The sequence below is a fragment of the Grampus griseus genome (genome assembly GCF_964374135.1).
Source record: "Grampus griseus genome assembly, chromosome: X".
Classification (NCBI taxonomy): Eukaryota; Metazoa; Chordata; class Mammalia; order Artiodactyla; family Delphinidae; genus Grampus; species Grampus griseus.
This window is the reverse complement of record NC_138999.1, coordinates 88768370-88840458: the sequence shown is the minus strand read 5'-3', so window position 1 is coordinate 88840458 and position 72089 is coordinate 88768370. Positions and strand designations below refer to the sequence as shown.

The 72089-nt window shown below is 40.8% G+C and overlaps 3 protein-coding genes across 3 annotated transcripts; 2 read left to right on the top strand and 1 right to left on the bottom strand.

Moving 5' to 3' along the window:
• Positions 1-24377: 24377 nt before the first annotated feature.
• On the bottom strand, positions 24378-48914 carry NXF3 (nuclear RNA export factor 3; the record flags this gene model as incomplete). Its single annotated transcript, XM_082646866.1, has 17 exons — positions 24378-24549; positions 25088-25160; positions 25730-25772; positions 25868-25983; positions 26092-26150; positions 26256-26363; positions 26507-26562; positions 26648-26716; positions 27080-27116; positions 27994-28103; positions 28268-28375; positions 28917-28997; positions 29122-29226; positions 29334-29417; positions 30041-30194; positions 30415-30589; positions 48848-48914. The coding sequence occupies 17 exons, from the start codon at positions 48912-48914 to the stop codon at positions 24378-24380; spliced, it is 1617 nt and encodes a 538-aa protein (XP_082502992.1).
• A 65-nt stretch (positions 48915-48979) lies between these two features.
• Positions 48980-49903, top strand: LOC309817582 (small ribosomal subunit protein uS2-like; the record flags this gene model as incomplete). The annotated part of the gene is made up of 1 exon (XM_082646865.1): positions 48980-49903. The coding sequence occupies exon 1, from the start codon at positions 48989-48991 to the stop codon at positions 49901-49903; it is 915 nt and encodes a 304-aa protein (XP_082502991.1). The 5' UTR covers positions 48980-48988.
• A 12867-nt stretch (positions 49904-62770) lies between these two features.
• Positions 62771-64297, top strand: BEX4 (brain expressed X-linked 4). Its single transcript, XM_082680862.1, has 3 exons — positions 62771-62902; positions 63301-63378; positions 63714-64297. The coding sequence occupies exon 3, from the start codon at positions 63719-63721 to the stop codon at positions 64079-64081; it is 363 nt and encodes a 120-aa protein (XP_082536988.1). The 5' UTR covers positions 62771-62902; positions 63301-63378; positions 63714-63718; the 3' UTR covers positions 64082-64297.
• Positions 64298-72089: the final 7792 nt, after the last annotated feature.

Genomic DNA, 72089 nt, shown 5'->3' with positions numbered 1-72089 from the left:
GACCAGACAAGTGTCTGAGAGCCTAGAACCTGTGACCAGTCTATTCTTTGACTTTACTAAATTTATCTATTCTTGTTGATGGGCATTGTTTTGTTTTCAGCATTGGGTTATTATGAATGATGCTGCTATGAACATTTTGTATATTTATTTTTGGCGTACATACAAATTAATTGTTGTTAAGTATTATATATTTGCCTATGGGTACAATACAGGCTATCAGGATAACCTGTAGGCTATCAGGTATGTGTAAGTTCAGCCCTAGTAGATGCTGCTTAACAGTTTTTCAAAATGGCTGTACCGATTCACACCCCACTTACGCTACATCTTCACCAACTGTATTGTTAGTTTTACTTTCAGCCATTCCAGAAGGCATTGCATTATGTTTTTAGTCTGGATTTTCCCAATAAATAATTATGTTGAGCAGCATTTTATATACTAAGTAGTCATTTGGATAAAGTAGGGTCATATCTTTTTCTCACAGCATATGCTATATTTGGCTAAAACATATATATGAAATTTATGTATGTGTGCACTTATACACACTTATATGAAGAATATGGACCTGACTATTATTAGTGGCAATATTAAGCATTTGTTCTGTGCCATGTATACTTCTAAAGTGCCTCATTTATATGAACTCATTTAATCCTTATAAAACTTTAAAGGGTACATTTTCAAGCCAGTGAAGGATTCAAAATGCAGAAATATTAATATCACACCTATTTGTTATACTGGTTGTCAGTGGTTAATGGGATCCCTGATTATATGCATTTTCTTCTTTATGCTTGCTTGAAATATTGAACGTTACCAGCACCTCAGAGGACTTCTTATGCATGTAAAGGGATGAATATGTTACCTTCCCAGTGGTCACTAAAATTCCTCTTAGGACTGGTGTGGCAAACAAATTATGTGGCATTAATCCCTTGCACTCTGAGTCTTTGTATATTTCATAGATCATAAAGGTGTTATCTGATATAAGTGCAGAGACAAATGTTCCTAGGTCATTTGGTAAAGTATTTAGAAAAGAACAAAGTTATACTCCAGCACCTGCAGTATAGTTCCATTTAATTTTTTTATTGTATGCATAATGTATACATATGTGCATCTATGGGCATATACAGAAAAATAATGTAACTGAAAAATAGTCAAAGATAATGATAATAAGTATCAGGGCATCTTCTCCGAACTTCTGCCCTTCAAAATCTAGCTCCTTTGTCACATGACAAAGTCCTCTGAAAGTGCAGACACCCTTCCAGTCCTAAAGATGAAGTGGATGTGAAACAAGCATTATTTTGGTCTCCAGAAGAGCCTTCTGCCCCCTATAGAAAAACCTGCAAGGGGAAATATTGCACAATGTTAACAGCAATTGCCAGCAGGTGGTGGGTCTATTGGCTGCCTGTGCTTCCATTATATTTTCATGTGTCCACAATTTTAAGAAATTGTAAATGGTCACCAATGGAACAGAAATGAGACAGGCTGGGCACTGAGGTAATACATTAATTAGGAAATGGTTCAGACAACAGATAACGGGTTGGGGTAGATTGAAAGTATGTATGCCAGCAAGAATGTACCTTTTATCTGCAATTATATGGTTAAGAAGATGGACTTCACTAGAGGGACAAATGTTCCCAGAACATTAATAGTTATTTGGTGCTTTAATAGATATTTGGCTTAACATCTTTGTACTTAATGGTCTAGTTTTTGCTTTGCTTTGTTATAGATTTCTGTGGAGAGGGACAAATTTAGAGCATCGAGTGAGTGTATTTGTATGTATTAATTTTCATTAAACAAAGCAGATTGAACGACATTATATTGTGACATGTTTCTTAAAAGAATAATTACTACATAAATTGCTAAAATATGCATACACAAAATACAAACACTACATTGAAACTGTAACAGCAGTTGTCATTGGAAGAGAGGAATACCAAAGAATTTCACTTTCCATGCCCTATACTTGTGTACTTATTTTTGTTTTTTACAAATGGAGCTTATGTTCTTTTTTTCATTTATTTTATTTTGGTAAAATACATAGAACATAAAATTTACCATATTCACCATTTTTAAGTGTACAATTCAGTGATATTAAAAATTCATAATGTTGTGCAACCATCATCACCATCCATCTCCAATTTTTTTCATCTTATAAAACTGAAACTCTATACCCATTAAAAAATAACTCCTCATTTCCCTTCCTCCAGTTCCTGGCAACCACCATTCTACTTGCCATCTACTCTAAATACCTCATATAAATGAACTCATATAGTATTTGTCTTTTTATGACTGGCTTATTTCACATAGCATAATGTCCTAAAGGTTCATTCATGCTGTAGCATATGACAGAATTTCATCCATTTTACAGGCTGAATAATATCCCATTGTATGTATATACCACATTTTGTTTATCCATTCATCTGTCAGTGGACACATGTTGTCCCCAAATTTTAGCTATTGTGAATAATGCTGCTCTCTATGAATGTGGGTATACAAATATTTCTTCAAGACCCTGCTTTCAAAGTTTTTGGATAAATATCCAGATTTGCATCATATGGCAATTTCCTTTTTAATTTTCATGGAACCACCATACTGTTTTCCACAGTGGCTGTATCATTTTACATTCCCATCAACAATGCACAGGGTTCCAGTTTCTTCACATCCTCACCAACACTTGTTGTTTTCTGGGTTTTTTTCTTTCTGATATTAGTTATCCTAATGAATATGAGGTGGTATCGCATTGTAGTTTTAATTTGCATTTCCCTAATAATGATGTTCAGCATTAGTGATGCTGAGCATCTTTTCATGTACTTATTGGACATTTGTATATTTTTTAGAGAAATGTCTATTCATGTCCTTTGCTCTGCTTATTTTTGAATCAGGTTGTTTGGTTTTTGTTTTTTAGGATATTAATTTCTTATTATATATGATTTGCAAATATTTTCTCTCATTCTGTGGGTTGCCTCTGTGGGTTTACTCTGCTGATACTATCTTTTGATGTACAAATTTAAAAATTTTCATGAAGTCCAATTTTTTAATTTTTTTCTTTTGTTATCTGTGTCTTTGGTGTCATATCGTAGAAATCACTGCCAAATCCAATGCTGTGAAGCTTTTGTTTTCTTTTTAGAGTTTTATTGTTTTAGATATTACATTTAGGTCGTTGATCCATTTTTAGTTAACATTTCCATATGTTGTTAGGTAAGGGTCCAACTTCATTCTTTTGCATGTGAATATCTAGTTTTCCCAGCACCATTTGTTGAAAAGACTTTTCTTTTCCCATTGAATAGTCTTGGCACCCTTGTCAAAAATCATTTGACTAGGGCTTCCCTGGTGGCGCAGTGGCTGAGAGTCCGCCTGCCGATGCAGGGGACATGGGTTCGTGCCCCAGTCCGGGAAGATACCACATGCCGTGGAGCGGCTAGGCCCGTGAGCCATGGCCGCTGAGCCTGCGCGTCTGGAGCCTGTGCTCCCCGACGGGAGAGACCACAACAGTGAGAGGCCCGTGTACTGCAAAAAAAAAAAAATCATTTGACTAGATATATGAGTGTTTATTTCTGGGATCTCTATTCTTTTCCTTTTGTCTATATGTCTCTTTATACCATTACCACACTGGTTACTGTAGCTTTGTAGTAAGTTTTGAAATCAGGAAGTGTGAGTCCTCCAAATTTGTTCTTTCATTTCAAGGTTGTTTGGGCTATTTATGGTCCCTTGAGATTCTGTATTAATTTAAAGATAGATTTTTCTATACTTATGGAAAACATCATTGGGATTTTGATAAGGATCACATTGAATCTATAAATTGTTTTGGATAGTGCTGACATTTGAACAATGTTATATCTTCCAATCCATGAATATGGGGTGTGTTTTCATTTGTCTATGTCTTCTTTCCTTTCTTTCAGCAATGTTCTGTTTTTATTGTTCAAGTCTTTAACATCCTTAATTTCTATTTTCTCATTCTTTTGATACTATCATAAATGAAATCATTCTCATAATTTCCTTTTCAGATTATTCATTGTTATAGTGTAGAAACACAATTAATTTTTGCATGTTGACTTTGTATTCTGCTAATTTTCTGGATTCATTTATTAGTTCTAACAGTTTTCTGTAGAATCTTTAGCGTTTCTACATATAAGATCATATCATCTACAAACGGATAATTTTACTCCTTCCTTTCCAATTTGGATGCCTTTATTTATTTATTTTTCTTGCCTCATTGCTCTGGCTAGAACTTCTAGTACAATGTTGAATAGATGTGGTGAAAATAGACATACTTGCTTTGTTCCTTGCCTTAGAAAGAAAGCTTTCATTCTTTCACCATTGAGTATGATGCTTACCATGTGTTTCTCATATATGTCTTTTATTATGTTGAGGTAGATTCCTTCTATTCCTAGTTTATTGAGTATTTTTTATCATGAAATGATGTTGAATTTTGTAAAATGCTTTTCCTGCATCAATTGAAATAACTGTGTGGGGTTTTTTTTCTTTCATTATGTTGATGTGGTGAATTACATTGATCAATTTTTGTATGTTGAACAATACTTGAATTCCTGGATCTAATATAAACTGGATCGAGCTTCCTCAATTTGTGTTTCTCTGAGAAAGTCTTTATCTCTCCACTTCTGAAGGATAATTTCATTGGATACAGAATTCTAAACTAGTGATTTTTTCTTTTTAACCCTTTAAATGATTTACTTCACTCTCTTCTTGCTTTCATGGTTTTTGAAGAGAAGTCTGATGTAATTCTTATCCTTGCTCCTCTATAGGTTTTTTTCCCCTTCTTTGCGTTCTTTCAATATTTTCTCTTTGACTTTGATTTCCTGAAGTTCAAATATGATATACATTGGTGTACATTGTTTGGTATTTATACTGCTTGGTATTCCTGAGCTTTCTTGATCTGTGGTTTAATATCTGTCATTAATTTTGGAAAACTCTTATCCATTATTACTCAACTATTTCTTCTGTTCCTTTCTTCCTTTTAATTCTGGTATTCCTATTACATATATGTTACACCTTTTGTAATTGTCCCACAGTTCTTGGATATTCTATTCTATCATTTTCTTTCTTTTTTTCTTTTTACTTTTCAGTTTGGGAAGATTCTACTGACATATCTTTAATCTCACTGATTGTTTCCTCACCCATGCCCAGTCTATGGGCATGAGCCTATGAAAGACATTCTTCATTTCTCTTACAATGTTTTTGTTTTTAGCATTTAATTTTTTTTTTTTCACATGGGTCCAGCTGCTCCACAACATGTGGGATCCTCCCGGACCAGGGCATGAACCCGTGTCCCCTGCATCAGCAGGTGGACTCTCAACCACGGCACCACCAGGGAAGCCCTAGCATTTACTTTTGACTCTTTCAATCTCCATGCTTACATTACCAAACTGTTCTTGCATGTTGTCTACTTTACCTATTAGAGCTCTCACCATAAGTTCTTGGTCTGATAATTCCAAAGTCTATCATATCTGAGTCTGGTTCTAATACTTGCTCTCTCTCTCTCTCTTCAAACTATGTTTTTTTATATTTGTTATGACATAAGTTTTTGTTAAAAGCCAAACATAATGTACTGAGGAAAAAGAATTGAGATACATAGGCTTTTAGTGTGAGGCATATGTTTATCTGACTAGAAGTTACACTGTTTTCACTGTTTGCTGTAGCTGTAGGTATCAGAGGTTAAAATTTCCTCTGGTGTCCTTGCTTTTGTCTTTCCTGTTGACTTTGGATTTTACTAGAGACTTCTTTTTAAGTAAGTGCTTATACATGCAATGTGCAATTTTTTTCCATTGTATCCCTCTCTTATTTTACAGGAAGCTTATTGGTGTGATGGTAAGATGTGGGGGGAAGGGAAGTGTTCTACTATCTTATGATTAAGTTTCAGTCTTCTAGTATGACTGTGCCATGGGCTGTGACCTTCAAAATTGCTCCTCAGTCCTGCCTGCGCAATTAGGTGAGTCAGGAATGCTAGAGGGGGATATTTCCCTTCCCCCACTTGAAAAACTGGAGAGAACAAGAGTTGGGTATTTTCCTTCCCCCACTTTAATTAGTTTCTTATGAGGGCAGGTCTTTTTAAGAAAAACAAATTCTTTGGGTGTATTTCAAAATGGCTACTTTTTCCCTCCCCTTGCTAGAAGCCTGAGGGTACTTTACTCTGATCTTCACTGTGAGGAACTGTATGGCTCTTGGAGATAAAACTCAAGAAAATGAGGAGGGACCCATAGACTGGGTCCACCAGAGTTTTTAACTCTTAAGCTTGTCCACACTGAGCCCCCAGAAATTAATTATAGATTGTTTTCCTATCATGGTTCTGGCTCCAGCAGTGGTCTGCTCCTGAGTTTCTGCTCCAGTAAGTTGTAATTCTCTATATACACCTGTTTATCTCTCCAATTTGTGAGGACAGTAGTTTGCCCTGTGATCTCAATTCTCTGATGGTCTAAGAATTGTTGATTTTAAATTTGTAAGCTTTTTATTGTGTGAGAATGGGCATGGTGGCTTTCAAGCTCCTTACATGCTGAACTGGAAACCAAAAAGTGAAAGGTACACTTTTAATAAGGAAAGGCAAAAACAACAACATCAACAGCAAAGCAGTCTGCTTTATTTTATAACATAAGATTGTGCCACAGTATATATCAAATGAACCTACTTCTGTTTGAAATATACATAGAGATGAAAAAAGACTGTGGGAGGTTATACTTTAATGGTTTTCATTGGCTGATGTTTCCTAAAACAACTCATTTATTCATTCATTCACTGTGTATTTATGCAGTACCTCCTGTGTATCAAACACTGGTAGCCCAAATCAATACTCCAACATTAGATCTTCTTCTTGGACTTAAGTTCTATCTTTTCAAGACACCCAGGAAATACATGATTTTTGTTCCAATACCTGATTTTTGGTTTTGTTCTATACAATAATTTTCAAACTTTATTCAGAACTCTGGTAGATTCTGTGACCCTCCCCTTCTCTCAATTGCCCTGCTGATGAGTCAAGGGTCACACCACTGCTGTAGTTGCTGTCTCCTGGATATGAGAGGGAAGGAAAAGTGGAATTGTGAAGTGGAGGCAACCCTGAAATTTCTTAGGTTCTTTCTGCCTTCAATACCTCATAGATACTCCACTCCAATGCTGTAATTCTCCAGGGTAAGAAGTTTCTTCCTTCATCATTCAATACAGCCACTGATTCTTCTTTTTAGTCTCTCAGTTGGATAAATCAAATATTATTATGAACTGGCAAAGAATATTGGGGAACTTATCAGCAAAAGGGAGTAAAGAAACATCATATAGAATTCCTTATGCCCTTGATGAGTTAGTTGCCAAAAATAGCTGTGAAAAGGGAGGAAAACATGAAAGAGCATGGGAGGAGATAGAGCTTAAGCAGGAACACAAAACCTGGGAGTGTGAAGCATGGACTTTGAGGAATTCAGTGGGGAGAGACACTCATGACAAGGATCAGAGGTGCTCCTTCCTTTAGAGGGAAGGACTCAGGGTCAGCAACTCAGCCAGATTCCTGAGAATAAAACATATTCCTCAGCCTCCTTTCTCATTCTCTTTGCTTAATAATTCACCTGTCTCATCTTTCATTAATTCAAAAAGTATTATGTTGCACTTTATGAAGTTGCTGATATGTGCCTGGTTTTTACTTAAAAATGGCAATTTAGTAGGACTGAATCTACTATCTCGTGGGACTTACCATGTGTCAGGCACTGGGCTAAATGTTGGATATGCCCTGGTGAATAAGACAGACATGGTCCCTCAGAGCATTAAATGTACAATCTAGTGGGGAAGAGAAACATTAAACAAACGTGTAATCCCAAATTATGAAAAAGAATGAGAACAAGTTTCTGTGAGGTATAATATGAGGAACTAGACCAGGGAATGATAGTAGGCATGCTATTTAAGTTGAATCCTAAAGGGCAAATGAGGAAATGAGTTAGTCGGGTGGGGGTGGGAAGAGGTGGCGGGGGAGTGATTAGCCTTTCAGGAGTCATAGCACATGCATGGGCTCTAGGGCAGGAAAGTCCTTGGCCCAGTTATAACCAAAGGAGGCCAGTGTAGCTGGATCTTATCAATAGAGGGGGAGAATGGCCTGGCTGAGTGGGAGAGGTGGCCAGGAACCAAGTCTTGCAGGACCTGAAGGCCATGGTAAGGATTCGTTTTGTTTTATTTTGTTTGAAAGTATTTAAATGTAATGGAGGCATTTAAGGTATGTAATTGAAAGGAGGAGCTTGTTCTAATTCTTCTTTAAAATATTCCTTGAATTCTCATATAGAGGCTGGATTGGAGAAGGGCAAGAGGAGAAACAGGACAGTTCACTGATCACTCAGTGCTCTAAAGTCTATGAAAGATACAAAAAAAATTATAAACCACAGTCTAAGATATCACAGCGGAAGCAGAACAAGAGGTGCCTGGACAGGTCTGCTATTGCACATAACAACTTCTGGTAAAAAAAAAAATTGAAAAACTATGGGGTTCTCTCAGCTTAACAGGAGTACAAGAAGGGAGGTACTCACAGAGCCAAGGAAGCTGTCATGAGGGAGAAGGATCTGGGTTGAGCCTTGAAAGGTGGGTAGGACTGGAACATTTTTCCAGGAGAAGGAGTTCTGGAAAGAAATAATGAGAGAGAGAGAGTAGTCTAGCTCGGGTAGAGGTCATAAGCCTGCCAAGTAAGCAAGCAATGCCCAGTGGAAGTCCCTGCAAACCCCAATAAGATTAAAAGCTGAGACAACCAAAGCTTTTGCTTTTTAGAGGTGTTGTTAAACGACATTCAAGGCTGACTTTCTAACTACTTCTGGAGGAAGGGATGTCCGCAACACATTTGGAACTGGTTCACAGAGCAGGGCACAGAAGGGAGGTGTTATGTACGTGATGAAAGTGGAAACTCTGTGAAGAATTAATCTTCTTGGAATTCTCTCCACTGGGTTGTTCCTTGGGTATCTGTGGGCACAGACCCACATGACTTCCACTTAGCCTTGTTACTGGTCTTACTGGACCTGGTACCTTGGAGAAACTGCCCCTTGTTTTGGTTTTTAATCGCAGGACTCCAGGGACGCCTCAGATTTCTATCAATTGGGGAGATTTTGCCAAGTCACATTCAAGATTTCCTCTCTCTTCCTTTCTCTCTCTTTCTCCTCCTCCCTCCCCTCCCCCCACCCTCTCTCTTTTTCCTTCCCCTGCATGTTGGCATGTTTGGGAAACTTCCGTTTTTTATGCTCTACCTCCTTTCCTTCCAAAGTTTATTCAGTGTGTCTTCTGGCTGTTTCATCTACCACTCAAGGCCTCTTGGAGGTCAGAGTGTTCTGAGCCATTCTTATTTTTAAGGCATCCAGTGTAGTATATGCTTACATAACATCAATTTCCCACTTCCTCACTAACAGAACTCCAAACATCAGGATGTCCAATCCACCTCATCTCACTGATAGCTTCTGGGGGCAAGTCCTAATTATTCTGAACCTATCAGGATCTGGAATTTCTCTGACAACTGTTACTGGTTGAGGGTGGCCAACAATCTTAAAATGGCCCAGTCAGATTGAAAAGGCCTTATATTCCATGGTTTGAAGAGAAGTTTTTTCCTTTTCTCCTGAGTGACAGAAACAGAGAAGAATGTACCCTCAGTCACCATAAGCAGCCTTCTAGTTGCATCAGGGGTAACCATCAGCCTTAGGAAGAAGCTAACACTTGGCAAGGCAGAAGCTGACCTGAAAATAATATCAAATATATTTTCTGACCACAGTGTTATGAAACTAGAAATCAAGAACAAGAGAAAAACTGGAAGACACACAGATATGTGGAAATTATACAACACATTCCTTAACAACCAATGGGTCAAAGAAGAAATCAGAAGCAAAATGAAAAACTATTTCAAAATAAATTAAAAAGGAAGCACAGCATACGAAATCATGTGAGATGCTGCAAAAGCAGTTTGAGAGGGAAGTTTATGCATATATTAAGAAACTAGAAAGAACTCAAATAAATCACCTAACTTTACATCTCAAGGAACTAAAAAAGAAGAACAAAGTAAGTCCAAAGTTAGCAGAAGAAAGGAAATAACAAAGACCAGAGCAGAGGTAAATGACACAGAGATGAGAAAAACAATAGAAAAAAATCAATGAAACTAAGAGTTAATTTTTGAAAACAGAAGCAAAATTGACAAACCTTTACCTAGACTAAAAAAAAAAGAGAGAGAGAGAGAGAGAGAGAGAGAGAAGACCCAAATAAAATCAGAAACAAAAGAGGAGACATTACAACTGATACTACAGAAATGCATAAGATCAAGAGACTATTGTGAGGGGCTTCCCTGGTGGCACAGTGGTTGAGAGTCCGCCTGCCGAGGCAGGGGACATGGGTTCATGCCCCGGTCCGGGAAGATCCCACATGCCGTGGAGCCATGGGAGGGAGACGCAAGAGGGAGGGGATATGGGGATATATGTATACATATAACTGATTCACTTTGTTATACAGCAGAAACTAATACAACATTGTAAAGCAATTATACTCCAATAAAGATGTTTAAAAAAAAAAAGACAAGAGATAGCAAGTTTTGGCAAGAATGTGGAGAAAAGGGATCACTTGTACATTATTGGTGGGAATGTAACTTGGTTCAGCCACTATGGAAATCAGTATGGATTTTCCTCATAAAATTAAAAATATAACTACTATGTCATCAGCAATCCCATTTTAGGTATATAACTAAAGGAAATGAAAACAGAATGTCAAAATGATATCTGCACTCCCATGTTTATTGCAGCATTATTCACAATAACCAAAATGTGGAAACAACCTAAGTGTCTGTCAAAGGATGTGTGCCTAGTGAGATAAGCCAGACAGAGAAAGACAAATACTGTATGATATCACTTATAGGTGGACTCTAAAAAAGCCAAACTCGTAGAAACAGAGAGTAGAATGATAGTTACCAGGGGCTACGGGTGGAGAAATTGGGGAGATGTTGTTAAAGGGTACAGGCTTGCATCCAGTAAATGAATAAATTTTGGAAATCTAATGCACAGCATAGTGATTATGTCAACAGTACGGTATTATCCTTCAAAATTGCTGAGAGATTAGATCTTATATGTACTCACCACAAAAGAGAAATGATAATTATGTGATGTGATAGAGGTTATAACTAAAACTATGGTGGTAATCATATTGCCAAATATAAATGTATCAAATCAACATGTTGTACACCTTAAAGTTAAACAACGTTATATATAAATTCTATCTCATTTTTTTAAAAAAAGAATGAATACTTGTATGTTTACTGACATGAATAATTATCCAAGGAATATTTTTAAAGGGGGGGAAAAAAGCAAGTGGAAGAACCATATACAGCTGTCTTTGCAGGGAGTTTGTTCCAGGACCCCCGCAGATACTAAATTCTGCAGATGCCCAAGTCCCTTATATAAAATAGTGTAGTATTTCCATATAACTTATGCACATCCTCCCATATACTTTAAATGTCATCAAGATAACTTATAATAACTAATACAATGTAAATGGTAAGTAAATAGCTGTGAATAAGATGTAAATGTTATGTAAATAGTTGCTGGAATGCAACAAATTCAAGATTTGCTCTTTGGAAGTTTCTGGAATTTTTTTCCCTGGATATTTTCTATCTGCAGTTGGTTGAGTCCAAGGATGCAGAACCTGCAGATACAGAGGACTGACTATATAGCATGTGATTTCATTAAAACATATAAATATATGGTATGTATTTTTCTACATGAATTGAAAGTAAAACTCTAAACTGTTTCATATTCTATGCTACTAGTGTTTGTGTTGTTTAAAAACACATGAACTAAGATTAAAAGAAATGTTCATCAGGCAGACCAATAAGCAACCGTTTTTATATCTATCCCAGTTAGGGTTTCTCTAATTTAACTGATTTTAGGAATGCGTGGGGTGACTTTTCAAAATGCAGGCTCCCATGCTACATCCCAGACCTATTAAATTAGCAACTCTAGAAAAGAAATCTGTGTATCTACTTTTAAAATTGCTCTCAGTGGTGGCGGGGGGACCTTCAAGATGGAGGAGGAATAACACTTGGAGATCACCTTCTTCCTCACAAATGCATCAAAAATACATCTACACGTAGAACAGCTCCTACAGAACACTTACTGAACGCTGGCAGAAGACCTCAGACTTCCCAAAAGGCAAGAAACTCCCCCAAGTACCTCTGTAGGGCAAAAGAAAAAAGAAAAAACAGAGACAAAAGAATAGGGATGGGACCTGCACCTCTGGGAGGGAGCGGTGAAGGAGGAAAAGTTTCCACACACTTGGAAGCCCGTTCACTGGCAGAGATGGGGGCTGGTGGTGGGGAAGCTTCAGAGCCACAGAGGAGAGCACAGCAACAGGGGTGCAGAGGGCAAAGCAGAGAGATTCCTGCACAGAGGATCGGTGCCAACCAACACTCACCAGCCCGAGAGGCTTGTCTGCTCACCCGCCGGGGCAGGCGGGGGCTGGAAGCTGAGGTTCAGGCTTCGGAGGTCAGACCCCAGGGAGAGGACTGGGGTTGGCTGTGTGAACACAGCCTGAAGGGGGCTAGTGCACCTCAGCTAGCCAGGAGGGAGTCCAGCAAAATGTCTGGATCTGCCGAAGAGGCAAGAGACCATTATTTCGGGGTGCGCAAGGAGAGGCGATTCAGAGCACCGCCTAAATGAGCTCCAGAGACAGGCGCGAGCCACGGCTATCAGTGCAGACACCAGAGACGGGTATGAAATGCTAACGCTGCTGCTGCAGCCACCAAGAATCCTGTGTGCAAGCACAGGTTACTGTCCACACCTCCCCTGGGCCTGCCAGAGAGGCAAGAGACCATTGTTGCGGGGTATGCAAGGAGAGGGGTGGGCCCACCATAGGAACTTCCTGCTCCATGTGCCCACAGATGGCAGGGCACTGCCTACGTGAGCTCCAGAGGAGGGAGGGAGCCGCGGCTGTTATCTCGGACCCCACAGGAGGACACCACGACTGCTGCCACTGCCAACAAGGATCCTGTGTGCAAGCACGGGTCACTGCCCACAACTTCCTGGGAGCCTGTGCAGCCTGCCACTGCCGAGGATCCTGCAATCCGGGGCCAACTTCCACTGGAGAATGCATGGCGCACCTCACACTGTGGCAACATCTTGTTGGCCTCTGCTGCCGCAGGCACTCCCCACACATTCTTACTGTGACTGCTGTATCCCTTCCTCTCTCTGGCCTTAGTGAGCAGGTGGGCCTTAATCAGCCCTTGCTTTCGCCCCCTCTTGCCTGAGTGGGGAACAGATGCCTGAGGGCAGCCCACATGCAGAGGCAGAGACAAAACCAAAGCTGAACCCCAGGATCTGTGAGACCAAAGAAGAGAAAGGGAAATATCCCCGTGCAGCCGCAAGAGCAGCAGATTAAATCCCCACAATCAGTTTGGTAAATCCTGCATCTGTGGAATACCTGAATAGACAATGAGTGTTCCCACAATTGAGACTGTGGACCTCGGGGGCAACTGTGGAATTTGGGGGGAAGTACACGCCAGAGTAAGGACAGATCAGAGTCTAAGCTGGCCTCACAGTGCCCACAGCAGGTCCAGAAACCTACCTGGAAGTATTGGAGACCCTGTCAGCCACACGGCCAGGTGCCTGGGGAGTTTCTTGCCTTTTGGGAAGTCTGAGGTCTTCTGCCAGCATTCATTAGGTGTTCTGTAGGATTTATTCCACATGTAGATGTATTTCTGATGTATTTGTGGGGAGGAAGGCGATGTCCACATCTCACTCCTCTGCCACCTTGAAGGTGTCCTCCCAAAATATCTTTCAGAAGGCAACAATTTCCAGATGTCATAAACTGTTATACACCACCAATTACATTTTGTCACATCCACTCCCTGGGTATTAAATGATTCTGCTCCAAGGTCAAAGGACTCAGCTCAGTGCAGGACTCACTCCCTATATCTTCGATAATCCTTACCTTCAGTAGGTTGGCAGACAGATCACTTTAAAGACAGAAGAACGGGGTGGGGGACGAGGAGAAGATGGCGGAAGAGTAAGATGCGGAGATCACCTTCCTCCCCACAGATACACCAGAAATACATCTACACGTGAAACAACTCCTACAGAACACTTACTGAATGCTGGCAGAAGACCTCAGACCTCCCAAAAGGCAAGAAACTCCCCATGTACCTGGATAGGGCAAAAGAAAAAAAGAAAAAACAGACAAAAGAATAGGGACGGGACCTGCACCAGTGGGAGGGAGCAGTGAAGGAGGAAAGGTTTCCACACACTAGGAAGCCCCTTCGCAGGCGGATACTGCAGGTGGCAGAGGGGGGAGCTTCCAAGCTGCGGAGGAGAGCACAGCAACAGGGGTGCGGAGGGCAAAGCGGGGAGATTCCCGCACAGAGGACCGGTGCTGACCAGCACTCACCAGCTCGAGAGGCTTGTCTGCTCACCCGCTGGGGCGGGCGAGGCTGCGAGCTGAGGCTCGGGCTTTGGTCAGAGCGCAGGGAGAGGACTGGGGTGGGCGGCGTGAACACAGCCTGAAGGGGTTAGTGCACCACGGCTAGCCAGGAGGGAGTCCGGGAAAAGGTCTGGAGCTGCCGAAGAGGCAAGAGACTTTTTCTTCCCTCTTTGTTTCCTGGTACGCGAGGAGAGGGGATTGAGAGCGCTGCTTAAAGGAACTCCAGAGACGGGCGCGAGCTGCGGCTAAAAGCGCGGACCCCAGAGACGGGCGGGAGACGCTAAGGCTGCCACTGCCGCCATCAAGGGGCCTGTGTGCGAGCACAGGTCACTATCCACACCTCCCTTCCGGGGAGCCTGTGCAACCCGCCACTGCCAGGTTCCCGGGATCCAGGGACAACTTCCCCAGAAGAACACACGGCGGGCCTCAGGCAGGTGCAACGTCACGCCGGCCTCTGCTGCCGCAGGCTCGCCCCGCACTCCGCGCCCCTCCCTTCCCCCGGCCTGAGTAAGCCAGAGCCCCGGAATCAGCGGCTCCTTTATCCCCGTCTTGTCTGAGCAAACAACAGACGCCCTCCGGCGACCTACACGCAGAGGCAGGGCCAAATCCAAAGCTGAGCCCCTGGGAGCTATGAGAACAAAGAAGAGAAAGGGAAATCTCTCCCAGCAGCCTCAGAAGCAGCAGATTAAAGCTCCACAATCAACTTGATGTACCCTGCATCTGTGGAATACATGAGTAGACAACGAATCATCCCAAATTGAGGAGGTGGTCTCTGAGAGCAAGACTTATGATGTTTTCCCCTTTTCCTCTTTTTGTGAGTGTGTATGTGTATGCTTCTGTGTGAGATTTTGTCTGTATAGCTTTGCTTCCACCATTTGTCCTAGGGTTCTACCCGTCCATTTTTTTAAAAAAATTTTTTTCTTAATAATTAATTTTAATAACTTTATTTTATTTTACTTTATCTTCTTTCTTTCTTTCTTTCTTGCTTTCTTTCTTTCCTTCCTTCCTTCCTTCCTTGCTTCCTTCGTTCCTTCCTTCCTTCCCTCCTTTAGACAACGAATCATCCCAAATTGAGGAGGTGGACTTTGAGAGCAAGATTTATGATTTTTTTCCCTTTTCCTCTTTTGGTGAGTGTGTGTGTGTGCGTGCTTATGTGTGAGATTTTGTCTGTATAGCTTTGCTTCCACCATTTGTCCTAAGGTTATATCTGTCCATTTTTAAAAATTTTTTTCTTAAAAATCATTTTTTAATTTAATAACTTTATTTTATTTTATTTTACTTTATCTTCTTTCTTTCTTACTTTTTTCCTTCCTTCCCTCCTTCCTTCCTTCCTTGCTTCCTCCCACCATCACTCCCTCCCTCCCTCCCTTTCTTTCTTTCTTTCCTTCTTTTCTTTTCTTCTTTCTTTCTTTCTTTTTTCCTTCCTTCCTTCCTTCCTTCCCTCCTTTCTTACCTTCTTTCTTCCTACTTCAACAAATTCTTTCTCTCTACTTTTTCTCCCTTTTATTCTGAGCCATGTGGATGAAAGACTATTGGTGCTGCAGCCAGGAGTCAGTGCTGTGCCTCTGAGGTGGGAGAGCCAGCCAACTTCAGGACACTGGTCAACAAGAGACCTCCCAGCTCCACATAATATCAAATGGTGAAAATCTCCCAGAGATCTCCATCTCAACACCAGCACCCAACTTCACTCAACGACCAGCAAGCTACAGTGCTGGACACCCTATGCCAAACAACTAGCAAAACAGGAACACAACCCCCACCCATTAGCAGAGAGGCTGCCTAAAATCATAATAAGGCCACAGACACCCCAAAACACACCACCAGATGTGGACCTGCTCACCAGAGAGACAAGATCCAGCCTCATCCACCAGAACACAGGCACTAGTCCCCTCCACCAGGAAGCCTACACAACCCACTGAAACAACTTTAGCCACTGGGGACAGACAGCAAAAACAACGGGAACTAGGAACCTGCAGCCTGCAAAAAGGAGACCTCAAACACAGTAAGATAAGCAAAATGAGAAGAAAGAAAAACACACCGCAGATGAAGGAGCAAGATAAAAACCCACCAGACCTAACAAATGAAAAGGAAATAGGCAGTCTACCTGAAAAAGAATTCAGAAAAATGATAGTAAAGATGATCCAAAATTTTGGAAATAGAATAGACAAAATGCAAGAAACATTTAACAAGGACCTAGAAGAACTAAAGATGAAACAAACAATGATTAACAACACAATAAATGAAATGAAAAAATACTCTAGATGGGATCAACAGCAGAATAACTGAGGCAGAAGAACGGATAAGTGACCTGGAAGGCAAATACTAACAAACATAAAACAGAAAATCGACAGTAACACATTCATAGTAGGTGACTTTAACACCCCACTTTCACCAATGGACAGATCATCCAAAATGAAAATAAATAAGGAAACACATGCTTTAAATGATACATTAAACAAGATGGACTTAATTGATATTTATAGGAAACTCCATCCAAAAACAACAGAATACACATTTTTCTCAAGTGCTCATGGAACATTCTCCAGGATAGATCATATCTTGGGTCACAAATCAAGCCTTGGTAAATTTAAGAAAATTGAAATTGTATCAAGTATCTTTTCCGACCACAACGCCATGAGACTAGATATCAATTACAGGAAAAGATCTGTAAAAAATACAAACACATGGAGGCTAAACAATACACTACTTAATAACGAAGTGATCTCTGAAGAAATCAAAGAGGAAATCAAAAAAATACCTAGAAACAAATGACAATGGAGACACGACGACCCAAAACCTATGGGAGGCAGCAAAAGCAGTTCTAAGAGGGAAGTTTATGGCAATACAAGCCCACCTTAAGAAACAGGAAACATCTTGAATAAACAACCTAACCTTGCACCTAAAGCAATTAGAGAAAGAAGAACAAAAAACCCCCAAAGTTAGCAGAAGGAAAGAAATCATAAAAATCAGATCAGAAATAAATGAAAAAGAAATGAAGGAAACAATAGCAAAGATCAATAAAACTAAAAGCTGGTTCTTTGAGAAGATAAACAAAATAGGTAAGCCATTAGGCAGACTCATCAAGAAAAAAAGGGAATAGACTCAGATCAATAGAATTAGAAATGAAAAAGGAGAAGTAACAACGGACACTGCAGAAATACAAAGGATCATGAGAGATTACTACAAGCAACTCTATGCCAATAAAATGGACAACCTGGAAGGAATGGACAAATTCTTAGAAATGCACAACCTTCCAAGACTGAATCAGGAAGAAATAGAAAATATGAACAGACCAATCACAAGCATTGAAATTGAAACTGTGATTAAAAATCTTCCAAAAAAAAAATCTTCCAACAAACAAAAGCCAGGACCAGATGGCTTCACAGGCCAATTCTATCAAACATTTAAAGAAGAGCTAACACCTATCCTTCTCAAACTCTTCCAAAATATAGCAGAGGGAAGAACACTCCCAAATTCCTTCTACGAGGCCACCATAACCTTGATACCAAAACCAGAAAAGGATGTCACAAAGAAAGAAAACTACAGGCCAATATCACTGATGAACATAGATGAAAAATCCTCAATAAAATACTAGCAAAAAGAATCCAACAACACATTAAAAGGATCATACACTATGATCAAGTGGCTTTATTCCAGGAATGCAAGGATTCTTCAATATATGCAAATCAATCAATATGATAAACCATATTAACAAATTGAAGGAGAAAAACCATATGATCATCTCAGTAGATGCAGAGAAAGCTTTTGACAAAATTCAACACCCATTTCTGATAAAAACCCTGCAGAAAGTAGGCATAGAGGGAAATTTCCTCAACATAATAAAGGCCATATATGACAAACCCACAGCCAACATCATCCTCAATGGTGAAAACGTGAAAGCATTTGCACTAAGATCAGGAACAAGACAAGGTTGGCCACTCTCACCACTCTTATTCAACATAGTTTTGGAAGTTTTAGCCACAGCAATCAGGGAAGAAAAGGAAATAAGAGGAATCCAAATCGGAAAAGAAGAAGTAAAGCTGTCACTGTTTGCAGATGACATGATACTATACATACAGAATCCTAAAGATGCTACCAGAAAACTACTAGAGCTAATCAATGAATTTGGTAAAGTTGCAGGATACAAAATTAATGCACAGAAATCTCTGGCATTCCTATACAGTAATGATGAAAAATCTGAAAGTGAAATCAAGAAAACACTTCCATTTACCATTGCAACAAAAAGAATAAAATATCTAGGAATAAACCTACCTAAGGAGACAAAAGACCTGTATGCAGAAAATTATAAGACAATGATGAAAGAAATTAAAGATGATACAAATAGATGGAGAGATATACCATGTTCTTGGATTGGAAGATTCCAAGATACTTGACCCTTCTTAACCTCAGCTTCTTAATTATATACAGAGACAAAATAATTAGTCATACAACTCCAACTGTGAGAATTAAATGAAATTGAGATCTACTTCTGCACATCATCAGGGCTGATTGCTGGGTGGAAGGTTTGGAAAGCCGTTTCCTCAGCCATTTATGCACAGAATATTCAGGCTCATTCTATTCTAACAGCTCTATGTTCTAGGTCATGCCACAGCATTGTCAATGAGACATGCAGAAGGGGAAGAGTTGCGTCTGTGCACTGGGGTTAGACCTTTTGGGGCCCCAATTATCTCACCAAATACCTCCCTTACTATTTAGCAACCAGAGCCACTATTTCGACTCCTAATCTTCAGGAAGACAGAGACATTGTCTGAATTTGTTCATGGTCCTATCTTCCCTTCTTAGCACTAAGCTTGACATGCACTAGGTGCATGAATGAATGAATAAGTGGATGAATGATAGTTATAGTTATATTCCACACATATATCTTTCTTCTCTGACAGTTTGTAACCCCTGGCAGGCCAGAGCCTTAGGCTTACAGCTAAGTCCAGTGGTTGGGACTCGGTGCTCTCACTGCAAGGGGCCCAGTTTGATCCCCAGTTGGGGAACTAAGATCCTGCAAGCCGCGCAACACAACCAAAAAAAAAAGAAAAAAAGATGGATGCATTATGTTGAACACAAATTATAGCTCAGTGAAGTTGGTGTTTAATATGTCTTTGTATCCCTTCCAGAATCTAGAGCTGTGTCATGCTCATATGTGGAATCAACCTGTATTTTCAGATTGAGCTGTACAGTTGGGTTTTTCGTTTGCTTGCTTGCATGCTTGTTTTTTTTGTTTGTTTTGGGTTTTTTTTTTTTGCCACAGCCAAGAATATTCTCAGGATCTCCTGACTTATACATCCAACCACATGCTCCCCACCCACATTTTTCATAGGCTCCACAAACGACGTGGTCAAAACAGAACTGTCAGTTTCCTGGCATTGCACCAAAGCTGGTCCTCCATTCATTTCCCCATCGAAGAAAACCGCCCTACCCCAGCTGCAAAAATCCACATTCCAAGAGACACACTTAATTCCTCTCTATCCTTACCACAAACGTGGACTTCATCAACAAGTTCAGTACTTCCGAGATACATCTCATTTCAAACCCCATCTCACCCCTTCCATTGCTACGACTGTGGTCTACGAGACTGTAACCTCTCACTGTCATGTGTGTAGTAGCCTCCTAATCTTGTCTCTTGATCGTACAGTTGCTCTATTTCCGTCTGTCCTCCAAGGAACATTTAGAATGAGCTTTAATAAGGTAGATTATAATAATAATTCCCTTCCTTTCAGAAAGCACCCAATGGCTCCATCATAATAAGAACAAAACCCAGAGTCCTTCCCATGGCCCACAGGACCATTATTATTGGGCCCCTCCTACCATTCTCACCTCATTTTCTAACACTGTCCTCCCAATACACACTGGCATACAAGCTGTTCCCTAAACTGCCAAGCTTGCCCATATCTTAAGGCCTTTCCTCTTGCTCTTCCCTCTGCCTCGAGGGCTCAGCTCCTATATCTTCCCACTGCTGACTGTGTACTTCTTGTTATTTGAATATTAAATCTAAGTTACGTCTTCAGAAAATCCTTCCTTGCCTTCCCCACCCTAGTCATTCTCTGTCACATTTTCCCATATTATTTTCTTAATGGCTCTTAAATCTTGAGTGTATCAACCCCTGTAGAATGTGAGCTCCATGAGAACCATGACCCTGTCTGTCAGGTTCTCTGATTTATCTCCAGTGCCTATCACAGTGCCTCACATATCACTGGTAACCAATAAATATTTGTTGAATGAATGACTGAGTGAGTGAATGATGTAGATTTAGCATGCTAAGTTGTGAGGACTCAGGCATAGTCTGGGACATGGGATTTAGGAGGATGGGAGAGTGAGCTCAGGTGTCTCTGAAGCAGCAGTTTTGTTTGAACCCATGAAAACTGTGGTTGGAAAACTGGGTAGAAAGGACATGATAATTGAGGTGGTGCTTCTAGCTGCCTTGGGTGTGAAAGTGTAGCATATGTTCTATATCTATTCTCCTTCTTTCTTAATAAAAGAATCCTAAATTTATTTGGGACAGTGATATTTCCAGTAAAAGACCACATTTATAGCCTCCTTTGCAGCCAAGAATGGTCACATGACCAACTTCTACCTATTGAGGTGATGGCAGAAGTGTTGTATAGTCGTTCCAGGAAGGTAGCTAAAAGGGAGATGAATTTCTCAGACCAAGGTATTTCTCATACCATCTGTTGTGGACTGAACTGTGTCCTACCCAAATTCATATGTGGAAGCTTTACCCCCAATACCTCAGAATGTGACTGTGTTTGAAGATAGGACCTTTAAAGAGGTAATTAAATTAAAATGAGGCCATTAGGGTAGACACTAATCCAATATGATTGGTTTCCTTATAAGAGGAGTTTAGGACACATAAAGAGATAACCAGGGTGTGTGCACAGAGGGACAGCCATGTGAAGAAGGAGTAAGAAGGAGGCCATTTGCAAGCCAAGGAGAGAGGCCTCAGAAGAAAACAAACCTGTGGACACCTGGATCTTGGACTTCCAACCTTTAAAACTGTGAGAAATAAATTTCTGTTGTTTAAGCTACTCAGCCTGTGGTGTCTTGTTATGGCAGCCATAGCAAACTAATACACCATCAGATAAGGTTTTCAAGTTTGACAGCTCATTAGAAACAACTGAGGTGAACCTTAAAGATACTGATGACTGGGCTTATCCCTAGAGGCTCTGATTCAGTTGGTTGAATCTGAGCATTAGAGGGGATCCTAATGGATATCCAGAGTTGAAAACCACACGTCTAGGAGAATAGTTTTTTGCACTCCATTGAGCAGGCTGAGAGTGATGAATCTAGCGTCATTTAGAAGGCATCCCCCCGTATCTCCCTCCTTCCACTGTTTTTCCTCTACCCCATATGCCCCTTCTTCTTCTGCCCTATCCAGATCTCCACAGATGGACCCAGAGATGCCCCCACCTCTTACTCCTGTTCCATGTCCAAGTTCAGTCCTAATTTGAGGAACATTTAATAGCTTCAGCCCCACTTCTGCCCTCCCTGTCAAGAAAAGTGAGTCTCGGGGGGCCTCACATTCTCTTACTCTGCCTGTTAGCCAGAGCCAGGGCAGCTCTCTAGAGGTAACTTCTTGCCTCTTAATCCAGTTATAAAATGGATGAAAGACATGAACAGAGGGCAAACAGGCTTAGGAAAAGCTATTCAACATCTTTAGCCATCATGCAAATGCAAATTAAAGGCACAATGAAATGTTAAACCCACCTATCAGAATGGCTGAAAAAAACAGTGACAAAACCAAATGCAGGCAACACTGGATAAACTGAGTCACTCACACATTGCCAACGGGAATGTAAAATGTTACAGGCCGTCTGGAAAACAATTTGGCAGGTTTTTCAAAACGAAACATGCGATTACCAAATGATACAGCAGTTGCACTCTGGGCAATTTACCCAGAGAAATGAAAATTTATGTTTACACAAAAACCTTTACATGAAGTTCATCACAGTTTTACTCACAATAGTTAAAAAGTGGAAATAGCCCAGATGTCTTTCATCGGGGGAATGGGTAAGCAAACTGTGGTACATTCACACCGTGGAATCCTATTCAGCAATAAAAAGGAACAGACGATAGACACACTTTACAACTTGGATGGATCTCAGGAGAATTATGTTGAGTGAAAGAAATCCATTCCTAAAGGTAGTGTACTATATAATTCCATTTCTATGACATTTAGGAAATTATAATAGTGTTTGACAGAGTTTAGGGATGTGGGATCAGGAAGAAGGTGGGTGTGGCTATAAAGGCTAACATGAGGGAAACGTGTGGTGATGAAACAGTTTTTGATCTTGTTTGTGGTGATAGTTAGAACACCTACACTGCTGGTAAAAGTGCATGGAATTATATATATAAGTATTATGCACAAGTGTTCTAACACACAAAAGAGTGCATGTAAAATGGCGAAATTGTGGTAAGCTCAGTGGATTGTACCAATGTCCATTTCTTAGTTTCGATACTGTACTAAAGTAATACAAGGTGTTATCATTAGGAGAAGGTGAGTGATGGGTATACATGACCTCTGTACACATTTTTTTGCAACTTTTGGTAAATCAATAATTATTTCAAAATAAAATAGTTAAAAAAACAACACTGGAGTTGTGGGGAAAATACTCTTAGGTACAGAACCTAAGAACCTAATAAATATGTTAATACAGTTTTAGACCTGTTAAATAATTAAGAAATCCATAATTAATGGAGTAAATATGGTACTTTACTTGCTAAATACGTTATATTTGTTTATAGAAGTGAACATCAGAACGGTCGCAACTTGTGGTACTGAAGTGGTGGGGAGAAGGTTATCGGGAGACAAAGCTTGGATTTTAGGGTTGTCCAGGAATGGAGTCCTTACTCTATAATTTTCAAGCACTGTGTAGGTCGGATATAAATGCTAGAGACTGCCAGGGATGATGTGGGAGATGGGACCTTTTGGTCCTGGCCCCACTAACTCATGGTTGGGTCAGGGGAAGAGCAATCCAAGACACACAATATACAATGTGCAATGTTACTCTTTAATATAAAGATAAACAAGGATCATGCGTTGGAAAAATAAAAAACAATGGGCAGGCCTACACGGTAAACTTTGGCTTCCTGATTAGCTGGACTGCAAGCTTAGTCATGGATATGGCTTCAGTTAAGAGAAGAGAGGTGACAAATATGATGAGGATGAAAATGACATCTAAAGGCTCATTTGCAGAGTTTTGTTCTCAAGATCCCAGGTCAGTGGATGAGGGTCACATCTGGAATTTTGCCCTTGGACTGAAGAAAGTAAAGAGAAAGAATTGGGATGTCAGCAGAGCCAGCAGCCATGAGTGTCAACCCCAGGGCACCTGACTTCTGTCCACCTTCACCTTCCTGAAAGCCTAGAGGTCTATTTCTTCTTATCTCTGAATTCTCAGAATTCACTTTTTGATGAGTAAAGAAATTTTTAGTTCTGGTATAGTCTAGTCATTGTACTGAAAGCACCTCTAGTGGGGCAGGATAGATGACCTCCCTTAGGACCAAACTGGAGACACTTGACCACACAACTTCACTGCTACATCTATGCTGCAACAGCAAGCCTTCAAGTTTACCAACATGTATGTACCAGAATGAGCAGATGCCACTGCATGTAATGCTGAAAAAGAGGCGAAAAGCTAAATGCCTATCAATAATAGCTTATGGCTTCCTGGAATTCAATTGTTTAATATATTGATCTTAGAAAGAATAATGTAGCGTCACATATACTGAGAAGAAACTATGCTGGCACTAATAATAAAAGAAGTTTCAAACAGTATATAAGATAGGATACCTGTATTTTATAATACATGGAAATGTATTAGTATGAAATTAGGGTATTTCTCACAAGTAAACGTTTGTAAGAAAAAATAGATTTAAAATAATTACCTGAAAATTCCCATTAATCACTCCTCTACTCCTCCCAGCTCCCTCCTATCCCCATGCAACCCCAGCTCTCACTTCTGAGACCACTAGATGTTCACCTCAGATGGGGTGGAGGATGCCTGCATGATGTCCTGCTGCTGCTGGGAGAGGGGGTGCATGGAGCTGGAGGTGGGTGTAGACAGTGGGATGGAGAACAAACTGTGGGTCTCACTGGGGTCGGCATCCCTCACAAACAGCTCGTCATTCACGATGCACAGACTGAAGGAAAAATGGGGCCTCAGACAACTGGTGGATGGACACCCACACCCCCAATACTGACTCAGCTCCCACTGGCACTCAGCAACCAGATTCCTTCCACGTCCCTCCTGTGTCTGTCTCCCAGGTTCCTTGACTGGTACCTCTGCCCCTCCCTACAGAGCCCACCTTTGGAGAGACTGTCTACCACCTTCACTTGATTTATAGGTTCATCCCCAACCCAGGGGCAATTTCGCATTTACCCTTTACCACAGTGCAAGGGGTGGACAGTCTGATCCCCATTCTCAGAAGATGACACTGAGTCACACAGAGGTCATGAGAATTGACCAAGGTCACACAGCGAGTGAGCGCTGGGTCAAGGAAAGAACCCATAGGCCGATTCCAGAGCCCACGCTCTTCCTAACCACTAGGCTACACTGCTCCTGGGATCTCCCTGCTGGCTTTCCACAATACTGAGTAAACCTAAGGTCTTTGTCACCACATTCCCACGCCCCTGAGCCCAGGCGGGGATGGGCATTCCCACCCACTATAGGGCTCTCACCTGGCGTAGTGGGCAGGGGTAGCGATGAAGGTCCGGGTGAAGGCACGCACACAGCCCTGAGAACTTCCTTCCACTTCAACAGCAAACAAACAACAGTACCCCTTACAGCTGCATGTGCTGTACACGCTCACACAGCGGTCCCCAGTCAGGGTGTGACTGGACACTCATGCTGAGAGGGCAGTTGTTCACGGGGGCCAGGGTGTTGGGTATGGGGAGGACAACTATAGGAGAAGTCTGCACCCAGTGACAGGGTCCCTGACAACCACTACAGAAGTCCACGGATGCGTTTTTCACAGCCGCCCAAGAGGTGGATACTACTACCCCATTTTGCAAATGAGGAAACCGAGAGGTTCAGTAACGGCCCAAGTTCTCAGAGTAAGGATCTGGGATGAGAGCCACCAAAATCCGCAGTCTGTGTCCCCAACGCCCAGGGTGTGCAGGGCAGACAGGCATGGACACAGCTCAGACCTGGGTTGTCTGTGGGAAGCCTGAGGGCAGGAGAACACAGTGGGGAAGGGAGGGGAAGGGGAAAGAAAGCGAAGGGAAGGGAAGGGGTCAGGGAGTCTGGGTGGTTCTGGGAGTGAGCCTGGCCAGGGGGAGGCAGCAGTGGGGCATCTGCACTGGGGGTCTACACACACTCACCTTCCTTGAACACCCCACTGACGGAGAAGCAGAGCATCGATTCCTGAAAGGGAAGAGCCCAGGAGCCCAGTCACCACCTCCACCTCCCACCCACCTGCGGCTTCCTGGGCCCACGCGAGGGAGGAAGCAGGCGCTCACCGTCTGGAACCACGTGTCCACCACGAAGGAGCTGAAGGCATGCTGAGTCTTGGGCAACACACAGAGGGTGTGCACAATGACACGTTTTGTGTGCTTCAGCAGCTGGACCCGCAGGTCTGTGAGGGGAGGGGAAGCGAGCGAAGGTCAGGGGCTGCCACGCCCTGGGCCCTATGATTGACCCCTTCACCACCCTTTCCCACCCAGTCTTCCCATCACACACTCACAGGGGTCCTTGAGTTTCTTCATATTCCTGCTGTCCTTGAAATACTCGCACAAGCTGCTTCTAGGAGAAAAAGAGCAACAGTGGGTGGTGGGTGTTTGCAGGAGCTGCCTGTGTCTGCTGGGGAGCCACACGGCCCGGGAGCAGAGGCTGTACTGTGATACTCACGGGGCTGGGTCCTTGGGGTGGAAGGGAATCGTCAGGGAGAAGCAGGCCTCCTCGTGATAAGCACCCGCGAGACCCTGTCTGTCTCCATAGTCATAGATCAAGTAGTACCTAAGGAGGAGCAATGAAGACAGTCTATCTCTGTGGTCTGGACCTCAAATGAGACTTGAAAACTCCCCTGAGCAGACCTGTGCTCAGGTGGCCTCACCTGTCCTAGACCTGCCCCCCTTGCTCAGCTTCCCAGAGATACTTACTGCTTCAGGAATTGCAGGACTAGGTTCTTCAGCTCATCAGATCCAAAGTAGCTTCCCTGGAATCAAAACAGTCCTCAGGACCATGGCTGACACCCCCTTCTCAGGCACCACTTAAAACCCGGCTTGATCCTCCATCCTCACCTTGCAGGTTGGTAAGCGCTTGCAGGCTTCAAAACCACACTTAGCCAGTGGGGATGTCTCCTGGTCATCCTGGGGAAGAGAAGAGAATGTCAGCAGTGCAGACCAGGAGGTGGTGCTAGATGATCAGGGAAAAGGATGGGCCCAGGAGGGTGAGGGTCAGAGGTCAGGTGTGAAAGGGCCCTGGAAATTCCATGGGCAGGACTACAGTTTGGATCATCACCGTGGATTCCCCAAAGCCTATGAAGAATGTGCTTGAAGAAGATCCAGAGCGTTTGTCAGGCTCCCACAGGGACTGTACCATCCCCCTCCGCCCAGGACTTTGAAGGGTCAGTTTCAAAACTGTAACTGGGGCAAGACCTAATGGGGTTCAGAGTAGTATGTGGGTGCTGTCAGTGCCAGTTAGAGGAGTCAGTGAACAAGGAATACACTTACCAAGGTTAGTAACTTGGGGAACAATTCCAGGATGGAGCTGCCAAAATCAAGACAAAACAGAAAAGTCAGTGAAACTGTGGCGGTGACCCTCTTCCTCATGGGAGCAAGTACACCCACACCACAGCGTCCCAGGCTTCCAGGGCCCTGAACACGTCCCCCATCGACTGACACAGAGGGAGGGCAGGCCCTCCCTCCCTCCCCGCCTCCCTCCCTCCCTTCCTCTCCTTCCCCTGGGTAGCTCCCCCGCAGACTGCCTGGACTCTCTTCTCCAGTGCCACAGGGACCAGCATTTCAAACCCATGTTGCAGGGCTTCCTTCCCCTCCCTTCCTGCCTCCAGGGCCCCACTGCAGGCTGTGGAGAGAAGAGGGAATGGGGTGTGTGCCCGAGGCTCTGCTACCTCACTGGCGGTCCAGCACTCTGCCAAGACCTGGACCAAGACCTGGACTTCCCCCTTGGATGGCCCAGGGTGCTGGGGCAGGGAGGTGAGTGAGGTGGGGCTCAGGGAGGGAGATGGAGGGGGATGAAGACAGAAAGGGAGTGAAGGTACGAGGGGATAGATGAGAGAGACATATGGGCCTAGACACAAGGGAGAGAGAGAAAACAAAGGGAAGGGAAAGAAGCTTTCCCGTGGTGGGGGTAAGGGAAGAAGAGAGGAGAAAGGGGAAATGGCGCCCCATTTGCAGCTCTTCACCTGCCCCAGAATGGCTCAGACACAGCACGTAAGAATGTAAACTATGCACATGTTGGGCTGGGGGCCCACTGGGTGCTGGTTGAAACTTTGGCAGCTTTGTGATGCAGAGAGGAGAGCATAGGGCCTGTAGTCCTCCCTGAGGTCCACGTCAGCTGCCCCTTGCAAACGGGCACTTTCGGGAGTAGCTCAGGCTGCCACCGGGTAACAGAGGATGCATCTGACCTTATGTTGGTTGACATATCAGGGAAGGTGGTGCACAGGGGGTTTCTGTCTGCACACATCCCTTCTGGCTCCAGCCGCTCACCCTTGTCCATCTCCCCTGCAGACTCCACCTGTGATTATGAGGAGGAACCACATGGGCCAGAGAAACAGAGCCAGGATGGCCGTGCACCCCTAGTCGCTTCCTTTTCCTACAAATCCATTTCCCTTCCTCTGTCACCACCACATGCGCCTTCCCACTTTCCCTTCAAAGACGGATCTGGGTACCACACCTCACCTCAGTGTTGGAGAGGTTCAAGTTCTTGGTGTTGGAAGCATTCGGCATAGTGTTGGACAGGCTGTGCAGCTGGTAGGGTTTCTTATTGCTCAGGTCCAAGGCCAAAAGCTATGATGAGGAAAGAGTTAGAGTGAGGACCCCAGCAGGGGACACCTGAGACAAATCTGCCTCTTCTACCTAATCTCTCCCACCATCACCACCTGCCCCAACATTGGGTCTAAGGTCCTCACCTTGGGTGTATTCCCTGGATGGATCTGCAGGGAGGCGGCCACGCCAGTTCTAGGGTTTCGTGCCATTCCAGTATCACGGGTCATCAAGTCTCCAGGAAGACAGAAGGAGGGAAACGGGGACTGAGAGGCTCCTGGCTGGTACAGCTCCAGCACCAACCCCTCCCCGAGTTACCATTCCTGAGTATCCCTTCCAGCTAGACCCCTCTGCCCTCACCTGCTCTACAATTACTGCTGTAGCCATACCAGGGTCAGAGCGGACTCTCTGGATGTCAAGAGATTGCTGGGAGGCATCATATTGTTCCTTCACGGGCAGCTGCAGAGTTAGGGATGGGGTTCAGGGGCTCTGAGTCTGAGGTGGTGATCGGGGGCAATAGGTGGGTCTGGCTGTGAGTGCACAGGTTGTGTTGAGTCTGCATTACCTTTATCTGCTCCACCTTTTCTGACCTCAGCTCCTTCAGCACAGAGTGGGGTGCATCACAGGGATCAACAAAGATAGATATCTGTTGAGAACACAAGAGGGGCTGGGTAAGCTCCAGGAAATCTGAGCCCTGGGATCAAGCAAGACCATGCCCCTGTCCTGCCCTCTTGCCCCCAGCTAGCCCTGCTCATGCCCTTGATACATACCCTTTCATTAGCCTCATTGTAAACCTTGCCGTTGACATTCTTCAGTGCGAAGGCAATGTTGGCATTCTCAACGAAGAACTGGGCCTGCATTTTCTCATAGTGAAACTGTAGGGAGAGTGACAAGAGAAGCACAGTATGAGACCAGAGCCATTTCTCATCTGGGCCTGCCATCTACCCCGTTTCCTCTCATCGGCCTCAATGTCCTCTCTTACTTCGACTGGGGTGAAGGGGACACTGCATTGCTTCTGAATCAAATTCAGCAGCCACTTCTCATCATATTTAATACCGAAGGGAATCTAGGAGCCAAAGAAATAATTGGGGAAAGAAAAGTGATACAATGGAATCCAAGGTTAAGATAAGACCCAGCTGTGTCTTGCTTTAGGACCTTTTTCAGGCTTTAGGTACTTTCTTAAGATAGGACAATATCTGTTATCGCTAACTTTTACACCAGACAAGGACTTCCTAAATACCCTTTCTTTCCATTTAAATACTTTTCCTGAAATAATCGACTTCATATCTTTCACATGTGCTTACTTTTATAAAGTTCTAAGAGATCCTACCTAAGGCAGACTTGGCCCGCCCCTCTGACGAGGACCCCAGAGACTCAACCTCCTCCCGCACTCAGCTTGAGCCAAACTGTGTCTTCTGGTGTGGAGTTGCTCCATCTCCTTGGCAGTAGTTTCCTCCTTTGCTTTTAGACAGCCTCTCCCATGCTCCCTGCAGTCAGTCTGCTCCCTTTATATTGCTTCTCTGAACCTGCCCTCACATGATCTAGGAAGTTAACTCCTAGGAATAACAAGACAGATTACCAACTCCACTGCCACGAGAGGAAAATTTCCCAGCATCTCTACACGCGCCCAACATGACTCTCTCTGTCATCTTCTTCTACATGTTAGGTCCATTTAGCCAGCACACTCACTCTGATCTTGAACCAGCTCCCCAAGGTCTCATCCTGCCTGCTTCTCTCCATTCTTCTCTCTGGAGGCTTTTGCTCTGTCTCCTTGCTAACATGGGTTTCGTCTTGTTCCTGAAAATTGCCTCTCCGATGACAGGATGGAATGGCATAGGGAGCACTGTGGGGAAGTGGAGAGAAGAAAGTGGTCCGTATAGTCTTGGGAAGTCTTCTCTACATTTTCGCCAATGATAGCAGAGCTACAATAAAGACTGCTCAACCGTTAACCTGATCCCATCATTCCTCACTCTTCCAGGTTAGAGAGAAGAATGACATATTTAACTACAAGGTTTTGTTTTTCACTGGTTGATACTGGTCAGCCATGCTGCCTTGTCACTTACTATCTTGCTTGGATGTCCACGTGAGCATCACTTCTTAGTGATTCTCTATCTTGCTGCTGCTGGGATGAAGGATGAATACCAGACCTGACTTGTTCAGACCAATTGTTATACCTCCTTTGGTAAATACGCCAGCATCCGGCTCTTCTTTGTAAGGAGGTTACTTGCTTATTGTACCCTGAAATTGAGAATATTACATCAATGTTCTCAGTACCAGAAAAATTCCTGGGTAAATATCACGGCTAATGAAGAAACACCACCAACTTTAAAATCTAAATAGGAAATGATCATAGTTAGGAAGAAAAAAAAAAGGCTGAGAGACTTCACTGTGTTTCTGCTTCTCAGGAAATGAGAGGTAGGCAGCATTCACAGCCAAGAAGAAAACAAGCACAGAGGAAAGGGTCTGGACCCAGGGTTTAGTCTGTGATGTTAGTCCCTGCTCTGCTTGGATCCGGTTATGTGACCTGGGACAAGTGGCTTTTCATCTCTAAGTCTCTCTTCTCTGCCCGGCTCTTGGGACACAATAAAACCTACCCTGAAATCTACCCTGGTGTGATGGTTCAAGGGTCAAAGGTGACCTCCCTGCCTGATGGAAGAATTAGACATATGAAGGATAAATCTGATGAAAAGATCCAGAATGGAGCCTGGAGAGACATAACATGGAGAATACCAAAAGCGAGGGGGAGATAATTAAAGGTGATGCAGTGAACATACCTAACACATGGTTAATGTGAGTCCCGGAAAGAACGGGAGGGAAGAGTGGAGAAGTGGTATTTGAAGAGATCTTGGTTGAGAAGTTTCCAAAAGTAACAAGATATCAACTCAGTGTAACAGTATTATTGTAACTGGAGAAAAAGTATGCTTTAAAGAAAAACATTCTTAAAGAAAAGGCATTCATTTCATCATCCTGTAACAAAAACTTGGAAAATTTGTGACCAGAAGATTCAAACTAAAAGAAATATTATAAGCTCTTTCTTGGGCAGAAGAAATATCCTCCCACGTGGAGGTGCATAGATACAGGAAAGAAAGACTAAGAACATTTGTGAATATGTAGGCAAATTTAAATGGGTGTTGATTATATAACACAATGATAGTAATTTCTTCTGGGGATTTAAATATATAGAGAATGAAAATGCATGACAATAAATTTGGAGGGAATATATGGAATCAAAGTGTCTCAAGGTCCCATAATTGTCTGAGGAGTTCTAAAGAGATAATTAACTAATATGAGACAGTGACAAGGCAAAAATGTACATTGTAATCTTAAGGGCAAGCACCACCAGAATGGCAAAAGAATGTTTAACTAGATAGCCACATGAGGTGACAATTTAACAGTTATAAAATATTAACCCTTTCAAAGGAAAGGAAAGGAAAAGGAACTTAGAAGAGGCAAAAATAAATATACAGTAACATGATATACATAAACCAAATTACATCTATTTTTACCTAAAAAGTTTCAGGCTAAATATTCCAAATAGAAAGACAGATATTATCAGACTGGACAAGAAACCTTCCATCAAATGCTCCTTAAAAGAGACACATGCAAAATTTAATCATCAGGAAAGTCTGAAAATTAAAAAATGGCAAAATGTATACCTTCTCCACATTAACCTAAAGAAAGCTGGTATAACCACATTAGTAAAAGAAAAGGTACACTTTAAAGAAAAAAACATTACAAGAGAAAGAGGGAGATTTCCTTATGATAACAGGTGCATTGCAATAACAAGATATTAATACAAAATTCTGAGTTTGTATGCATGTCTTAAGACAAAGCCAAAATATGCAAAGCAAATACCGACAGAAATAAACAGCAAATGGAGAAATCCACAGTCACAGTGGGAAATTTTAACACAGCTCACTGAGTGACCAATAAAGTGGCAGAGAAAAACTCAGCTACAGGGAGGAGATTTTAAAATGTGACGTAAATAAATTAACAAATGTATGTAATTGACATAGAACAATTCACATAACAATTACTCCTCAAACATTCCAGAATAGATCATATGTTGGGCAATAAAGCCAGCCTCAAGAACCTTTTCTGGGCTAATACAATTTACCCTGCCTAGTTAAAGTAAGATTCAAGGGTAATAGTGGGTTTTCTTCCCCTCTCCCACCTCTATTATTAATCCAAAGAATATTAGCTTATACTAACTCCATCCCCCGCCTAGGGGACCATTTCCACTCTCCAAGCCCTAGGTCACATGAATCAGGCCTTTTCCCTAACCAGGGGAAAAAATTCACCTCAGCTATGGCCATTTCCATAGGAGGGGAGGTTTTCCATGTGGAATCAGGATGGGAGTGTCAGAACCCATTTCCTCAAGAGAGTGGAAACTAGTCAGCCTGGGCCTTCTCCACCCCTTCTCTAAAGGGGGGTCATCTGGTTGGGGTCCTGTGGCTTGGGGTTAGGGAGGAAACCCAGAACCCCTCCTGCCCTATGGAGATCTGAGGAAAAGGTCTCATGCTGATCAACTCACCCATGGGGTGGCCTGAAGGCAGTGATCTGTCACCACCCTCCTCACAGGCTGCTCGTGAAGAGAATCTGTGGGTCTGGAGCTGGAGGTTTGGAGAATATCAGGAAGGGCTTCCGAAGAAGGAGAGTGCAAGCCCCAAACCACTTTGTCAGAGCCACACAAACAAGATGGAGTCCTAACAGGAAGTCCCTTCCCCAAGGGCACAGAGGAGGAGAGCCCTGGGAGCCAGAGGAGACTTAACGTCCTGTAATTACTGCCCCCTGAGTTTGCTACCAACCTAACACCCAGGGAACTCTTTCCAACTGTACCACCCTTGCAGAGGAGGCCATCTGGAATCAGGAGGCTTAGGGGACCTTGATACTTCTGGTTACAAACACAGGGAGCTCTGTATGCCAGACTCTGGATCAGCTACACTACATTGTGTTCCTTCATTCTGCAAACCCAGATAACTCTGTGTGCCAGCTGTAGGCCAGACTCTGTACTTGCTACATTGCCTCTGTTCTTTCATGAATTCCTCACAAGGGGACTCTGATATCAGAATCACCAACTTTCCAAGGTTGCTGAGGCTTACTGAGGTGCTGGAGCTTGTCTAGGGTCATTCAGATGCTACCTAGAGAAACAGAGACTGGAATTGAGCTCCATGGAATGGAAGATGACTTCTCCATGCATAACTTTACTAAATTCTTGGTGCAGTATAGGGGATTTTCTGAAGTTTACACAAAGTAACGGAATAGTCTAAAAATAATCAAATGGCTAGAATTAATTCTAACCCATTCCAGAGAGATAATACCAAAACAACAACAAAAGACACTTGAAAATATAAAGGAAATATCAAACAGAGTTTGGTGGGTCACTGTAATGACAGTGAGAACAAAGAACAAACAAACAAACAAAAACCCGTAGCCTCTCCTTTTTTAAAAAAAATGTAGTCACTTTAGGCAGATATCCCCTAGTGGCTAGAACCACAACTGTAGCTCTGAAAGTCTCAAATCAGAGGGATTTGTAAAGAGGGAAGGAGGGAGGAGCCTGGGCTCCAGTTTATGAGCCAGAACTTTGTGGAATTTTCCAATACCTTCTGGAATTTTCCACCACTTGCCCTCCTTCCCTTCCTAGATCTCTATGCCCTGAAGTCCAATGCCTGAGAGAGGTGAAGAAAAATCTGCACATGAGAGTGTGAACATCTGAGGTGAGGGAAATGTAAGACAGAAATGCATATGAATACACAGATACACTGTCAAGTCAAAAGTTGAAAATTCTGACTTTTTATGAAACAGTATCATGTGAACTCTTTGATAACATGGTAAATATACGTGAACTTTTTTTGTTAGTCGATTATTAGATCCTTTCAAGTGTTCCTCTTGACAGATTAGCCTAATCACAGAATCTTAAACGTTAAAAATGTATACTTAGAAAATAAAAATCATTCTGCACCTTCCATCTACGTGATCCCCTTACCATGACTCATAGATACCCAAGATATCCAATGTAAAAGCATTGGTGCACATTTTCCAGATGTGTTTCTCTTTAGGTGATGTGAATACCTAACTTAAAACATTTGTGTAGTTATGCAGTTCTGTACATATTCTTTTTAAATTTTGCCATTACAGGGACTTCCCTGGCGGTCCAGTGGTTAAGACTCTGCGCTGCCAATGCAGGGGACACAGGTTCGATCCCTGCTTGGGGAACTAAGATCCCGCATGCTGCAAGGTGCAAAAATACATAAATAAACAAACAAATAAATAAATAAATAAAAATTCAATTTCATAAGCAATTTTATGCAAATTGATTTTTTTCATTTATTATGAGATCTTTCGATTTTTGCTTCTTCAGTTAATGGTTTGGCATCTTTCCAGATCTTTACTAAAGAAGCATTTTTATTTTTAGATGAATTGAATTATTTGTGGTCATCTTTTGTTCCTTTCTCTGCTGATTAACAGAAATCCTGTTTGTTCTTGCACATGAGCACAAAATCTGTAATAGTGTTTGAAATGTTGTCTCCAAGCTTTTCAAACTTTTAATTTTTTTTCTTTTGACAGTACAGAAATTGCTTTAATTTTCATGGATTTTTAAAATTTAGAAATAACACAGCTATGACAGAAAAAAATGAGTAATACATAGGGTTGCATCAAATACTAGTCCACTAGGAATTCTAGATTCAAAGCCTTGATGGCTTCAGGGCAAAATGGAAAAGAGCTTTAGACCAAATTCTACATTGGTGAATATTGGGTAAAATATTTGAATACTTGTTTGCTTATAGGAGACACCATGTAAAGTGCCTCTGGCCTAAAATAATTCCATAAATGATCATTTCCTTCCCTCCATAGAGGTTAATTTCCTCTGTTTCAACCTGAGCTCTACACAAATTCCTCAGGACAGTTCAATCTCTGTAGCCTCATATCCAGGCCTCCAGGCTCAAGGGAGTAGATTTCATCTACATCCCCTTCAAGATCAAGACATGGGGGAGAGGGCTGTTTGAGTACCCTATCAGCGTGGCATTGACACTAGGACAACCAAAACGATATACGTGACCCAAGAAAAGCGTTTAACTCTGTCACAAACTTAATTAGAGAAATTGAAGGAAAGTTAGAAAAAGTCCATGTCTCCCAAACAGACATGTCACATATAAAGGAATGCGAATTATTGGGAAAGTGTTTGGAACATATTTTATAGCCAAATGTTTAATATTATATTATATAAATATATCTGATTAGTAAAAGAGCATCATTTAAAGTCTATTAAAAAATTTAAATAACAACTATGAATCACAAACATATAAAGATTAAACAAATACAAAAACAATTATATATGCATGTATGTATGGGTACATATATTTACATATGCATATACACATAAGCATACACATATAACATATGTATACATAGTATGTATACATATTGTGAGTAAATTTTGGAAGAATAAGTATATTCATGTAAACTTATTTATATAGTACTGTACACAGAGAAATACATCCGGGAAATATAAACTAAATTACCAACAATATACATATTGCTATGTAAAAAGATGAAAACAAATAGAAAAATATTTTCTCTAGCATATACACATTCCTGCATTTCATTAGTTTTGGAAAGAAAGATATTAATTTGAAATCAGAAGAATAAATGATGCAAATTTTTATAACACTATAGTATATACCTAGCTGGGAATTTCATTGCAAAGAAATTATGTATGTGACTTAACTGTGTTTATATATAAATCTATATATTTTTTCACATTACCCTTGTCTCTCAATTATACATATAAACGTTTCCTGTCACTATTGGGAGGAAGGGGCTGAAGAAAATTCTTGCCACTAGACTTAATGTACCTGGGCTCTAACTCACCCTTAATGCTTCATTCGCCACAAAATCTTCCAGATATTACCATCCGATGGGCACCTTTCTCCCTTCCTCCTGCCAAGGCTTCCTGCTATGCGACATCCAAGCTGCCATTCCAGATATGCTCACCAGGTGGCACAGACCTCCAATTTCTGAATTTTCTCCAGTGAAAAATGTTATTTGGGAAAGGGAAAGAAAAATCTACTAAAAGTTACCTTGCATTGCGAGTGGTGGAAGAACATGTGAAATAAAATCATGCTCAAATTGCTTTACCTAACGATTTTCTTCTTCTCTATGGTTTCACAGATAGAAATCATAGTAATAATATAGGACTCCTCTTAGAGGGCTGGTGGTCAGTAAAGGCCTGAGGTGGGAGCAAGGAGGGCAGAAGGGGTTCAGGTACTTTCTACAACTGTCCTGTTAAGTTTCACAAAGTTTTTCCCAGCGTGACAAACTTCTGGGTAAGGGATTTGCACTCTGGATTTTCCAAAGGGATGAACCAGGTTACAGGGTATTTCCTTCCTGTTTTATCTGGCTAGTCTCCACCCTCTCCTCTTCTGCTGGCTAAAGCCTCCTTAGGCTCAGATCTCAGCTTAAACTTCACTTCACGTGAGAAGTCTCAGACATACCCTACTGGTGTGATTACCATGAGGCATCTAGTAACTCCACCACCTTTACCATCTCCAGACACATGTTTCATGTGAAAGGGGACCAAAGACTGTGAGCTCACAATGTTTCATAGGCTGTAGCATCACACAGTGGACTTAAGATGCTGAAATTTTCAAATATCTTGTCTGAAGAGTTGCCTCAGATTCTCTCTGCCACTTTTGAGAGGGATGCTGGGGACGCAGGTCAGTTCAGCAACGGAAATGCAGAGTTCTTCCACAGACAGCAATTGGAACGTGCAGTTCAGAGAAGCTGAGGAGGCTGTGGATTGATGCTCCTTCCTCTACAAGAGCCCATGAGAGTACTACAACGAGAGGCTGTGATTTTTAGCAGGCATAGTTTTGCATGGCAAAGACCAAATGAACCTTCCAGAGGTAAAATTCCAGGTTTGAAAGTTTTTGAATAATTTGCTGCATGGAATACTCTTAAATATATTTCAAAACATTTAAATGAATTTGGAAAATAGTAAAAAAAAAAAATTAAGGAAGGAAGCAAAATGTTCCTTTAACCCCTGATGAGATATCATCATTTTTATATTCTCATTAATTATGTGCATAATAGGACACTGGCTTATCTTTTAATCTACACATAACACTTAATCCTTTTGACATGACTACAAACTCCATATTGTGACTCATTCTTTACTGATAAGGAAACCGAGCCTCAGATTTCAGGCCTGGCTGAGACTAAGGCACTTTTGTGACCTTCACTGTCTTGTGATTTCAATAAATCCTGACAAGGACCCTATGAGGGGGAGAATCCTCACTCCCGGGATGGGGAACCTGAGGTTTGGGGCCTTAATGTTCCACATTGCCCCATGTCATGCTCCTACTCATTGGCTGATTCCAGACTGGAACCCACATATTCTGAAGCCGAGGCCTTTACTCTTCCTACTGATTCACCAGGCCTTGCTTTATTTATTGGATATAATTTTATGGGCTTTGTTTACAACCATAACAGGAATTCACACTCAGTTTACACAATGTGGAAAATACATTCAAGGATGGAGGGAAATTGCAAATAACAGCAACACTACAAAACACTGACATACATAGTTAACTTTATGGTTTCCCTTGCTGACAACTGAAAACAATATAAAAGCTAGTTTCAATTTACTGTGACGATTTGAGACAAGTTTTGTTTTTATTTCCACTGTTTTAAAACCATATCACCATGCCACTCTCTCATTTTGTCCCAGCTTACCCTTCCCCCTCCCCGTATCCTCAAGTCCATTCTCTAGTAGGTCTGTGCCTTTATTCCCATCCTGCCCCTAGGTTCTTCACGACCATTATTTTTTTAGGTTCCGTATATATGTGATAGCATACGATAGTTGTTTTTCTCTTTCTGACATACTTCACTCTGTTTGACAGACTCTACGTCCATCCACCTCACTACAAATAACTCAGTTTTGTTTCTTTTTATGGCTGAGTAATATTCCATTGTATATATGTGCCACATCTTCTTTATCCATTCATCTGTTGCTGGACACTTAGGTTGCCTCCATGTCCTGGCTGTTGTAAATAGAGCTGCAATGAACATTTTGGTACATGACTCTTTTTGAATTATGGTTTTCTCAGGGTATATGCCCAGTAGTGGGATTGCTGGGTCGTATGGTAGTTCTAGTTTTAGTTTTTTAAGAAACCTCCATACTGTTCTCCATAGTGGCTGTATCAATTTACATTCCCACCAACAGTGCAAGAGGGTTCCCTTTCCTCCACACCCTCTCCAGCATTTAGTTTTTGTAGATTTTTTGATGATGACCATTCTGACCAGTGTGAGATGATATCTTATTGTAGTTTTGATTTACATTTCCTTAATGATTAATGATGTTGAGCATTCTTTCATGTGTTTGTTGGCAATCTGTATATCTTCTTTGGAGAAATGTCTATTTAGGTCATCTGCCCATTTTTTGATTGGGTTGTTTGTTTTTTTTATATTGAGCTGCATAGCTAGTGGGAAGCAGCTGCATAGAACAGGGAGATCAGCTCGGTGCTTTGTGACCACCTAGAGGGGTGGGATAGGGAGGGTGGGAGGGAGGGAGACACAAGAGGGAAGAGATATGGGGACATATGCATATGTATAACTGATTCACTTTGTTATAAAGCAGAAACTAGCACACCATTGTAAAGTAACTATACTCCAATAAAGATGTTAAAAAAAAGTATATATAATTGAGCTTCCATCAATACCCTGTTGAGAAATAGTTGCCTTTTGAAAGGACTCAACATTTTAAGCTAATGGGATAATCTTTAGTGGAGTAATTTGAGGCCTAGAATAGGTAAGAAGGAGGTATTTTAGGCTAGATTATTTGAAATTATAGCATTTAGATACACTGTGGTGTGTTTAGCTTAACAATATGTTCTCTGATAAAATATGTGCATGCATGTACACACACACTCATATACGTATTATAAATTCACTGATAAAAAGATATGCAGCACGCTATTTACAAATAATACAATATAAAATCTTCTTTATTATAAATTCATATAGCCAATTGATTCTCACAAAAGGCTTTCATTGATTTTGGTGCAATGTTTGTATCCATAAACAGACAGTGATGAACAAGTATAATTCCTACGTGAATGCTGATTGGTATTTTGTTTATGTTAATTAGTTTTATAAAAGGGAAACAATAAAGATGTATGTTGGAAACTATTATGTTCACTAGTTTTTCAATGACTAGTGATTTCTTTGCTGAACTGTATAATAGTTTCAGATCACGGGAGACTATTCCTCCAATTTATAATAATTTTAAATTGTTACAATTTGTAGCAAATTATACCTATAGACCCCCCCACACAAAAAAAAACCCATATCACCCAGATATTGCTTTTAACAGAAAAGAAAAGCTATATATCATTTCTCAATGGAAATGAATTAACAGCTGTAAGAATATCATTGGCCAAACCAAGTAGAAATACACGTTTCTCAAAAATAATTTATGTTCTCAAAATTACAGAGTTTCCTTTTAAATCATTACAATTAAAATCTGCATTACAACGTGTTTGCTAATAGGTAACAAACTATAGTAATTGATGTCAGAATTAAGATGCTTTCATTCATAGTCATGGATACTTTGAGCAAAACCCTTGAATCTGATTAATTTGGTGATGCATTAAAACACAGTTTGACAAAAAGATAACCTACTGAGTGGGAGAAAAATATTTGCAAATGATATGACCAATAAAGGGTTAATATCCAAAACATATAAACAGCTCATACAACTCAATAGCAAAAAAACCAAACAAACTAATTACAAAATGGGCAGAAGACCTGAATAGACATGTTTCCAAAGAAGACAGATAGCCAACAGGTCATGGAAAGATGCTCAACATTGCTAATCATCAGAGAAATGAACATCAAAACCACAATGAGATATCACCTCACACTTGTCAGAATGGCTATCATCAAAAATTCTACAAATAACAAATGGCAAGAATGTAAAGAAAAGGGAACACTTGTACACTGTTGTTGAGAATGTAAATTGGTGCAGACACTATGGAAAGCAGTATGGAGGCTCCTCAGAAAGCTAAAAATAGAACTCCCATATGATCTAGCAATTCCACTCCTGGGTCTATTTCCAAAGAAAACAAAAACACATTGGAAAAGATACGTGCACCCCAATGTTCATAGCAGCCTTATTTATAATAGTCAAGATATGGAAGCAACCTAAGTGTCCATCAACAGATGAATGGTTATTGAAGATGTATATATATAATGGAATGTCATTCAGCCATAAAAAATAATGAAATTTTGCCATTTGCAACAACATAGATGGACTTGGAACATATTATGCTTAACAACATAAATTAGACAAAGACAAATACTGTATGATATCACTTATGTGTGGAATCTAAACTATAAAATGAACTAGTGAATTTAACAAAAAAGAAACAGACTCACAGATACAGAGAACAAACTAGTGGTTACCAGTGGGTAACCATTACCTTATAGCACAGTGGTGCCCAATTTTGCTCACTAAGTGGGCAGAGGGAAGGGAGGAGGGGCAAGATAGGGGTAGGGAGTTAAGAGGTACAAAATACCATGTATACAATAAAAAAGCTACGAGGGTATATTGCACAGCACAGGGAAACATCGCCATTATTTTATGATAACTTTAAATGGAGTATAATCTATAAAAATGTTGAATCACTATGTTGTACACCTGAAACTGATATAAATCAACTAATGATTATGCTTGCAAAAATACTAGTGGCCTTTAAACATATCACAATATCAAAATTAGGTAACATTTGTTTTGGCCCAGGCAACATTTATTCATAAAACTATTATGTGACATTTTCATCCCTATTGTACAGATGAAATAGATAAGAAACTAAGATGTTAAGTACTTTGCGTAAGCTCACAAACTTAAAAAGGGACCCATCAAGGATTTTGAATCCAAATAACAAGGATGCACAGCCCATGAATACATAAGGTGATAGAACTTGAGACATGGAAGCACACAGATATTATCAAGTTTCAGCCAGAGAAACCCACACTGACACACACTTACGTGTACAGATCCAGTGTCAAAAATTGTAATCAGATTATTTTCTGTATGAATCAGTATTCTTTGAATACATTTCTAAAACAATAAAACCATAACTACTTTATCTGTGAAAGTATTTTGTGTTTTCAAATTTTCATCAATAAATTTTTCTGTTTATAGAATTTCAAGCAATATAGAACTGTACATGTATAAAATTAAATTACCCTGAATCTCCCTCCTGCCTGATTACTGTCTCCTGACCCAAAGGTGTCTATTATCAACAGACAGGTGCATGTTCTCCAGATGTGTTTCTCTATAGGTGAATTATTATCATAATCACAGATAACACAAAAATATTTATTCATACATATATTTTTTTCAATATTGGAATCATCTTATTCATATTTTGCAACTTGCTTTATTGCATCAAAAATAGTATCTCTTTATGTTTTCATTTGTATTTCATTAGCTGTGTTTTTAAATGTTTCTAAGACATGTATATTGCTCTTTGAATGAATTCTGTTTATATTTATATTAGTCATCTATTGGTGAAAAATAAATTACTCAAAAATTTAGATGTTTAAAATAACAAATATATAATACTACACCATTTCTTTGGATCAAGAATCAGGGAGAAGTTAAAGTGGAAGGCTCTGGCTCAGGGTCTCTCACAAGGCTGCAATCAAGGCAAAGGTAGCTGGTTACTGGCAGGTCTCAGGGCCTCACTGCTTCTGGCCAGAGACATGAGTTCCTTGTTACTTGGGTAGCTCACAACATGGCAGCTGGCTTCTCTCAGAATGAGCGTGAGACCAACAAGGAAGACACAGCCTCTTTGTAACCTTGTCTCAAAATTGAACCCCATCTCTTCTCATATATTCTAGCCATTAAAGAAAGTCACTAACTCCAGCCCACACACAATAGGCCAAATTATATAAGGAAGTGAATGCCAGAAGGTGAAGATCATTAGAGACTGTTTTAGGGGCTGCCTACCACAACATCATTAGATTATCTGTTTATATTGGTTCCTGGGAATGCTTCAATATCATGAGAGTTCACTTCATATAATTTTCAAGTATTTACTCCAGCCTTGTCAAGCAAGTTTTAATGATTATTTTGTAATACAGTCTTTTAAATTTTAATATTATAATTTAAAAGTAATATGGCTCATTATATTTAAAAAATTGATAGCCTTGGCAGCATGAAATATGAGCACTGAAAGAAATTAGGATTAGGACATGTCCTGGTGGCTTCAGGACACAATAGGAGAAGCTTTAGTGAAGTCCAGGTTACACTACTAAGCAGGCATTAACAAAGAAGTTTCCCCCTTTTATCTAACTTCTCCAAACTTCCTATACTCTGATGTAAACAGTGGATTTAATAATACTTTACTCAAATAAATGTGAAGATTAAAGGATATACAATTTAGAGTTCCACTTGCATAAAATAGTTTTGTCAACATTAATATCTTACTCTTCAGACCACCTATCCTAGAGGAAGCACCTGTTCTGACTGAGAACTTGTCTACCACCTTAAAACCAGTCAATTCACTTGGTCCCCATTCACAGGTGTCTTGGCCCCAGGGACAGGATTTCATTTCTGTCATCGTCATCATCATCACCAAGAGGGGTTTTTGAGTGAGTGCCCATAGGGGAGTGTAAAATGACCAGTCCTTAAGCCCTATCACCTATATAAGAGATCGCTGGATATACACAGTGTATCTCAACTTACTTTCATTATTACTCCCTCAAGGAGGCTCTTTAGACAGTTTTTCTTTGCCAACACTTTACTGCATAGAATGTGAAATTTTAATACCATAGATGTAGTTTACATCTATTTATGTACTGTGGACCTTTGGAGGGCCACAAACCATTGTAATGTCTACTTCCTTCCCCTATTCTCAAGAACCAATTTTCAGATTCTTGGTGGGAGGCCATATTGGCTTCACTGAGGATGAATGGAAAATTGTGATGGAGACAAAACCTGGAACGCAATCCCTGCCCATTATGTGGTGTGCCATTCAGGAATGCTTGCTTAGCCTCTGTTAGCCTGCCCTTTTTCTTCTGCAAAAGGGCACCCATTATGCTTTCCTTACAGGACTATAGGGAGGAGTAAATGGGGAACCCTCCACAGAGTATATGACACATTGTAGGACTTCAAGAAATGTGAGACATGGCCCACTTTTCTCCTCCCTCCTAGAAAGTGATGACTGTTATCTAAGCCTCCCCCTGTTGAGCCTTCAGGTAGCTGTAGCCACTACCTTTGCCTTGACTGCAGCCTTGTGAGAGACCCTGAGACATATCTGCCATAGAAATCACCTGGAAACATGGCAGTCAGAAATAGCACATATTCACACTTCCATAATAAAGGAGGTTTGGGGCCATTTCTGTGTTGCAGGATGGCTTTGCTGAGGAATCCAGGGTGAGGTAAGAAGATCATCAAACCATTTTCTTTAATTCCTCATCATTTTATGCCCCTTTATTTTACCTTTTAGATTGATATTGGAAAAGCAGTTTCCCATTGAGCCCCCAGATGAAGAGAGTGCAGATAAAGGGGAGGCAGGAATCACAAACCCTTGACTTTGACACCAGACCCATTACCCTCTACAGGACCATGCACTAGGATTTCATCTGCACCATCAGCTTCTTCAAAGAGAGGGGATGGGGAGTGAATATTACCTCAGTGGGCACAGTTTAGAAACATGTAAAACTACAAGTTTTAAGTTCTAGAAGGTCATCATCTGTCAAGGAGACTGTTGGATGCCCTTTGGGGAGGGTAGGAGGTAGATCCCATTCCTGTTCCTTAAAAGATGCCTCTGGAAGATTGATCTTCCATTAGTGAATGAATCTGTCATCTGTCAATGGGAATAATGATGCCATCCTCCCAGAGTTGTTGTGAGAATAATGTAAGGTATATAATTGTGTGCATGTTTCAGCTATAAACATATAAATACTATCATAGAGCTAGTTCCCTTTAGCAACCTTTTTAAAATCTGAAAATAGTGGTTTTTTTGAGATTTCTCTAGTAAGGTGACTGTGGGGCTGCTTTCATATGACTCCATGCTGCCCTGACCATTCTTTCACGTATTTCCTGGGGCACAGGTGCCCAAGAAGTTCTGTAGCCAGTGTCCAAGAGTGCAGCAGCTGATGGGGACCTCACTATTTCTTCTCTCATAGATATTGCCAATGTCTCTGCAAAGAGGTTGTACCAATCTGTCCTCCACCAGCAGTGAATGGAGTTATTGTATCCCCACATTTTCCACTTAAAGAGGATGCAGCATAAACATAAAGTCACTGATCAGATTTTCTTTTCAAATTCTGGAATTATTTCAGGATATATTCTGAGGCACAAATGTGAGATATGCCATTTATAGGGAACTATAACAAAGAAAGATTAAAATAATCTAACGTTCTAGCACCAGGATATCAGATTAGCAAATAATAAAAACGTAAAACCCATCATGGACTCAGATCTGCAAAAACAGGTGCTCTCGTCTTGTGGTTGTTTGTGCTAAATACTAATAAGATTACAAAGGTCAACTAAACAGTAAATATTAAAAATATTCAATGTCCATACTCTTTGACAAAGAAGTCCCACTTGTGGGATCTTGTCTTCCTGAGGCAGCCGGGTGAGACCCCTGCCATCATGACCCATCTGTCCACACTGTTCAGGGTTGAACCATCAACACAGGTGACTCAATGTCTTCGGGTCCCCTGACTGCTTGATTCAAAGGAGAAAATCTCTCTTACTGCTGGTTGCCCAGCCTTGATGAACCATCCACAGAACCACCACAAGCACTGATATGGAGCAGTGCTAGGTCCCTGCTCCTGGAGGGACATGTAGATCTCTGACCTCATCCCAGTGTGGGAGAAATCTCCCTTCTTCTCCCTCTCCAGGCTCTCAGAAGCCCTCCGCTCTGTAGCAGGTAGAAACAGCCCAATCCTTACTGTAAGTTTAAGGTTTTACAAAAGATGGAAGAAACACAGGTGTCAGACAGCCTCTGCTCCAAACCTTGTCACAAACTTCCCTGGAGGCAAGGGGAAGGGGCATCAAGCCTGGCTCCCTGCTGAAGGGAAGGTAAACACAGGGAGAACAGAGGTGATCACCTCAGCAGTATGTATCCTGATACATTTTGTACAGATCGGTCACCAGCAACTAAAGGTGCCCAGGCTGCCGGTTATATCCATAGTTATGGCAGTGGGCTTGGGGAGAAACCTCTTTGCCACCTGTTTCTGGTGAGAAGCCCATGCTTTTTTGTCACATACATCGTGAGGACAAGACAGCCATACCTCACCACCAGCACCTTGGTTCTCCTCCACAAAGCATTCTTTGTGTCGGGTTGCCTGATAAAATCAGGACACGCAATTAAATTTGAATTCCAGAGAACTAAGGGATAATTTTTAGCATAAGTATGTCAAATGAAATGTGATTTTGTTTATCTGAAATTGAAATTTAACTTGGTGTCTTTTATTTTTATTTGCTAAATCTGGACACCCTGGAGTAGGAGACTGTGAATTTAAGTTTAACAGCCCCAGTTGAGCCCACCAATCAGCACCAATCATCCATGTGAGTACACCTTCTTGGATGTCCTAGCTGAATTAAGCCTCCAGATGACTGTGACCTAAAGTGACAGAAACCATGTGGAGCAGAAAAACACTCAACTGAGCTGAGTCAACATACTGAATCCTGAGAGATAATAAATGACTATTATTTGTGGGACTTTATTAAGTAGAAATGGATATCCAAAACATGTATTTGGGGTGTACTTTTTTTCTGTGGTCTGTAATCATTGGAAAGGATAGGGATTCACTGATTCCTGAAGCCTTGGTAGGACTTCATTATAGTTTCGGCTATAGATTGCATATAGCTTTATATGTGGGTATCGATTTCTGAATATTTCTATTCCTTCTTGAAGGGATTTCCATAGGAAATTTTCATGACATATGATTTTCACCCTACTTTTGGAATTTAGAACCTAATTCCAATCCCCCTCCACAGGAGGAGTCTCCAATGTAATCTCCTGTGTTAAGGAACAGAGAGGTTGTTGCTACAATTGGCTCCATAAACCACATGGAACACCATACCCTCAGAACGTTGCTTGGTGAGTAATAGAACAAAGGGTGTTTACTCACTTTGAAAAGTGATTCTCAGATTGTTTCCTGAAACACTCTCCTGCTACAGGGATAACCTTTGGCAAGGAAGTTACTTTCCTTGAGCACATATAGACAGAGCTTCTTCACCAGCAGCAAATAGCTCTGCATTGTAGTCTTTGGCCTTTATGACTGTCTCATGAAGCACTTTTAGTTGGTCAAGTCAGTATGATTCTGGGGTTTATTAAAAAAGAAGCCCAATTGCCTGCAAATCTAAGTCATTTTCTCCAATATCACCTTTATAAGTAATAGAATTGATGTTTTGTTCTTTTTATTCTTTTGTCATAGTTCTTGAGTTAGAGCCCAGATGTGGATAAAAGGTATGTTTGGGGGACCCCTTAAAGACACAAGCATTTTGTAACGGATCATAGGAAAAGTTGGGGAGCCAGCAAGACTCAGAAAAGGGGAGAAGAGCTGTGGATCTATTGTTAGACTCACCCCTGAGAACAGAGTAAACATGTGCTCTATAAAGGCAGCTTGCTTCAAGAATTTTGAAGGGAAAGGGTATGGGCTGTGTGTCCCTCCTTCCAAAGTCACTCATCAGGTAAGTGATTCCCACAATAGAGAAGTGAATTACAGAGAGGCTAGAAGTATTTTGGTCATGGATGTCCCTCCTCATGGAAGAAAACATCAGGAATGGAGAATAAGAATTTCCCCAACAGAAACCAATTGTATGGGGAATTGACTAGGTTTCTTTCTGCCTATTAAATGATTATATTTTTCTAGGCCTGCCTCCCTGAAGCACCTCTGAATGTTTCTTTAAATGACTTAATAAATATATAAATAAATAAGTGACTTTTTTCCAACTTCCTAGATCATTCAATCACACGATTATAGACATTCTCTTAATGTTCTACCATAGATGACGAACTTCTGTTAGCCCTCTGAGGGCTAGCTCATCTCCAAGAATCCTAGGATATTTCCCTGGGTCTCTGTATACTGAGAGTAACTCCGCTCTTGTCTCTTTAAAGCAAACATATTCCTGACAACAGGGACGTTTTTTTCCATCAGCCTGGGCAGAATTCGCCAATTTTCCGGATCCCAGTCTAGTGCCTCTAATTAGTATGCTTTCTCTGGTGGTAGCCAGAGCTAAGGTCCTCTGCTTTCACCGAAATCCAGGGAGTGGAGGAGTGTGCAAGAGGCATTTCTGGTGTGGGGGATTAGCCTGCGCCTCGCGGTTGCCATGGAAACCTGACGTCAATAAGGCGACCGTGACGACTTTTCTGCAGAGACTGACGTGACCTGATGAGTAGCACAGGTCCCGCCTTCAGGTGTTTGGGACTCAGCTGAGGGTGTGCGTCCCGGCGGTGGTGGCTGGACCGCCCTAGGGTGTGGGGAGACAAAGGGATCCGCTTCCAAGTCGCCTCTTTCCCGCTTTGGGGCTAGGTGCCTCCGCTGTCTCGTAGGTAAAGCCATTGGGGTCCCGCCCAGCCCCAGTGGGTGCGGTGTCCTGCTCCAGGGGTGTCCTGGAGCCACTTTCCTTCTAAAGGCAGGGGCGCGGGAGGTGACACAGGTAACGACTCTAAGCCTCAGCTTTCCCCTCTGTAAAATGGGGATAACAGTGCTTTCCCCACAGGATCGCTGTGAACATTCAGTGATAACACATGAGTAAGCCTATAGTCCTGTGGTTATTGTGGGATCATGAATGTTTGGCCACTTCTTATTTATTATCAACTTCGTTGTTGGGGGAGAGATGAGGAAAGAAAAAGAAAAAGGCCCTGGTGAGAAACCCATTGTAACATCTGGTAGTTAGGATCACTGCTCAGTTGTTTCACTGTCTATGTCACTAACCCAGTGCCTAGCACGGTTCAGGGCACACAGTTACCAGTAAAGCATGGTAATTGCTGGATCTGTCTCTCCCTGTGCAGCTTCTCATGCCGGTGGCCTTGGTCATATCAGGTGTCTGAAGGGGGCAGGTTCTGAGCATGTGTCCTGATGGCTGCTGGAGCTTCTACTCCCGATTCAAGGGCAGCAGTCTTCAGGAAACCACAACACTTCACTTCCTGGTGGAATATGACGCCTGGCTCTAGTGAGTTCATAGATCTGGACAAAAGCATGTTATAAAATAGCTCCTGTGAGATTCTAGCCTAAAAGTAGAGAAGCTACTTTGATCTCATGGGAAAGAGGTTTAGCAGGTGGAATGTCATTCCATCAGCAGCTACTTGCTTTGTAGTAGTCCTGAGGCCCATCTTAGAAATGCCTTATTTGTGCAAAAGCAATGAATTCTATAGCTTGAGGGAGCTGCTTGATGTTTAATATGCATTTGCAATAAGTTTACATATATATTTTCTAACTGTGTAAATAATAGTCAGTGATTCTCACGTATGTCTGTCAGATGGGTATTGAAATATGCAATTGCCTTTTCCGTGCCAGCCAGACAGGGGTCCATACGGCGTTGTTCTGTATTCCCATCGGAACTTAAAGGGAAACTTTCACAATGTCCGGAGTCTTGATGTCCTGCAAATGAAGGAGAAGGATGTCCTCAAATTCCTTGCAGCAGAAACCCACTTAGGTGGCACCAACCTTGACTTCCAAATGGAACAGTACATCTACAAAAGGAAAAGTGATGGCATCTACATCATAAATCTGAAGGGAACCTGGGAGAAGCTTCTGTTGGAGGCTCGTGCCATTGTTGCCATTGAAAACCCAGCTGATGTCAGTGTCATATCCTCCAGGAATACTGGCCAGCGAGCTGGGCTGAAGTTTGCTGCTGCCACTGGAGCCACTCCTATTACTGGCTGCTTCACTCCTGGAACCTTCACTAACCAGATCCAGGCAGCGTTCCGGGAGCCAAGACTTCTAGTGATTACTGATCCCAGGGCTGACCACCAGCCTCTCACTGGGGCCTCTTATGCTAACCTGACTACCATTGCTCTGTGTAATGCAGACTCTCCTCTGCGATATGTGGACATTGCCATCCCATGCAACAACAAGGGAGCTCACTCAGTGGGTCTGATGTGGTGGATGCTTGCCTGGGAAGTTCTACGCATGCGTGGCACCATCTCCCGTGAACACCCATGGGAGGTCATGCCTGATCTCTACTTCTACAGAGATCCTGAAGAGATTGAAAAGGAAGAGCAGGCGGCAGCTGAGAAGGCTGTGGCCAAGGAGGAATTTCAAGGTGAATGGACTGCTCCAGCTCCTGAGTTCACTGCTACTCAGCCTGAGGTGGCGGACTGGTCTGAAGGTGTGCAGGTGCCTTCTGTGCCTATTCAGCAGTTCTCCACTGAAGACTGGAGTGCTCAGCCTGCCACTGAAGACTGGTCTGCAGCTCCCACTGCTCAGGCCATTGAGTGGGTAGGAACAACCACTGAGTGGTCTGAAACTGTTCTTCCACAAACTCAAAATGGAAATAGGTTGATGGAAAATAGTTTCTAAAAAAACAAAAGAAATATGCTACGTTGTTTTTCCTAGCAATCTGTGATTGTACCATGGATTCTTCCCTGATCACCACATTTTTATCCATTGCGTAACAAAATGTTTAAATGCCAAAATGTTTCCAAGTGTTAGTATAAAATGTCAGTTATGAGGATTTAGTATTTTGAAAAATAATAATTACTCTAGAGCTTCCCTATTATAATAATATTCAGCCATATCCCCTAAAATAACCGGATATTCTAAAATATCTTTATGATTATCTTCCAAGAAATAATAGTTTTAGTCTGTACTTCAGAAGGACATGTGCATCAACTTTCACTAAATATTTCAACATACCTCATTGCAAAAGATGATTTCTATTTTGGTAATATGTGGTGTAGATGAATTTGGTGAGACATGGTGTGGACCTATTAATATGATAAGAGCATATTGATGGGTATTGTTCTCCTGGTTATTTTAATTGCATCAAAGACTTAGAAAAATATATTTTAAATGCTTTATTGACCTATGATTGACATACAATACATGGCACACATTTGAACTGTATGCTTTAATACGGTTTTGTATATGTCTACATCATGAAACCAACACTACAGCAGAGATAATGAACTTCCTCGTGCCCCTTTGTAATCTCCCACCCACCTGCCTCTGGCCTCCAACTTCCTCCCCTGGACCTTTCCTGTTCCCAGGCAACCACTGAACTTCTGTCACTATTAATTAATTTCATTGTGATTTTATGTAAATAGAATTGTATAGAATGTACTTTTTTCCTAGCTTCTTTCATTCAGCCTATTTCTAGATTTACCCATTTGTTGCCTGTATAGATAGTTTCTTTTTATTGCTGAGTAGTATTCTATTATACAGATATATCACAGTTTGTTTTATCCATTAACCTGGTGAGGGATATGAGGTTGTTTCCAACATGAAGCTCTTTTAAATAAAACTGGTATGAACATTTGGGTTTAAGTCTTTACAGGGACACATGCTTTCTTTCTGTAGGGTAAATACTTAGGGGTTCAATGGCTGGAGCATATGGTAGATGTAAGATTAATGTTGTAAGAAATTACCAAACTGGTTCTGAAGTGGTTATACCATTTTTCATTCCCATCAGCAGTGTATGAGGGTTTGATCCTCCACAATATCGTCAGTGCTTAGTATGGTCAGCATTTTTAATTTTGGCCATTCTCATAGGGGTGTAGTGATATCTCACTGTAATTTTAATTTACATTTCCATATTGACGAATAATGTTGATCACATTTTCATGTACCGATTTGCCATTTATATAATTTCTTAGGTGAAGTGTTGGTTCAAATCAGTCACATGCCAGAGAGGTCATACACAAAACAGACCTGGAAAGTAGAAAGGAATTAGCAAACAGTTTGGTGAGTCACTGTAATAAGGGTAGGAAAAAAAAGAAAATCATGGCTTTTCCTTTGTAAAATGTAGTCAGTGTTGATAGATACCCCCCTGGTGGTCAGATCTAGAACTGTAGCTCTGAAAGTCTCAAGGCAGCAGGCAATGGAAGGGGAAGGGAGGGAGAAAAGGGTATGAAATAACCGGCCCACAGTCTTCAAAAATGTCGAGGTCATGAAAGTCAAGACAAAACGGAGGAACTTTGCTAGACTGTGGAAAACTAAAGAGACACCACAGTACAAGATTCTGTCCTGGATCCTTTTGCTATGAAAGACATCGTTAAGACAACTGGCAAAACTTGAACAGGGTCTGAGGATTAGCTTGTGATACATTTTATTAATGATAATTTCATGATTTTGATGGTTGTCTTCTGGTTATATAGGAGAATGGTCTTGTCTGTAAGACATACACTCTAAAGTATTTGGGAGCTATGGGGCATCGTGTTGGCAACTTGCTCTCATATGGTCCAGGGAAGGGGGTGGGGCAGGGGATTCTTTGTTTTATACCAGCAAATTTTCTGTAAGTCTGTGATTTGTTTTTAACAACAACCAAAATCAAGGAGCATGTCTTGTTTTCATCAGAAACATGGGCTCATTTATATAGATAAGGGCTGAAAGGAACTCCTTTGGGTTTTACAACAATGATGCCATTGGTGACCTTGTTGAGAGCAGATTCAGCTGAATGGAGAGGCAATAGACAGGGGTGGGTTGAGGAATGACAGGGAGGTTAGAAAGTGGAGACAGTGAATATAGTTCCCCCTGCTTTGAGAAGTTTGTTGTTTATGAAAATGAGGAGAGAGGGGAGGATGTGGCTTAGGAATATTGATTTGTAGGGAAGGATTTTTGGTATATTTGTTTAGCTATTCATTGGAAGGAGAAACATAAGCCAGTTCGTATTAATTTTGAAAAGGAAAGGCCTTGTAAAGAAAATAGAGAGTTCAAGGTCTAAAAGTTGATGAAGATAAGAAATGCTCAGCCTTTAGTTTTTCTGACTCTTCTGCATTGCCAGGACAGTGAACAAACACTGAATTCAGTATTTTCAGGTGGCTGGGTGTGGAGGATGTTCTCCTACGAAAAGGTCTTTCTATACAGCTCTTCATATAACATACAATATATATAAATTATACATACACCAAATTACAGCAATGGATATTTCCAGGGTTGCGGCGAAATATAGATGTTATGTACACTTCCGTGTTGTTCGAATTTATCTTACATCCAAGATTTACTACTTAAGTAATTATAATAAAAATAACATTTTAAAACAGGAGGTTTGAATTTGGTCTTAAATTTATTTGCAAATTTTTTGTTGTAGAGAGAGATTTACTTTTCTGAAAATATGTCCATAATTAATAGTGAAGGGGCTGGGGAGGAAGCAAATTAGAAACTACGTATAGCATTATCCCAAATTTTACTTATCAGACAGGATCAGAGACTGCACAGGTAATAGCAGTGGAAGCACAGGGTCTTGTGCCACATTTCACATCCAGAAAAGTCCATCAAGTGGGTTTAAGGGAACCCCTGGTGCTCCCTCATCCCCACCTAATCTGTTGTCCTCAACTGTGAGGTTCAAGTTGCAATTCCAGTTCTCCTCACCAGCTGGTGAAGACCTCTACTTTCTAAATTTTCCCCAAGCATATAATATTTTTTTAGCAAGGAAAGAAAACCAAAGCAATAAAAATTTTTGTTTGTTTAAATAGGCTTTATTTTGTAGAGCAGTTTTAGGTTCAAGGAAAAATTGAGCAGAAAGTACAGAGAGTTCCCATGTACCCCTTGCTCCCACAAACCCACACAATTCCCCTCCTACTGTCAATATCCCACCTCAGAGTGCTACATTTGTCACAATCAATAAACCTATATCTATACACCCTTTATTACCCAAAGTCCATATTTCACGTTGTCAAAAGTATAAACATTTTTAAAAATAATTTTTACAAAGCAGGTTCTAAAACTGGAAGTATGAAACAAGCCTCTATCTCATATACAATTAGGTAAAAGTTGTAAAGATGTATGATCACTGCCAGAGGCTGATCGTTCCAAAACTGACATTTCATTCATCCTTTCACTACATATTTATGAGCAATCTCTATGTGCCAGGCACTGGCAACCTGTATTCAAACTCCTATTTCACACCTCTCTCTCTCTGTTCAGCCCTAAACTTATCTATACAACTGCCTACTTAGTGTCCCTGTCCTTTACAACTGCAAGATTCTAGCAGAGTTTTCACATCGAATAAGTTTACATGAGCCCTAGAAGGTGACTGACTGTCTGCGGGGGAGTCAGCGTGCTAGTGTAGAATGAGAAAAATCAGGGTTAGAATCCCTGTAATGCCTCTTACCAAGCTATGTGGCCTTGAAAATTGTTACGAAATACTTGCACTATTCCTTAAATGGTATAGTGTTTTATGAATATATGTATGTACGTATGTATGAGTTTCCAGCTGTTATGTGCCTAAGCATGAAATGTCTGAGTCTTAGGACATGAATAAGCTCTACTTGAAATTATAAAATTGTTCCCCCAAATGTTTGCACCTTTTTAAACTGCCACCAGCAGTGGGTGAAAATTCTCAATTTATACATCATACTCCTAACAAAAAAATAAAACAAAAACAAACCAGAACTTTGGTATTTAGAGAATTTTAAAATAAGTCTTCCTCAACTGATGACTCTGAAATATTGCTTTCTGTTGTTTTCACCTCCATTTCCCTAATTACTGATATAATTAACCACCTTTTCTGATATTTATTGTTTTTTATGCATTAAGAATATGAAACCTTCACTGGTTAATGGCCTCATTCTTTTGTCATGCCCTTCTTGAGAAAATATTGTGTGCCAGGCAATGCCAGTCAAAATCATCAGAGGAGATGGGCTTTGAGCTAAATCGTACAGGAAGAGTAGGATTGTGAGAGGAAGTGGAATACATATATGGGCATTCCTGGCTATGCACAGGGCATGGAAGAGGAAATGTACCCAATGTGCTTGGGGTACACAGCCAGGAGACAGTCTGATATGGCTGAAGTGCAGCCGACAAGGAGGGATGGGGCAGTTGATGAGGAACTCTGACTCACTTTGCAGCATCCAAAAACTATTAAGTGGCCATCTTTAGCCCTTATGAAAACAGAGCAGAAAGGGACCTTAGCAGTTACCTAGTCCAGCAACTTCAGTTTGCAGAGAGAGTAATGAGACTCAGAAAGAGTAAAGTAGAACATGGCCACCATGCATGTGTTAGGCACCTAATGGGATCAAGGTACGCAGGCTCCAATTCACATTTCATTCCAGACTTCTTACATGAGCTCTAATCCTGTGTATCTATCAGAAATCTTCAACTGGAGGAAGATAAATCCCCTGGTAACCTGTACCAGTCAGCACGGATTCCCCTACCCAAAAAAGCATAAGCTCAATCATTCCTCATCCTTGCAAGGCTACCATCTAAAAGAGAAGTCCAAGTGGGAGAGTGGCGAGACTATGGTCACTAGATTCAGACAACCCTTGGTGAGAAGATCTCCTCAGCCTTTTACTAACTGTGGGGCCTGGGAATGATATTTAACTGCTCTGACCCTCAGCCTTCCTCATTTTTAAACCACCAGTGTTGGGCACCTAGTGGGGCACTTCAGGAGATGCCAATTTGCTTCCCACTTTGACTCTTCCCTTCTTAAAAGAGGTGTCCTGGACATGAACTGAAAAGCTTGACTACTAGAGGGAATACTTGAAAATGTAACAATAAAGGGATATGCATGCAAATTCATTACCTGCCCACGTGAGTTTCTGTGCCAATTTGTTATGTTAGAATTGGCTGCCTGATGGAGTCCTGGAGAAAGAATGTTATTATAGGGACTTCCCTGGTGGCGCAGTGGTTAAGAATCCGCCTGCCAATGCAGCGTACATGGGTTCGATCCCTGGTCCGGGAAGATCCCACATGTCACGGAGCAACTAAGCCCGTTTGCCACAGCTACTGAGCCTGCGCTCTAGAGCCCGTGAGCCACAACTGCTGAGCCCGAGTGCCACAACTACTGAAGCCCGTGCGCCTAGAGCCCGTGCTCTGCAACAAGAGAAGCCACTGCAATGAGAAACCTGTGCACCGCAATGAAGAGTAGCCCCAGCTCGCCACAACTAGAGAAAGCCCGTGTGCAGAAACAAAGACCCAACACAGCCAAAAAAAATAAATTTAAAAAAAGGAATGTCATTATATCATTTGCATTTAATTGAAGGATCTCCAGTCGAGTCTAGGATAGGAGAAGAAAATCTCCCCCACCCCTCTATTTCATAAGCTCTCCAGTTGTCTTATTTTGACTTCTAGATTTAGCATCAGAAAAGTTTGTGAACTTTGATCTTGAGGCACAGAAGCTGATAAGGAAGCACACAGTGTGTTATTGACTTGGCTAAGTAGAACACTGAAATGAGAGTCAGGGGTTCCCATCATAAAGGCACTTTGGAGAGGTCACTCCCACCAGCCGCATTGATTAAACAAGATAAAAATATTGAGTTCTCCTAGCCACTCAAGAATGTTACCACTCAGAATACCAGGACAAGGGACTTCTCTGGTGGTCCAGCGGTTAAGACTCTGTGCTCCCAGTGCAGGAGGCCCAGGTTTGATCCCTCGTCAGGGAACTAGATCCCGTATGCCACAACTAAAACCTGGAGCAGCCAAATAAATAAATATATTAAAAAAAAGAATACCAAGACAAAATCATCATCACCTTCTGGATACAAAATACTCATTTGATGTTTTGTGTATTAAGTCAATTTATGAATAATTTACAGGAGTGAAAAGAAAAGGGATAACAGAGGACAATTAAATCAGAACATTTAACAAGAATTTAAACATATCAAACCCAAATTTTATTCCTCACTTTCCTGGCTTTGAATATAGGTATACACAAATAGCCATCATCCTGTGAATGTAACTTACTCATCAACTCTCATGCCTGAATCTGGAATATATACATCTTGTAGATACCGATTCTTCACTTCTATCTCACTTACATCCCCAATAAATTCTGTCTTACCACCACTCTGGTTCATCTTGTACTTAAATCATCAAAACAAAATTTTTCAAAACTTTGACAGCTCATAATTTCATTTAAGGGAAGACAGCCATTGTCTTGCTCCATAGTTGCAAAACATTTTCATTTTTAGATTGATGAACACCAATTAGAATGATGAATCCAATGACTTTTTTCCACTTATACATGATCTATTTCCTTCTAATTACCTGATTTCAGCATTTGTCTACTTAGAAACTTACTGATTAAATGTTGGACATATATTAAATATATGATATCATAAAGATGACAGAAAGTTTCCCCATGTCCTTTGAGCAAAACACGGCATTTCTAGTTCTTGTCACAACATATTGTATGACTAGTGTCAAACTGATGGAGAACACCATTTATCATTTTGGTCCTTAGAAGTACATTATTCACTGGTTGATTTTTGAGTTTGAGAAAGTTCATCTAAGATACTGTCGTTTGAAGACTCACAGTTTGATATTGCTGTCACTGTACTTACATCTTCTGATTTAATAACCATAAAATGAATTCCTCTCTCAATTTCCGTCTGTATGGGAAGAAAATGGAAAAAAAATCCCACCTGTGTTCAGTGAAAGCTGGATTAAATAAATGCAAAGATGGAGTCTTTTGACTTCTTTTATACCTTCTTGAAAGATAGTGTAATACTTTGGACAATGCAGTAAAAAACTAAATGGTGATGTGATATGACTTGTTTCAGTATTGCGTCATTCTTAATGTAAGCTAGTCCATCATTCTTGCATTATCTCAATTTTTTTAGTCTTTTTAGTATACCTGGGAATAATTAGCTAACAATAAAATAATTCTTAGGATGATGAATAGCAAAATGTCTCAAGATATAGAAAAAATAAGATCAATAAGATCCCATATGTTAATTTTACAAAAGGGCCCAGTTGTCCCACGTGGTGTGTGCAAGGTAGAATGAACACACCATCTCTATTATTATTATCTCTATTTAAAAATAAGAGATAATATTCTCCTCATTCTTAGGAAGATTTCTAAGAAAGAATAGAAAACATAAAATAGCAATCCTTAAAAATACTTAGAAATGCTCAAAGAAAAGCTCAAAAACAAAAATTGGTTGCAGTGGACCCTGATAGTTTGTTTACCAAGAGTTAAATGAGATCCCATCTGGAAAAGCAACCTGAGGTCCTAGATGAACACTGTGCTTCCCAGTAATTACACCAGCAGTCAAACTGAAGATATCATAGAACTCTGCATAATAGGTAACAGACTAATGGTATAGAAGCAATTTCCCCTAGGAAAACACCATTTTTAAAATTGAAGTATAGTTGATTTACAATATTGTGTTAGTTTCAGGTGTACAGCAAAGTGATTCCATTATATATGTACATATATATAAATTCTTTTTCAGATTCTTTTCCATTATAGTTTATTACAAGATATTGAATATAGTTTCCTGTGCTATACAGTACATCCTTGTTGTTTACCTATTTTATATATGGTAGTTTGCATCTTTTAATCCTATACTCCCAATTTATCCCTTCCCCCACTTTCCCCTTTGGTAACCATAAGTTTGTCTTCTATGTCTATGAGTCTGTTTCTGTTTTGTAAATAAGTTCATTTGTACTATTTTTTAGATTCCACATGTAAGTGATATCACACAATATATGTCTTTGTCTGGCTTACTTCACTTAGTATGATAATCTCTAGGTCCATCCATGTTGCTGCAAATGGCATTATTTCATTCGTTTTATGGTTGAGTAATATTCCATTTATATATATATATATATATATATATATACACACACACATATATATCACATCTTCTTTATCCATTCATCTGTTGATGGGCATTTAGGTTGCTTCCATGTCTTGACTGTTGTAAATAGTGCTGCTATGAACATTCGGGTGCATGTATCTTTTTGAATTAGAGTTTTCGTCTTTTCCGGATATATATCCAAGAGTGGGATTGCTGGATCATATGATAACTCTATTTTTAGTTTTTTAAGGAACCTCCATACTGTTCTCCATAGTGGCTGCACCAATTTACATTCCTACCAACAGTGTAGGAGGGCTCCCTTTTCTCTACACCCTCTCCAGCATTTATTATTTGTAGACTTTTTGATTATGGCCATTCTAACCAGTGTGAGGTGATACCTCGTTGTAGTTTTGATTTGCATTTCTCTAATGATTAGCAATATTGAGCATCTTTTCATGTGCCTGTTGGCCATCTGTATGTCTTCTTTAGAGAAATGTCTATTTAGGTCTTCTACCCATTTTTTGATTGGGCTGTTTGTTTTGATATTGAGTTGTATGAGCTGTTAGCATATTTTGGAAATTAATCCCTTGTTGGTTGCATCATTTGCAAATATTTTCTCCCAGTCTGTAGGTTGTCTTTTCATTTTGTTTACGGTTTCCTTTGCTGTGCAAAAGTTTATGTTTGATTGGGTCCCATTTGTTTATTTTTGATTTTATTTCTTTTGCCTTGGGAGACTGACCTAAGAAAATATTGCTACAATTTATGTCTGAGAATGAGAAAAACAGCATTTTAAAAGGTATTTGTTGGTCTAAGCATGAAGCACAGGCCACTTTTATAAGAATCATCTGGGCTCTTGTTAAAATCGCAACTTTTAAGACCTTACCCTAGACCTTTCCCTGGAGTTTGAGGTTCAAGAATCTGTATTTTGAACAATTTCTCTGGTAGATTCTGATGTTCACTATAGTTTGAGAACTGCTGGATAGCAAATGTCCAAGATTTCTTTAAATATTTTGCATACTGTGATCTCTGATTCCAATGTCAGTTGGTTTTGCCATTCAACTTTAATTATGTTTCTGTTTTGGTGTATCTGGTAGGTAACAATTGAGACATGCAGCACTTGTTTACTGAGTCCTTAAGACAGGAAAGGCCCTTCCCCTTATGGGGTTTACATTCTCTTTTGGATACACATAAAATAAAAAAATAACTAATGTAATTTCAGTGAGTGAAGAATGCCATGAAGTAAATAAAAAAGAGAAATGGGATCAAAAATAATATTTATGGAGAAGGCAGTCAAGGATTTCCAGGGCCACCCAGTTTGACAACTTCAAAGACCATCACTTACTTTGACTACACCATACATGATGATCCCTGGAGCTGTGCCATGCTTTGTCACTAGAGAAGGCCATGCTATGGACGTGACTTTTCAGCTGAGACTTGGATGATAAGAATGAGTTGAGGGTGTGTGTGAAGAACCTTTGATATTAGCCTACGGAACAGCACACTCTGATGTGGGAGTGAGTATGACTTGTTCCAGAAAAAGACAAAAACCAGTGTGGGAGCCTGGTGGGAAAAGTGGGGAGAGACAAAGCAGAAAGAAAGCTATTGTAAGATATGGGAAGAAAACTCAGGCCTAGCAGGCAATTTTACCACATTTCCATAGTCAGTATACTTCTTCAATATCTGAGACCACTGGGGCACAACATCTATTCTGTGCACAAACCTTCAACACTCTCTCACACCTCAACATTCTCAACTGCTCTTTTGGCTTCTTGCTTTTTTGGAAAAATAAATGCTATCACAGAAGAGATTGTCTATATGTCCCCCAGCACCAAACATACCAATTTACCTGCCTCAGCACCTATGCTCACTACTTTCCCTGCAGTGACAAATCTTCCTATGGTAGCCCTTCTCCTAGCAATGGATCACCTACTCCAGGACTCTGATTGTGTGATTATCCCCATTTTCCCTTGAGCCAGCAATATTCCTCTTTCTACTAGATGAGTGAATATATGCATGAATGAACAAACAGATGAACTCATGAAAGATTTGAGAGTGGGGTTGGGGGTATAGAGGGAGGTGTTAGTGTGATTCTCAGATGTTTCACCTGATTATCTGTGTGACAGGTAGTGATATTAACTGGGATGAGCAACATGTAATGGATCCTTTCTGGAGGGAACATGATGGGCCATCCTGATTTCTCAGTACCTTTGTACACCCAAGTGGGAAAGTTAAGAATGCAGCAAGATATTTAGATCAGAGACTGAGCTAGAGAGGGAAATGCAGGAATCATATGTGGATGGACAGCAATTGAAGATATAAGTATAGATGAGATGGCTGCCAAAGGAGAGAACATGGCATGAAAGGGAAAGGTGGGCATGTGCTTTACAAGCCTGAGGAGACCCAAAGCTTTCACCTCGGCTGTCCTTCAGGCTCAGGCAAGTAGGAAGTGAAGACTAATGCAGAGTTGTAAATGGCCTGGCTAAGACTGAATGAGTTCCCCAGCAAGGACCAATTTGCAAAGACTGGGAGAATGTTTCTTCTTTTTTCTTCTTTAACTTTTATTGACTCCAGGTATTTAAAGTAACTGTCAAAACATCAGCTGACCACTAAGCTTAGGCAACAGACTTTAATTGACACACATGATAAAGAATACAGACTTTACAAAAATTGTTTTAAAAAAATCACTAAACAAACAATCAACCACAAACCAATAGCCAGCAACAACAAATCTTGGGGAGAGGGAAGAATATGATTTCCAGAATCACCACATAGTAATATTCAAAATGTCCAGTTTCAATAACAAAAAATTATGAGGCACACAAACAAAGTACAGCTTATTCACAGGAAAAAAATTAATAGAAACTGTCCCTCAAAACTGTAAATCAGGGCTTCCCTGGTGGTGCAGTGGTTAAGAATCTGCCTCCCAGTGCAGGAGACACGGGTTCGAGCCCTGGTCCGGGAAGATCCCACATGACGCGGAGCAACTAAGCCCATGCACCACAACTACTGAGCCTGAGCTCTAGAGCCCACGAGCCACAACTACTGACCCTGCATGCCACAACTACTGAGGCCCAAGTGCCTAGAGCCCGTGCTCCACCACAAGAGAAGCCACCGCAATGAGAAGCCTGCACACCTCAATCAAGAGTAGCCCCTGCTTGCCCCAACTAGAGAAAGTCTGTGCGCAGCAACGAAGACCCAACACAGCCAAAAATAAATAAATAAATAAATAAATAAATATATATATATATATATAAAAGACTTTAAATCAACTGCCTTTAATATGACCAAAATGGTAAAGAAAAAGAACTAAAATAAACCAGGTGAATGATGTTTTGCCAAACAGGGGATATCAGGAAGAAATTATAAAAAAAAAAAACAATAGAAATTCTGGAGCTGAAAAGTACAGTAGCTGAAATGAAAAATTCAGTAGCAAGGTTCAACGTCAGATGTAGACAGGCAGCAGAAAGAATCAGGGAACTTTAAGATAAGTCTATTGAAATTACCCAGTCTGAGGAGCAAAAAGAAAAAGGAGAAAGAGAGAAAGAAGAAAGATTATTTGAAGAAATGATGGGTAAAACTTTTAAAATTTAAGGACAGTCACAAATACATCCAAGAAGCTCAACAAATTTAAAGCAGGATACACTCACCAAGACACGTTACAGTCAAATTCTCAAAACCAAAGACAAAGAGAGTATCCTGAAAGCAGCAGTAGGTATCAGGTTTTATTTGGACCCTGGTCCAGGCAAACTGTTAAAAAAACTATAACAGAATTGGGAATTTGAACACGGATTGGACATTAAATGATACTAATGGATGATTAATTGTTAGGTGTGATAATGGTATTATGATTGTCAGTAAAAAAGAGTCCTTGTAGATGTGCACTTTGAAATACTTATGCACAAAGTGATATTATGTCTGGAATTTGCTTCAAAAATAATCTCTAAGGGTGGGAAGTGGGTGAGGATATAGATGAAATAAGATCAGCCATGAGTTGTTCCAGTACACTTTCAGTTGTTGTGTACACTGGGTGACGAGTACATTGCCTTTCATTATACTATTCTATTTTTGCATGTTTGAAATTTTTCCATAACAAAAAAATAAAGTTAATGTAAACTATAAATAGAAGGAATTTTTAATCAAAAACAGGAACAAAACAATAAAGTGTTAAGAATAATTAGAAACAACTCCATCTCCTTGATTCACTTACTGTTGCCCCCACCATGCATTTGCGTATAGAGAAAACGAGAAAACAGTGGGCATTGGTAACAAGGAGGACAACAGTTTGGGGGTGGGGTGTTTGGGGCACCTTGCTCATCATAGATATTCTTGCATTAATTTTGTTTTTTGAGAATATTGCATTAAAGTGCGATTTATCTTCAGTACAGAGGGGTTTTGCACCCCCTAAAATGTTACGCCTGAATCCTGGAAGGGGGAGGGGTGTATCCTGGGAGCAGAGGAGGGCAAAGGCAAGTCCCCTGAAGAGCAGTGGGAATGGCCAATGGCCCCCTGGGAAGATACTGTCCTTCTACGGCCGTTAGAGAAAGGCCCAGGAACACACAAAAAAAGGAGAGCTTCGGGGCCCAGGCCGGTGCTTGGACAAGTGACACGGGGTGCAGGGGGGTGCGCACGGCCGGCTCGGCGCGACCCCGTAGTGCAGGAGAGGGCGTGGCAAGGGCGTGGCGTCCCGCGGTGACGGAGGCCTCACGTGAACGGCCAGCGCCGACTGGCGCTCGCCGCGCTCTAACGGTAGACCAAGCTGTTGCTCGCTGCCTTCTCGGTCCCTGTGGGAGTGCGGGCCGGGGTCGGCCCCCAAAAATAAGAGGCGCGGGAGGAGCAGGTAAGGGACCCGGAGGGGGGTCTCCAGAGGTGGCGTTGGCGAACGGACACGGCCTGCGGACCCCTCCCCGGGGATCCGGTTGCCCCGGGGCGGAGACCGCAGCCCCCATGCCCCCTGCGGCCTAGCGTTTGGCCACAGAAAACGGTAGGCCTTCTCTGGGGGCGGGCCGCGCGGCCCTGAGGCGACTGCCTGCTTCTCGCAACACAGCGAGCTTTTCCGACACCCCCGCCCCGCCCCCTTTCTTCTCGGGGTAGAAAATGGTGGTCGGCGCGGGGGCGGCTGAGGATGGGAGCGGGGGACGCTGGGTGGGGGTGGCCGGGGGTGGGAGATGCGGGGCTGAGAAGGGGCCGAGCGTCCGGATGCAGCAGCCCCCCTTCCCCCACCCTTACTCTCTGCAGGTCTGCGAGTCGAAGTGTTGCGGCGGCGCACTTGCAGCAAGAATCGGGAGGAGCAGGAGACCGCGAGGATAGGCCCAGGTCTGTGCGGGGGACAGTTGGGATGTGGGGGGAACGTGTGGATAGCCCTAAGAAGCCCCAAATACTGCCCCCTACCCCATCCTCCATTTTGGTGCTTGCAGAGACGTGGGCATGGATAGGCAGGGCAAATGGTGGGTTTTGGGCGAGGGAGGGGGAGAGCTTGGACTGGGGGCCCCCTAGAGGGCATAAGGAGCCTCTCAGGTGGGAAAACGAAAATTTGAAGAGCCTTTACATCCGGGGCTGGAAGTCTTGAGAGGTGCTTAGTAGGGCCTCTGTCCTCGGTGCTGATCAGTCCACCCAGAAAATAGTCCATTCTCTTGTCTTTTGTCTTCTAGGAGCAATGGCGTCCAAAGAGGAACAAGCAGTAAAAAATCTCAACATGGAAAATACCCAACAGGAAAAGGAAGGCGGGGACCAGGCCCCTTTGCAGAATGGAGAGGAATCACGCGATTTAGGAGGGGGTAGAGGCCAGAAGCCTGGAGGAAATGTCAGGCTGGGACGGATTAGACGACTTGTCCCTAATTTTCGATGGGCCATACCCAGCAGGCATATTGATCACAATGAAGTGGGGGATGATGTAGAAAAGCACGTAGGGCAGATGATGGAAATCAGGAGAAAGACTAAGAAGCAGCAAATGAGGCATCATTTGCGCTACCAAACTCCTGAACCTGACAATCATTATGAGTTTTGCCTTATACCTTGAATCCTAAGATTATCCCTGAGGTCAGTAATGTGGCCTCTGCTCTACATGCTTGTAGTTTTTCTGATTTACTTTTTCTGTAAACCTTTTGGTGTTTCCACTTACCAGTTTCTAATTGAATATTGCTTTGTCTCTGTGAAACTTTCTGTCAGCAGGGCAATTTCATCCAGTTATAGGAAAATTATTCTTTTCATAATATGAAATTAATAAAGCAGTTTACAAAGCAATCTTCCTGTGACACACAAGTCTTTATTTTTTGTTAATGTTACCTTTCCTCTCCTAGATCCCTGGACTCAAAATCTCAATTGTCTTTTGACTATTTTTTCTTGTCCTCAACCAGAAAGGATCATATTCATAATTCAGTATCTTTTAAGAATGTATGTCGTACTGTTTTTCAAGGAGTGTGAGTCCACCATCTGCATAAAAATACCTTGATGGGGGAGCTTTTTTTTTTTTTTGCGGTACGCAGGCCTTTCACTGCTGTGGCCTCTCCCGTTGTGGAGCACAGGCTCTGGATGCGCAGGCTCAGCGGCCATGGCTCATGGGCCCAGCCGCTCCGCAGCATGTGGGATCTTCCCGGACCGGGGCACAGACCCGTGTCCCCTACATCGGCAGGCGGACTCTCAACCACTGCGCCACTCAGGGAAGCCCGATGGGGGAGCTTTTTGAGAATGTAGGACCTCTGGCTCCTATCTTCCAGACCCACAGAGTTGGATTCCAAAATTTCCATTTATTAGTAAACTCTCCAGGTAATTCTAGAGTACACTGAAGTCTGAGGCCACTATTGTTTGTATGTATGTTGGATATCTGTGTACATATGTGTGTATCATTGTATGTATATTCCATGAACGTATGTGTGTTTCATGTCATTAAGTGTAAACAAAGTACGTGGAATAACAGGATGAATACTTCCTGAATTCAATGGGCAAAAATGTTAAAAAAGTACAAGACCCTAAAATAGACTGATTATAAGAGTGGTAGGGACAGTGGCAGATGAGGGTACTGGAGTTCAGAGATGCTAAGTACCAAGGTTACCCTCTGCTGTGCATCTTGGTGGGGGGGGGTCTGATCTGGGACATTTTCTATAGGACTTTGTCATCTGGAGGTGGAGAATATTTGACTTTTGTAACTGATAACAAGCTGAGGAAGATCAAACTCAGCAAGACTGAGGCTGTTGTTCTATATTTTGCTTTTTAGTGTTTCCAATGTAGACACTTTGGAAAAGTGTAGACATTTTAATTTTTAGAATAGAGCAGAAAGAAATCTTAAAGTTTCTTCAATCCAGTGTACTTCAAAGTGAGAATTGCCACCTATTACAACTCTTGAAATCAGTTTTGTGGGTCACAAGCAATTTTTTAAAAAGAATAAACCAAAAAACATCAGAGTTCATCACCCATGAGTAGTGTTAAGAATTATCATTTTGAGAAACTTGTTTTAGTTTTACATGTAAGAAATATTGTCACCTTATAAGATGTATTTCTAACTAGGTCACAGGGTAAAAAAACGAAGTCATTTTATCAGTCCAAACTTCATTTCACAGATGAGGAAACTGGTAGGAAAGTGATTTTTCCAAGGTCACACAGCCAGTGAGTAGTAGAGCTGGGACCACAGTTTCCAGTTCAGGGTGATTGTCTCCTCACCACAGTACCTTCACAAGACATGACTTGGAAATTTTTGCAGTGTGTACTTATTGCCAGTGGTGTGTATGGACAAACTTACACAACTTATACAAAATCACTGTTTATTTGATGTTCACACTTTAGTCATCAGAGTCCCTGCACGTTCAATTGAGAAACATATTTAAGGAGGACTCTGACCGTTAATATTTTGGGGCTGGAATGATCTTTCATTTTCTGTCTAGAGGAAGGAAGAGTCTGATAAAAAAAAATGCACAGGTGAACTCATAGGCACTTCATAAAGGCTAGCTGATGGAGTGATGTTCGTAAATGGCTTTTTGGTCCCTCAGAAAATCAATACTGTGCCTTCTACCCCAATCCTAGATTTCCCAAAGCAGCCTCAATTTTTTTAAAATATGGGAATGAGATCAGAACTTGACTGGTGGAAGGAAAGCAAGGCAGCCTCACCAGGGTTTTTGGGGATGGTGGGGGATGAGAACAGACTTTCTGGAAGAAGTAAGGGTCAATATTTTGGTTCAGAGTATGGTTTTTTGAAGAACTGAAATCCCCTCCCATTGGTGTTTCTGAGGGAGCGGGATGATGCAGTCAGAACTTTCTGGAAGTGATAAAGTTCAAGGAATAAGGTCACAATGTGATTGTGGAAAGAGAAATTAACATCCCTCTCCTGGGAGTTCCTCTTATGGTAGGGGATGAGTACAGAATTTTCTAGAAGCAGTAAAGTTCAGGGACCATGATCAAAACATGATTGCTTAAAGTCGAACTGAAGGAAGTGCCCTTTCCTGGATGTTTCTGTAAGGGTGGAATGAGGCCAGAACTTTCCGGAAAAAAGTAAAAGTCAGGGAGCCGAGTCAGAAGGTGATTGAAGGAGAACTGAGTATCACGTGAATGCTTCCATTAATTTATATATCCCATAGGAGAGTCAGTTTTTCCTGATCTTGGTGAACAGTACAATCTGACTTTTTAAGGTAATGATGGAGAGATGTCAGTGGGAGTGTCCTAAAGAAGCCTGCAAGGAAATAAAATGAATCTCTTATGAAAACAAAAGAAAAGTGAGTCAACCAGGAACAACAAAAGGAACTAATACATTCATCCCTATCAGTTGTTTATACTTTCATGTTGGTAAATTTTTAGTATCTTGAGGAAAATATGTATGTTTTTACAGATTTTCAAGCAAGGATTGGGATAGAAGTCTAGTAAATAAGGAGAAAACGGGGAGATCTCTGAGGAGGGTCAACCTTTCAGCAGCATATGCTGTTTTCTTCAAATTACAGAAAATGGAAATATCACTGAGGGAGTATTTAAAGAGACCAGCAAGGAAAAAAATGAACTTACAATGAAAAAAGCAAAAACAAGTAAATCAAATATCATGAGAATAAACAACAAGACAGGTTATCACTCTCAGCCTTTTCAGTTAGTACCTACAAGTGAGTAATTATTTTAGCTTTATTAAGGTACAATTGCACAACATTGTGAATCATCTATACTTCAATTTTTTTTAAATGTACAATTAAAGTTTTAGAAGTACCTAAAGTATTCAATTTGATCTGTTTTACATATATTTAGGCCTATGAAACCATGATCATAATCAAAATAGCAAACACTTCCATCATCTCCCCAAATCTCTTTCATCCCATGTGTAATCTCTCCCTCCTTACACCCCAACCCCACTCAACCTCTGAGCTGTTTTTTGTCACTATAGTTTTCATTTTATAGTATTTTTAAATATAAAATGAATCATAGAGCACATGCTCTTTTATTTTTGTCTGGCTTCATTCTTTAAACATAACGATTTTACATGAAATAATAGCATATTCCTTTCTATTGGTGAGTGGTATTACATGGTACGGTGAATGCTTATCCATTCATCTGTTAATGGACATTTAGGTACGTTCCAATTTTTGGCTATTACAAATAAAGCTGATATGAATATGCACGTACAAATTTTCGTGTAGACATATGTTTTAATTTTCTTGGGTAAATACCTAGGAATGGAATGGCTATGTTGTATGGAAATTGTAAGTTTCATTTTTAAGAAACTGCCAAACTGTTTTTCCAAGGAGGTTTCACCATTTTACATTTCTATCAGTAGAGTATTGGAGTTCTAATTTCTCCTCATTCTCAGCAATACTTAGTATGGTCACGATATTTTTGTCAATATTTAAAAATTTTAACCATTCTAAAGAGTGTGTAGTACTATCTTGTGGTTTTCCTTTTCATTTCTCTGGTGAATAATGATACACAGCATATTTTGATATTTTGACAATGTTTTAATTGAATTTTTTGTTTTCCTTTGCTGAGTTTTAAGAGTTCTTTAAATATTCAAGATATAAGTATTTTATAAGATGTGCAATCTGCAAATATTTTCTCCCAGCATGATTTGCCTTTTCACTCTCTTAACAGTGTCTTTCACAGAGCAAAAGTTTTCATTTTGATAATGTCCAATTTATCATTTTTTTTTCTTTTATGGGTGTCATACTTGTAAATATTTTCTTTTGGTGTCATACCTGAAAACTCATTGCCAAAACCAAGATCACACAGATATTCTCCTATATTTTCTTCCAGATTCTTATGCTTTACATTTACATTTTATGATTTACATTGTGTTGTACATGTATATTTAACACATTTAGATATATTTCAATGAAAATTTAACATTTAAGTATATTATACTTTGAGTTAATTTTTCTATAAGTTGTGAGGTATGTTTTGAAGTCCATTTTTTTTAGTTATGCGTGTCTAGTTATTTTGGTTTCATTTCTTCTTTTCCAATATATGTTTCTTGGAACTTTGTTCATAGACAATAATGTCATCCACAAATATGGAAAATTTTCTTTACTTTACAATTTGTATGTCTTTTATTTCTTTTTCTTGCCTTGTTGCACCAGATAAGACTTCCATTATGATGTTGAATAAGAGTGCTGAGAGTCGATATTCTTGCCTTGTTCCCAGTTTTGAGAGAAAATATTCGGTCCTTCACCATTTAATATGTTAGCTGAAGGTTTTTTGTAGAAGCCTTTTATCAGGTTGTGGACGTTGACTTCTATTCATAGTTTGCTAAGAGTTTTCATCATTAATAGATATCGCATTTTGTCAAAAGACTTCTTTGCATCTATGGCTATGCTCATGTGTTTTTTCTTCTTTGGGTTCTTAATGTGATGGATTGCATTGCTTGATTTTCAAATATTGAATTAGCCTTTCATTCTCAGGATAAACCCCACTTGGTTGCAGTAGATTGTTCTTTCTATGTATTGAAAAATTTAATCTGGTAATATGTGGGATATTGGTTTTAGTTTTCTTTATTTGTACTATATTTCTCTGCTTTGGTATCAGAGTAATGTTGACATTGCAAAATGAGTTGGAATGTATTTCTTAGTTTTGTATTAGTTTTCAAAACTATACAAACTAATACAAAAATGTATTAGTTTTCAATTACTGTCATAAGAAATTACCACAAACTTAGAGCTTTAAACAATACAAATATATTATCTTATGATTATCTAGGTCATAAGTCTCACCTGCCAAAAATCAAGATGTCAGCAGAGCTGTATTCCTTTCTGGAGGCTCTAGGGGAACATCTGTTTCTTTTCTCACAAAGACTGTTGGCAGAATTTAGTTCCTTGTGGTTGTAGGACTGAGATCCCTGTTTTCTTACTGACTGTCAGCTAAAGGTCATTCCCAGCTTCCAGAAGTCACCCACGTATTTTGGGTCATGACCCTCTTTCTCCATCTTCAAAGCCAGCAATGGCTGGTAAAGTGCTTATTACATTTTGAATTTCTCCTCCTCCTTGTATCTCATCTCTCTGACCTAGATTGGAAATGTTCTCTGCATTTAAGGATTAGATTGGGCTCACATGGATAATCCAGGACAATCTCTTCATCTCAAGGTCCAAACCCTTAATCAAATCAGCAAAGTCCATTTTGCCATGTAACAAAACATGTTCATAGGTTCCAGGGATTAGGGTGTGGATATTTGTAGGATCATAATTCTGCCTACCACATATTCTATTTTCTGGAAGAGAGTGTGTACAATTGGTGCTTTTTCTTCTTTAAATGTTTGGTAGAATTTGCCAGTGTAACTATCTGGGCCTAGAGTTTTCTTTCTGGATGGTTTTAAACTATGAACTTGATTTTTTTAATAGTTGTAGGGCCATTGAGTTTATCTGTTTTATCTAGGGTGCTGTTTAAATTAGACAATATCTATTGATTGATTTGTGTTCAAATTAACTGTCTCCTTCCTCTGTCATCTCCATACTTCCATTGAATCCATCATGTCAGTTTTAAAATTTAGTTATTGCATTTTGCAGTTCTAAAATTTACATTAAGTTCTTTTTTATATTTATTTATTTGCTGATAATTTCATTTTTAATTAGTTTTTCAAGAGTGATGGCTCTTTTGAGCATTTTTATAATAGTTGCTTTAAAGGCTAGCAAATATTTACAGACAGCATCTGTCATCCCATCATTGGTGTCTGTTGACTGTCTTTCCCCATGCTTTTTGAGATTTTCATGGTTTCTTATATGCTGAGTAATTTTGGTTCGTATATGGGACATTGAATATCATGTTACTAGATTTTGGGTCTTGTTTAAATCTATCAGTTTGATGGCACTTTGGATTCTGGTTCTTTCCCAATACATCTGCCATTTAATGTTTCCTTTACAGAGAACTCAAATAGCTGCACCACACATTCTGTCTGGTTTTTCACAACTGTGTTCAGTGCTACAGAAAGCTAGAATGTGCCTATTCTATCTTACTTGGAACCAGAACAGCACTGTTTAAATCTTTATGTTTACTTTTAATTTTTTAACTTGAAGAAAAATCACAAACTTAGAGAAAAATTGCAAAAACAGTACAGAGAATTTTTTTCCCTGAATTATTTGAGAGTAATGCCAGCCTGATGCCCCGTTAATCTTATGGTATGCAGAATTTGAAGAGGGCCCCTATGTCTTTCACCTCCTACCATTATGTTACATATATGGCAAAAGCGAGATTATTCAGGTGGGGCTAATTTAATCACACAAGCCCTTCAAAAGGAGAAACTTTTATATGACTGTTGGCAGAAGGGAAGTGAGAGAAATTGGAAGCATGATAAAGCTTGGATGCATCACCATTGCTGGTCTGAAGATGACAGGGGTCAAGTGCAAGGACAGAGAGAAACCTCTAGGAGCTGACAGCAACCCCCTGTCAAAAGCAAGCAAGGAGATGGGGACATCAGTCCTATCACTGCAAAAAAATTGAATTCTGCAAACAACCTGAATGAGCTTTGAAGGGGCTTCTTCCCCTGATCCTCCAGATAAGAGCCCAGGACAGCCAACACCTTGATTTCAGCCTCGTGAGACTCTAAGCAGAGAACTAGTCAAGCCCTCCCAGACTATTGACCTACAGAACTGTGAGCTAATAAAAGGCATTGTTTTAATCTGCAAAGTTCATGGTAATATATTACACAGCAGTAGAAAATGAACATAACCCCAAGCATCTTTAGTGCACATTTTCCACAAACACAGACATTTTCCAGCATAACCACAATACAATTATCAAAATCAGAAATTAACATTGATACATTACTACCATCTAAACTCAGACCCCAGTGGATTTTTAGCAGTTATTCTAACAATGGCAAAAGGATCCAGTTCAGAATCACTGGTTGCATTTAGTTGTCATGTCTATTATCCTTCAGTATAAAGTATGCCCTCAAGTCATGACTTTCATGACGTTATAGTTTAGTTATTTTTTACATTGCCCCTAAATTTGGGTTTGCCTGATATTTCTTCTTGAGTGGATTCAGGTTATGCATCTTTGGCAGGAATGTCACAGAAATGTTGCTGTAGTATTTTCTTTCTATCCTATCAGGTTTGTGAGGAGCCTCTTCAGACTGACCTCTGTGTCCTTTTGGTATGCCTCCCCCCATCATTTTTTGAGCACTTTGCTTTCTGGCACAGCAAAATGTTCCAGGCCCATTGTGTTCTTTACCTGCCCCATCCATGTAATCAAACATTTCTCCAAGGAATTCTTGTTCTTTTTATTGAATAATGGTATTTAGAAGACAAGATATGGATACTAGGTGTGCTTATTGCTATTGGGGTGCTGGGCTCCTAGGCTCTCTGGGAGAAAGAATTAGAGTGAATTAGAATTAGAGTGGAAAGAATTAGACAATATTGGTATGTGTATACATACACACACAGACATAGGTACTCACACATATATATCAATACATTCACACATTTACATCTATACTGGGGCATACCTCAATTTGCTGCGATTTGAAGACACTACTTATTTTACAAACTGAAGGTTTGAAGCAAACATGCATCAAGCAAGTCTACTGGCACTATTTTTCTAACATTTGCTCACTTCATGTCTCTGTCACATTTTAGTAA

What these genes read in the sequence shown, in the direction of transcription:
- BEX4 (XM_082680862.1), top strand. Translation starts at nt 63,719, where the DNA reads ATGGCGTCCAAAGAGGAACAAGCAGTAAAAAATCTCAACATGGAAAAT.